This window comes from Phaseolus vulgaris, chromosome 3, assembly GCF_000499845.2.
Source record: "Phaseolus vulgaris cultivar G19833 chromosome 3, P. vulgaris v2.0, whole genome shotgun sequence".
In the NCBI taxonomy this organism is placed as follows: Eukaryota; Viridiplantae; Streptophyta; class Magnoliopsida; order Fabales; family Fabaceae; genus Phaseolus; species Phaseolus vulgaris.
This window is the reverse complement of record NC_023757.2, coordinates 27,490,178-27,562,266: the sequence shown is the minus strand read 5'-3', so window position 1 is coordinate 27,562,266 and position 72,089 is coordinate 27,490,178. Positions and strand designations below refer to the sequence as shown.

Here is a 72,089-nt window from a genome sequence, read left to right as displayed (position 1 = left end):
AAGCCAAGAGTGATTCTCTTTTCAAGGCCGTAGAGGCATACCTTCTGGCCAATCCCTGATTACAACTGATTCAATTGAGTTATCGATATCAGTCAGTAACAAGGTTGCTTATATGATATACAAGAGTTTTATTGGCTTGCATATGAAGTGTTATCAAATCAGAGTGTTCTTAAGTTAAGTTGGCTTCCATTTTCAGGAGTGTTTTCTTTCTTATTTCCCTTTGCTGCATAATCGTGAGAGCTCGTGAGTATCTTTGTATCTTTCTTCATCAATAAATGATAATAAAGAAAATAATCACACTTTAACTTTTCTCACTCCTGTGTTTAGTAGTTTATATAGAATTTAACCCAAACTGTTATTTTTTTTTGGGTCAGTGTAGACAAATATAATTATCACTTGGGGAATAAACTTTTTTATATGAATTTGGAAGGATTATATTATTTCTTTAATTTCATAAAATAGTTACTAGAATAGGTAAAAAAATTAAAAATTATCAAAAATAAATAAATCCTATTAAAATGCTACTATTTCCGTTCAAATTTAATTATACTATTTTAAATATATTAAAATTTATTAAATTGATATAATTTATCTATTTTAATAATTTTTTAAAAATTTATCCATTTTAATAAGTAATAAATAAAATAACATCCGAAAATAATTTTTTCTTATTTGCATAAAATTCTCTTATTTGGATGGTGTTACATCAGCATGAGAAGTCAACTGATGAACAGCGTCAATACATTTCATTTCGTAGTTAATAAACAATCAAATTTAATTAAACTATCTGCAGCATTTTGGATGTAGACTCCAATCACACTATTTAATATTTTTAGGGAAAAGGTATATTTTCAAATAAAATAATCAATTATTAACAATTTTACATAAAATTGGATTACTTTATTTAATTTTTTTCATAAAATTTATGTGTATTTATTATTGTTAATAATAATTTTTTTAGCTGAATCGCCTTAAAATTTATTTAAATAAAATTAATTTAATTATTTTTTATAAATATTATATTTCACATACAATCATATATTCAAGATACTGGACAAATATTAAATCTCTAATAATAAATACTGATAGAATTTTATATACTTAATTAACACGTATTTATGATTGTATTTAACCTTCTTTCAACTTGAATATGACCCCAATACATGTCATATTTTGAAGAGTCTTAATACCACAATGACACCAAATATTAAAATAAGTCTAACTAGTTTGATTTTTTTCAAACTTTTTCATAAAAACTTTCAAATGAGAAAAAAAAAATCACAATTTAAAATTTTAGTTGTGTACAAATTAAAAGAAAAAAATTATAAAAAATATATTTTACAAATTAATTTACATAAGTTAATTTTTTAATTTATAGAAAAATTCATTTCAATATATTTTTAAACTGTCTATGAAAAAACTGGTCCAAATTTATAATATACTATTCTATTATTTAATAAAATACTTAATATATATAATATATTTATATGATATGTATCTGATTACAAACTCAAGAAAATTATTACATAAGCTTTTGTAAAATAGATAAAAAGGAACCACTAGAAACTGTAGAAAATGGGGTTAAAAAAATACGAATAAAGTTTATTTTCTGATAAGTCATTATCTATTAAAATTTATTTAGGATGTATTGTGTAAGTTCTTCAGAATAAAATAAAAATTTCTCAAATAATATCGAAAATATCAAAATAGCAAACAACTCTCAAAAATAAAAAATATTAAAAAAAGGAAAAAAAATAAAGAAGAGAAAAATGATATCTGTAACATTTCGAAATACTCTGCACGTTCTTCGGCATCTTCTTTCAACAATATCTTTAACAATACTCTCATATTTACAACCAAAATTAGAGACTAATCATGTTGAAGTAAATAAATAATGAAAGTTAATATGATTTTATTTATTTAAGAAATAAGATATTTAAAGTAACTTGGACTTAAAAAATGAGTTTGAACTTAAAATGAAGTCATTATCGTGAAAACGAATTCACCTAACACTAAATGTAATTAGTTTGAAATATTGGAGAGGGTCTCCCAACAACGACCTTCATCTGCACTTGCATTTAAAATATTGTCCTCTTAATATCTTAACTTATCCCTTCCTTGAAAAATCTGTCATAAAGGAACCTCTTTACCAAATCTTTTATTCAATTCCGCCGCCCCCTTTTGAACATGGAGTTTTGCTTTAAAACTACCCATTACAGCATTAAAAAGATTTTTTTTTTAGATTTCATTTATTCTGTTCTTATAAACTATACATAAAACTCCTTAATTATTCTACCAAATTACACTGATATAACTCTAGCTATTTTTAAATATTACTGAATCTCAAGGATACTAGTATAATTTATTTTATTTATTTATAAAATACATTCAACATCATAGAAAAATATACTTTTTTGTATCTTAATACAAAATTATTATTTTTAACAAGTGCCTAGTTGGTGGAAGATTCATTGAAATGATTCATTTCAAATGAGCATGTTCTCTAACCGGGTTAGTTGAATTAATGCATGCTTAGAACTGAGTTAAGGTGAATAAAATATTAATGAATTAAATATATTTTTTGTTTTATACTACAATATCAAATTAATTTTTGTTTTTAGTCAAATTTTAGATCTTTTAACTATTTTTAATAAATAAATTTTTTTTGCATAATTCTTTTTTCAATATTAATTTATCTCTTTTTACTTCTCCTTGGAGTCAATCAACAATTACAATATCACAAAATTAGTATCTAATACACTGAATCATGTGTACCCACCTACCTACATAGCAGATACACGGACACGAAAATACGTAAAATTTTTAAAATGTAGGACACGGGAACGCAGATTTATATATTATATAATTATGAATTATATAAATTGACAATAAAGATTTATGTGCAAGTATGTTTCAAATTATTTTTTTTGTTTTTTATTTTTATAATCATAATAACAATTTATACAATAAAGTTTTAATTTTTAGAAAATTAATGTATTTTTCCTTTTTAAAATTGTGTTAGAACTGTACTACAATTATCAGAAATCTGACAATTACTTTTTGTATTGGACACTTCACGGATACGTATCTTATAGGTGTCATACGAGTGTCGATGTCCGATAAGAGTATCGAACACCGACACGCCATTTAAGAGAAGTGTCCGAACTTCATAAGTATCCACACAAAAAAAAAATTGCATATACCTTTCAAAATATTCAAATACACTTATTTTTTTACCTACCATCAGTCATTATAGCTTATAGTCACAACCCACAAGATTTGATGGTGCATAGACACGATCGACTATTCTCTATTCATACTTAGAAATCAAAGGCGTGCCTTGTGGGATTTCCTTTTCTATTTAATAGTATTTCACTCAATGCTGCAGCAAAACCATTTGTTTCTTCTATAAAGCTAAAATTTATTATAAGTATATATTTTAAACATATAAGTTATATTACAATTGATTTATAAAAATCATATAATTAAATATTTTAAATGTATAAAATATATTTTACATTTCTAGTTAATAATTTAAACTGTGGTTTTTTTAATTACTTGTGATATAAAATATTAAATTTTTAATTTTAAAATAAAGATAAAATATGGTACAAAGATAGTATAGAGAAAAGGATAAAATTATTGTTGCTTAAGATTATTAAGAAAAAAATTATTTTTGCCTAGTAATATGGAAACTATACTTCCAAAGAATATAAAAGAGAGGAAATAGAATGTAATGACCTAAAAAGAACATAAAAGTGAGGAAATAGAATTTAATGACCTAAAAAGAATATAAAAGAGAGAAAATAGAATGTAATAACCTACAAAATAGTTTTAGAATAAAAACATATATTTTAAATAAAATATAAATATTTTATTATTAAAGTAAAAAAATATATAAATAGAAAAATTAGTTATTCAAGATTCATTTTAAAATAATTATTATATTTCTAAATTTTCTCTTTTTCTTTCATCAACCTTTTCTCTAATTTTTTGAACCCCTCTATCATCAAAATGATGATCAGAGTCTATCATTAGATTTCTAGAAGCGAATACTACAAAACCGTCTAATCAGATACAGTAAGTTCATTTTTACTCCTTTGAGTTAGTTTTGAAATTATTAGATTATCTTTGGTAAAGGTTTTGCATGGTGTTTTTAGCTTTAGGATTAGCCTTAGCTCAAAATCTTAGTGATATAGTTAGATTTTTTATGAGGAATTTGTGGTGCAGGTTAAGTTACCCTTAAGTTTTTGTAGGATTTGAGCTCTTAGTGAGCACCTACTCAAACTCAGGTAAGGGAAACTAGTTTTACTTTTAATAGAATCCTAGGTTAGAAGATCTGAATGTGGAGGTGATGTGGTCACCAGTTCCAAAATTTGTTAATGTTTTTAAGTAAAATAGTGTATTGGTTGAAATTAAATGTGAATATGTTGATCTTCATCTAAATGAGTTATTGATGGTATTTTGTTTAAGATTGAGAGTGTTGAATGGTAGTATAAATTGACTTGAATTGCATTATGAATTTAATTTAATTGTAAGAGTATATGTAATTTTTTTTAGATCTAAATGATTGGAAATTGGTTTAGAAATAATATCATTATGAGTAAAGAGAACTATCATTTTAATGTTGTAGGTTTGTGAAAATATAAGTTTGAATGTATTTTTTATGTGAAAAATAGGTATGAGATCAGTTTTGAAAAACTTTTTCTACATATCTCACTCGAGCGAGAATGGGGTGAAAAATAGGGTGCTCTTGGGTCCATTTTTGCTTAAGAAAAAAGGAATCTCACAAGTGAGACCCATTTTCGCTAAATGGGATGAATTTTGGGGTGTTCTCAAATTGATTTTCGCTCAAGCGAGAGGATTTTCGTTCAAAAGAAACCCATTTTTAAAAAAACATAAATTTTAAAGATTTACTTCTATTTTATTATTGTTTAATATTTTTAATTAATTTCTATGTGAATTTTAATTATATAGTTAATTGAAAATATTTTAGTCTTTATATGTTTATGTAATTTTTGGTTTGTTTGCTTTATGTTTTGGTATGAGTAACTAGTGTGATTTTGGATCATGTAAGATGTGAAATATGAATTGTAATCAAGACATAATATTTTTAGGAAAGAAAATATCGTATTGAGATTGTTAAGATGTGCATTGACTAGGGATTCGTCTAGAAGGAGGTATACTGATTCTCCTGATATATTGAAATCATATAAATGAAGATTATCAAGTATTGAGAGTCAAAGGAGGTCCATATGATTTTGTCTGGAGTTTGAAATATAACCTGGTCTTTCAAGTCATATGAATTAGCCATATCATACTAGGTGATATATTTTGAAATATTGCATGAATGTGATGTGAATACGTAAATATTTAATTAGATATTGAATGTATATTTTAATTTAGTTTTGTAAATCAGTATTTAGGGTGCTTTGTTGTAACAGGAAGGGATTTGATGTTTGTAACACTTATTTTCATCTAATTGTGTTGCGTGAATGAGTTTGTTCATTTATTGAGAAAAAAATAGCTATGATAACAATTATAAAAAAAATCTACAATATGTCCTTTTATTTGCCAAATTTTTATTATAAAATATTTAATATTTTGTATAAAAATAATATTTCATAATTTTACAATAATAAAATTTTAAAGAAATGGATTCAAACCAAATTATAAAGCAATGGTGTAGTTTGATTCAAGTTTTAAGCTATAAATCTGCAGAGAGCAAACCATGATAGAAACATAGAAAAATGGCCTTTTTGCCTTATGCCCAAAAACTGAAAAGTAATTATATGTATTGACTGGGAGAAACACAACTACAACTACTAATTAATTGACTGAAAACATAAATTGTGAAGACTTAACGTAAGTGCTAAGTTTTTAACGGTGAAGTGCAATAGTGTTAATTTGCTTTTCTTTATCAACAAAAAGAAAGTGAATAAAATAAAATATTTTAAAAATGCTCCAATTGTTATAAAAAAAAGTGATATTTATTCTGTCTCTTTCCCTCACAAAATATAAGTATAACCGAATGCAATGTGAGGTGTCCCAGGTAACCCGCACCTAACACGTCCCTGCTACCATAAGCGGTGACCACACACACTGTTATATTATACCCTGCAACCATAAACGGTGGCCCACACAGAGAAGACAAAACAAAATATAATGTGCCAAACGGTATCAATTTGTAATTCATAATATTAAATTTTTAATTGAAAGAAATGAAAAGTTCTTTTCCGTTAAATTTGTAATTAATATGGAAAAAAAAACTACTTATGAGGGGATAGAGTTATTAGTAGTTACATTTCATTCAGCTTATTATATTATATTATATATATATATATATATATTTATATCACAAAATATTAAAATTATATAGTTTTAAAACTTTAGTAATAAATCAAAAAATAATTAGAAGATCAATATAAAATTAACTATTACGTCTGTAAGGCTGGACACAACACAAATCCAATTTTAATTGTAAAACCAAAGAATAAAATTACGCATGAGACCATTAAATTTATTACTTATCTTTATTTTTCTCTCTTTAATTTTTTTTTGCAACGTGTTAAACAAATTGTAGTTTATGATAGATAATTATTTTTCTTTCTTGCTTTTTTATTATTTAAGTATTTTCCCTAAAACTCTAATTAATGTATTCCAACATTTTATGTTGCGTTGTATTTCAGTTCCATCCATCTGCATTATTAGCCTATATATATAACGGAAGGGGATAAAACAATTACAGCGAATGTCATGATCTTGCAATATTCATACTTTCACGCTCATTCCCACAGGCCAAAGAAAGGTACGATACAGAAACAATGAGATAAAGAAAGAAAATATGTGTTTGTATGGGTGTAGCTGAAGCAAATTTTCATTCGTAGACTATCCAAAGTCTTGGTTTCACGTGGAAGCAAACGATTTCTTATGGCCTTAAGTCTATTATCATGCAAGTATATCTATATAAAATAAAACGCATCTTCCTGCAAGGGTATGCAAGTATATCTATATGAAATATATTTTAATTATTCTAGAAATAATCAGAAAATTTAATCTAATGAAACACATAATAAAACTGTTGTCATTGTAACATCCCTAATTTTTACCCATATGTAATAAAATAAAAGTAAAACAAACAATATCTAATTAACATAAGAATATATATACAACTATCTCATAATTGTATCTTAAAAAAACATCTCTTTTCATATGAATTTTAATATACACCCAAAATTTTAAAAACAAAACAAAACATTCAAATTAAAGTTATCTCATCATCCATCTGCTCACTGAGGAGCTCTATTACCTGCAACCTCATCTGCTCCGGCTCCGGTGTAAAACACGATCATCACAGATAAAGAAACAAACACAAACAAAGAACAAGGTAAGCTAGCTATAAAAAAAATTCTATATAATTTCAAATTAATAAACATAATTCATCAAGTCTCATACAATTTCTCAAACCATCAAGTGTCTATTAAAATTAATAATTCATCTTTCACATGTCAAACTTCTACTCACTCACAACACATATACACTTGACTATACTTTTGGAAGACTCGTGCGTTGACTTAGACTTAAAGATTTTCACATGTCATACTATATTGCTATGAAATCCACACAGCTATGTGCATAAATAATTAAAATTAATAATTCATCTTTCACATGTCAGACTTCTATTGACTCACAACACATATACACTTGACTCTACTTTTGGAAGACTCGTGCGTTGACTTAGACTTAGAGATTTGCACCTGTCATACTATATTGCTATGAAATCCACACAGCTATGTGCATAAATAATCTCAATATCATCTCTTTCCTAGTATGACAGGGTTAACTCATATAAGAGGTCAAATTATTTATCTTTCAAACAACTTACCCATTCATATGAACCTCATTCGACTCTCACCATCTGAATAACTTCATTTATATGATTTCATTATCTCAGGAGAGTCAAGATATCTCCTTCTAGATGAATCCCTAATCAATGCACATCCTAAACAATTTTAACACGGTATTTTCACTAGTATAAAATATAAATTCTACAACGCCCTATAAAGACGATTCGTAAAGAACAATCATTATAAAAGAGGCGGTGGCATTTTTGTAGTTTTTCGCAAAATTTCGGTGTTTTTAATGACAGTTCCCGCCTGAACCGTCGTTATATATGTGTTTCCAGTGTTTTTAACGACGGTTCCTTGTTGAACCGTCGTTATATGTCTCCTGGAACACTTTTTTCTACACGGGCTCTCTTCTCTCTCAACTCACTTCATCTTTTTCCTCTCACTCCCTTCACCTTCCTCACTCTCACTTCACCTTCATCCCTTCACATTCCTCACTTTCACTTCACCTTCATTGCACATCCGACCGCACCACCCGCCTTTTGAACCCACCGCCCATGCACCGCACTAGGTGATGCTTTGTCAATCGCCCTCAAACTCGCCACCCCCTTACGCTCGCATCGCACGACCAACCCTAAGGTTGTGCCACCTGTCTCCCTTCCTCCTACAACCGCGCTACCACCGAAGGAGAACGCTACTGCCAGTTTTGTTCCGTCTTACCACCGCTCATCCGCGCAACTTTTTCCTGCAAAGTTAGGGTTTTAATACTCTTTATTGTTTTTAATAAATTTATGAAGACAACGTGTTGGTTGGTTCTGAGTCCGGAGGTGTTCGACCTTCGACAATTTTGATTTAGAAGAATTTTAATTAGATAATATTTGTGTTGATGAATGTAATGTAATAGATACAAAATGGGTCTTGAGATACAAGATGGACGAACAAGGTAAGACAATATTGTAAAATTCATTAAAAATAGGTAAAATTTGATTTTTGATCCAAATTTTTTTGTGGGATCTTGATTTAGTGTATAATTGATGGAGGAGTCCTCTAATTGAAGAGAAGAGTGATAGATTTAGAGTTGCCAAAAATTAGCGTGACAAAACTTCAAACGATCATAACTTTTGATAGAGAAGTCAAATGAAGACACGTAAAAAATGAAAGTTGTTAGAAACGAGGTAGCAAATCTAGATGCCAATAACCAAAGGGCATTGGCCCCACCAAAATTCCAAAAATCCATCATTTACTATCATTTTATTTTATTTTATTAGTATTATTTGGGTATTTTTTTAGGTATTTTGAGATTTTAGTTCTCATACTTACACTTATCAGAAAATTCTGAAATTTTACATAATGTTTTCTAGTATAAATTAGATATTTATCAAAAATCATTATGATTACATTACATTCACAAATTCATCTATTACTCATATATTACATTACATAATCTTATGTGTGTTCTAACATGAAATCTTATTATTTCAGTGCTTATTCTGAATATAACAGGTTGAGTGGGAGGAGAAATGAAAATGCAAATGCAAAGAAATTCACTTTGATGTACCTTAAGGTAACCATGTATAACACTTTATAATTACATAAAACTTTTCCATATATTTATAGAACTTTTTGTACACTTTTATATATTTAAATTATAATATTACATGTATTATTGTTCTGGAAATTCGATATTTTATGAAGGATTAGATTAGAGTAAATATATAATAATAAAAACTTTTTTCAAAAAATAAACACTTATAACAACAGTTCTCCATTAGAACCATCTTTAAAAAGCATTTATAACGACAATTCTAATGGGGAACCGTCGTAATAAGTGTATTTTTTTAAAAAAAAAATATTGTTATTTGGTAGAACAACGACTTGTTGTTAAAGTGGTTTTATAACGATGATTCTAGAACCGTCCTTATAAATAGTTGATTTATAACAACACTCGCAGTAACGACAATTCAGAAACCGTCTTTATATAACCTTTTTAACCGTCGTTAATGAGTTGTTTTGTACTAGTGTTTCTTTTCTGAAAATACTATGTCTTGATTAAAATTCATATTCTAAATCACACAATATCCAAAATCAAATAATCAAATCAAACCAAAGTTTAGGGTTTTCAAAACACACAACAATTCATTCATTAATCATATAAATATCTAATTAAAGAAATTTTCAATTAAATATACATAAAAGAAAATTTTGCATAAGTTATAAGTAAATATACAAAAATAAATAAATCAACCTTTTAAAAGCAAATATAAAAATTTCAGTTACAGAGAGTCTAGCTTGAACGAGAATTTGCTCGCTTGAGCGAGAATAGTGTTGAAGATGGATGAAGCTTCTTCTGTACCCAGTCTTAGTGTGTGTTTGATGTAGAAAATAGCTAGTTTGCTTTGAAGATTGTAATGTGTTTTTAGATGGTCTTGTAATTAGGTTTGTGTGAGTCTAAGGTTGTCTTTTGCTACATGACCTATCCTAGATGCCTAATCAAGGTGGAAAGATCAAGTACATGAAGTGATTAAATGTTTTTCAAAAAGATTTTTAGAGTTTTCTCGAGAATCAGGATATTGCACACAAATAAATTTGTTTGTTTGAAAAACAATAGGTTTATTTTTGTTCTGCTGAAAGGATTTTCGAAATTCTGTTAGGGCACCAAAAGTACAACTCAGTCAGTTATTTCGGTTAAGCTGAGCTGACAGTTTTTTTAAAAATTAATTTGTTAGTTTTAAATTCAATATGTTGTTTTTATAACAACTTTTTAATTGTTTTTTGAAAAGTTGTTAGAAATTGATTTCTATATAATGAAAAGCTTTTATCACATGAAAGTTGTTGAGCAATCATGATTTTAACAAAGATTAAACGTTTTCTGTGAGAAGAAGGATTGAAATGAGCTTTTGAAAGGTTTTTCCAAAGGGATCTTCAAGTGTGCTTGTTCTAGGAGAACCTTGATCTTGGTGAAGGTGTTGGTACTGTTTTGTTGCAATTGGGACAACTGGTTTTTGTTCTTGCATCTTCTTTCAGGTGTTATCCTTCCTTTAATTCTTGTTTGTAAAGGTGGTTGTGTTAGTCACTCCTTGATAGAGTTTCTTGGAGTGCAAGGTGTGTTGAAATAGAGTTTTTCAGCTTTGGTTGTATGGTTCTTGTAGGGTTCAAGAACTGTTGTGTGTTGTAATTGATTGCAACTGGTTTTTAGAGAATTCCACCTTGGAGTAAGGTGAAACTGGATGTAGCTCATTATTTGTGAACCAGTATAAAGTATGCTTGCATTGTTCTTCTCATCCCTGCACTCATTTCTGATTTCTAGTTAATCTGTCAAGAACGAAATCTGTTCATTTGAAATTAAACTTGTTATTTCATTGGAAAAGTTCATTAAACATAAACAAAGCATTTTGAATATGTGTTTTTAATTGGCTTAAGGACGAACAATTTTCTTCATTAAATCTTTGATAAAGATTCATTCTCTTTGAAGTTTTGTGTTGAATGAACTTGATTTATCTTTTGGTATAAACTGTGTTCTTCAAGCTGTTAAAAATTAACCAATCTGGTTCTGTTAACTTTCACTGTTTGATCTCAATCCTAATTTGAATAAGTTCTTATTGTGTTAAAGTGTTTTGAAGAATCAATGTTCTTTTTCCTCTGATATACTGTAAACCAGTTTGTGTTTGCGAAAAATTTATAACTTCAATTCATTCCTCCCCTCTTTAACTTAGACACTAATAGACCCAACAAATAGGTATCGCTCAAACGAAAATTCTCTCTATTGAGCGAGATTCAACCCGAGAGCACCTAGATTTTCATCTCATATCTCACTTAAGCTAGAATGGACTCGAGAGCACCCTGTCTTTCCATTTTATTTGCTTGAGCGAGAATTATCTCGCCTAAGTGAGATATGCAAAAAAATTCTGCATAAACTTGTTTAAATTCTAAACCAACATTTCATTCAATTCATAAATTTATAAATCTACACATTACATTGACAGTTTCTACTCAAAATTATACAAGCACTCTCATTGAGTCATTGAGCTATTATGTCAGTCTATACATATATATGATTTCTAAATCAAAATCATTTAAAAACAACCAATTCTCATCAAACATTTCATTTAACTTGATTCAACAAACTATTCAAGTACATTCATTAACTCATTCAATTCCAAACTTATATACATTCTACAACATCTACTATATCTACAATTTCACATTTCAATTTCAATCAAATTCCAATCTACTCAAAACAAGAAATCCTACAAACAAAATTTGAAACTAGTGACCACGTCACCCCACATTCAGATCTTCTAGTCTAGGGTTCTATTGAAAATTTAAACTAGGATCCCTTACCTTTATTTGAGCAGATGCTCATTAAGAGCTCCAAATTCTACCAAACACTTAAGAGTAGCTTAACTTGCACCATAAAGTCCTGATCAAAATCTAACTATATCACTAGGACTCTGAGTTAAAAAAGACTAATCCTAAAGCTAAGAGAATCACATGCGTAACCTTAGATCGAGACAGACCTACAAGTTCAAAATTTGACTCAAAGAGAAGAGTAAAATTGAACTTACTCTATCAGAGATTTTGATCGGGCAATCTTGTAGTCTTCGCTTCCAAGAGTCTAATGGCGGACTCCGATCGTCAAACGGATGAGTAAGGAGGTTAGAATCTTAGAGAGAAGAGAGATGAAAGGAAAAAAGGAAAGTTCTAGAGAGATGGTGGTTCTTTTAAAATGAAACCTGAATAACTGAATTTTCTATTTATATGTTGTTTTCATTTTATTAATAAAATATCTAGATATCATTTAAAATATATCACTTCTACTCTAGTGTTAATTTCTATATCCTTACAGAGAGCAACTTCACACTAACCTGGAGCGCCTATAAATTAAGTTCATACCATAATTATAAGCTCATAGGCACCCAAATAGAATAATATATTGTTCTTACATATGGGGCTGGGAAGAAGTCATTATTTTTAACAATGGTAGATTCGGTCCTGAACTTTGATCTTCAATCGTAATCTAAGGTTGGATATATACAAAAGACACTTTGACGCTTAAGTCAAGGATTTAGTGTTGAGAATATTAATTGTTATGATAAATGTGTATCTTTGTCTTGGATGGAATGCATATTTATAGTATCATAGTGAGTTTTCGATTCTGAGTTTGAATTAGGACAAGTCGTTGGATTAATCTCAGTCTTAGAGTATCATCTCATTCTATTATTATGCTAATCTTGTTGTATTGGAAAGTGCTTGTTAAATCTGAAAATCATTATGAGCACGCCGGTCAAATGGTCTTAAAGAGACCGACCCATGTTCAGTCCTTAAACAATGTGTAAGGAGGTTCCCTCTATTATGATAAATTAAATATTCAGAGTTACAAAAAGAACCGCAAAAACGTAAAAGAAAAAGGAGATAAAGGATTGTGCGAGAAGAATTTGAGCAATAACGAGCGAAGAACAAAAACCCAAAAACGAGAGCCTCACGATGTGAAACAGAGAAAGAAGAAAGAGAAAAATATTATTGTGAATCAGAGAAATTAACACTGTGATCGGAAAAGGTGTTTTACAGAGGTATAAAAAGTAAAACCCACTGGGCCAAAACATTAGGTCCATAAAAGTATAAAGACGGTGCAAAAAGTAAAGAGGGCTTGGGCCCAAACAAGATAAAATAGTTTATCACCCTCGGCACTTACTTAACAATAAGATATTTGAATTTTAATTCTTTGCCAAGCTATTAAAAATTTTGGCTAACACTCTTACACTTATAAGTACACTTTAGTCAGAAATCAATTTGGACAACTAAAGAGATGGATGGACCAATATAATATTTTTAGAAAATGAATATATTTGTGAGAAAAAAAGAGAGTGACATATGCAATGTATCAATTTATTAATGTTGTTCAAAATAAATTGATTATTTTTCACTTGTATTTTAAACTAACATGGTTGACTATTTTCTCTCATTAATAGTCATGCTCTCTCTTTCTTATTCCTTTGTGGAAAAAACATTCTTGGTAAATCAAGAGTTGACGTCATCAAGTCTATGGCCCAATAAGAAGACCGTGGCCCAATAGTGGGTACTCAATTACAAGAGTGGAAAATTTGATTAAAAAGGATAGACAATTGCTTCCTGCATCCAAACAATTATGACTGGCACCCGACGAATTTTTAAAATTCCCATTCTTTTCTTCACTTTGAAAAATAGTATATGGTGAGGTGCAGAGGAAGTTCATTGTTGTGGTGAAGCTTTGCTTTGAGCTGCAGAAGAGGAGGCTTTAACGGAGTTGTGCACGGACGTTCAATGTAAGATGCGGTTGTCAAGTTAATGAGGTAAGTAGACATTTGAACTCGTTTTTGGTGTTTCATTCAAACTGAGTTGGTCCCGGATATCGGCATCCAGAAGTCTGGTTTTTGCATTACGGATGTCAAAATTTGGAAGTATGGTTTGTTGCTTCCGGACGCCCATGTCTGTAGCTGAAAATTGGCTTACGGAAGCCATTAATCAATTACGGATAAAAATATCCGGAAGTCATTAATCAATTACTGATCAAAATATATGGAAGACAATAATGAACTATGGATAAAAATATCCAGAAGGCAATGATCAACTACGGATAAAAATATCCGGAATACACAACTCAATTACGAATATAAACATCCAGAAGTCATGTGAGTGTACCTTAACTTCTTCAACGATGGTTCCTTCTCTGACTTCCGAAGCTGACCGTGGCGACTGCTGCTTTGCCTGCGATGATGAAGGTAACTGACAGTGATGCAAACGAACAGAGACGAAGGTGGATGACGGTGATGGTTGCGCCTGTGGCTGTTGGTTCACGCACAAACGAAGAAGAAGAATAATAGGATTGGGTGCAGATCACACTTAAGGTATTTTCAAATTCATTAAAGATAGTTTAGTCTTTTCCTATATGCGATTGGGTGTCAATCCAAAATGATCGGATGCAGGAAGGATAATGGTGTAAACGAAAATATATCAACTTTGATTATCCAATTATAAAACAATGAAAAATATAATGTAACATTTAATTAAGCCCTAATTCAACTATAATTGAATCACAAATAGTAAACTAGTATTTTTATGGGTTTAAAAAAATTAGTTGTGAATACTATAAATTAGTGTAATCTATTTTTAGAAGAAAAAAACTTCTAAACTTAAATTATGTACTGGTTTGTGTAATAGGTAGATTTTTTTCAAATAAAAATATTAAATTTTATTCATAATGTGACAATAAATAGTCTCAGTTACGTTAAATAGAAAATTTTATGCTAGTCACCAGAACAACAATTAAGTGACCGATTCTATCGTATGCTTAAATATTTTAACATGCATCGTTCATTTACGGTTTAGGTTCATATAAGACTATAATATACTTTTAGAATTCTCCAATGTAATAATAATTATGAATTAAAGAATATTTAAAAACTTGCAATTTTTTTAGCCTAACGTGGCTCTAATTCGTGATGATGAGAAAAAAAATCTAAATTGTAAAATCTAATCTATAATTATCTAAATCTATATTACTTAATTTTAGATAAATCTATATTACTTAATTTTAGATTCATCTAGAATCTAAATTTATATTTTTTATTTTTAAGTCTAATTCATTTAATTGGTTTTGAATTGAAAAAAAAAATTACAAAATACTAAGTAGGTCAAACCTAATACAAGATTGAGTTAGGTTGGGTCCAAGTCATGAATGGTTGCATCTCGTCAATCAAAAATACGTAAGATTGGAGAACACAAAAGTCAAGTTAAAATAGGTCATATCCAAGTTTGGTTGAGTCAACCCAAACCATTTCTAAGGTTAGGCCCAAGTCAAGTTGGGTTATGATATAACCAAGTCTTTATTTTGTCAAGTTAAGCTCAATTCAAGTTAGGCTGAATTAGAACCGTGTCAAATTGGTCGAGATAGAGGTCAAATTGGGTCGAGTCCAAGTGGGGTTGAGTTGGGTCAGGCTCATTTCATGCTGAATTGAGTTGAGTCAACTTAGGCTTAGGTTGAGTCGAATTAGCATGGGCCCATGTTTAGTTGAGTCGGCTTGAGTTTAGGTCAAGTTGACTCATCCCGAGCCCACATTTAGCCAAGTTGGCACAAATCCATTTTCCTCAAAGTTGGCATGGCCCTAGGTCGAGTTAAGTTGAATAGGGGCAAGGTCAAGTTAGGCCAAAGTAGGATTGAGATAGACTGGACCAAGTGAGGCCAAGTGAATTTGAACTTGTGTTGGGCCGAGAAATTGAGTCAAAATCGAGTTGGAGCCACATCAAACTAAGTTGGGTTTATCCATGTTACGTCTAACTAAGTCAGCCTAGGCCAAGGACGAATCGAGTCAGTCTAAACCCAGGTCAAGCCAAGTCATCCCAGATTTAAGTCGAGTTGAGTTGGTATGGACTCAGATTTAGTTGAGTCAGTCTTGGTCCACATTTAGTCGAGTTAGCACGGGCTCACATTCAACCAAGTTGGCTACAAGTCAGTCTGAGTTCGATCGAGACCAAGTCACATTAAGCCTAGGTAAAGCCAAGTTGGCCTGGGCCCAAGTCGGGCTGAGTTGGGTTGTGCCAAGGTCAAACCAATTTGCGCTAAGCCAAGGTCAAGCCAAGTTGGGCTGGCCATTTTAATTGTGTCAGGGTGGGACCATATTTAACAAAGTCGAACATACCCACTTTTAGATAAGTTGAGTTAGGCTTAGATCGAGTCGAGTCCAACTAGGTTTAGCTAGGGTTGGACCCAAGTGAAACTGAGTCAGACCTGACCAGGTCAAGGCAAGTTCATTTGAGCATGTGTTGGGTTGAGACATTGGGCCCACATCTGGTCAGGCCATGTCAAACTGAGTTGAGTTGATTTCACGTTAAGTTAAGTCGAGTCGAGTCGACCCAGGCCCAAGTTGACCCGAATTAGGACAACCCCATGTTCAACAAAGTTGGTTAGGATAATGTCAGATCGAATCCAATTGAGACTTGTTCGAGCCTAGCCCGTGTGGGGTCCAAATGGACTGGGTCAAGTTGGTTCGAGTGGAGTTAAGGGCCCGTGTTGGACTGATACATCGAGCCCACATCGAGATGGAATCATGCTAAGCTGATTTGGGTCGATCTCATGTCAAGCCGATCAAGTCGGCTCAGGCCCATGTCAAGCCAACTCAACCTGAGTCTGATCAGGACCAGGTCAGGCTAGGCCTAGATCAAGCTGAGTCCGACTAAGTCTAAGTGGAGTCGGGCACAAGTGGCATCGAGACGAATCAAGACTAGGTCGAGCTAAGTCAAGTTGAACACATGTTGGACTAAGCCATCAGGTCCACATCAAGTTAGAACTATATCAAACTAAGTTGAGTTAATCTCACGTCAGATTAATTAGGTCAATCCCACATCTAATTGATTAAGTCAATCTCACATCAGATTTAATCTTATTAAAAAGTGAATTTCTAAATTTAATTAAATTTAAATTGAATTGAAAAAATTAAATAAAATTTATCTAATTAAAATATATCTAAATTTTACTTCTTTGGATTGGATTTTAAAAAATTATTACTCTCCTTTATTGTGCTTTTACAATTCTAATTCCATCTCATTAATTTAGAATTAGGTTAATTGAACATGATATTTTTCTTTTTTTTAATATCTTTTTATTGTATTCACTTTCATTGTTCTTATAATTGGTTTATCAATGTTTATAGTAGGTATAATTATTTTTTTTGTCCCTACATTTAAGGTCAATATTCAATTTACTACAGTGGTTTTTTAAAAAATCAATTTGGTCCCAAGGTTTTTAAAAAATTGTGTAATTTAGTCCTTTCTGTTAAATTTTTACAAACGGCGTTAACTGATGATGATTTGGCACACACAATATCATTAATATGCAAACATGGATTGTACACATAGGCACCAACTTTTAGGGTTTTTTCTTCTTTCCTCCATCCATTCCAACATCGCTGCTGGTAGTCTCACAACGACGCACACCGTGCAATTCCTGATGTGGTTCCTAACGCAGAGGCTGGTGTTCGAAACACAAGAACAGAAGCAGAAGGTCGCATACAAGATTCGCGTGCTTGCTAGAACCAGCATTTTCAATAGAGATTGTTTGATTGAAGTAGGAACAGTGCCTCCTCTACCAGAATTTTTAGTGATTATAAGTCCACTTAAGAGAACACAAACTTAAAAACAACTATATATATTTTAAAAATTAAAGGAGTGTGATTATCAAATTTATTTCTAAAATAAATTTTCTTTTACTCCTAACACATACATTACTATTTTCATTCTAACTATGTACTCTTACATATCAATGTGTGTAAGATAAAATCATTGTATTTTATTGGAAAAGAAGTAGGTAGCCATCCTATTTTCCATTTTGGCTTTTCCTAATCAGATTAGCATTTCAGATGTAAGAGCAACCGTTCAAAGAATGCCCACCATTACTACTATTTTACAATGTAATGCAAAGATATTGAATGAACTATTGTTATTGAGAGAGGTATACCTCTGATATGTGTCGGAACTATACAAATATATTTGATTGATTTAATTTTAATCAATCTATAAAACGTTATATATTTAAATTTAAAAAAAAACAAAAGTATTGGTAGTCTAAATAAAAAGAATCTACAATAATTATTTATAAACTCTTTATTGATAAATAAAAAAGCATTAACACAACAATTTTCATTAAAAGAAAACTGCCTTTGGATATGAAGAGCGCGTGTGCCAGATCATTTATCTTCTTCTTTAATTCCTTGATGGCAATTAAGGTAAATGATGACTAAATATTTCTTCAAATTTTGGATAATAATACTAGTTTTTTTTTTACAATGATAAATACCTGTTGTTCTGAGCATAGAAGGCAAATAATAGCAGAGTATTCTGACTTTTCTGAGTCTTTTGTATGAATCCAATTTGTTCAAGTCTACAATGTTGGCAAATCATCCATTTATATCTATGTATTCATCATCTTAGGTCTTCAAATAAGAAATTTCTCATTGACCATTTTCTTTTTAGGAAACCCATCCATATCAATGGTTTTTTTTTTTTTGAATGACATCCATTGACCAATGTTAACTACCAAATACATGATAAGAATTAAATTACAGTTTTAGTTAAATTCATGATATAAATTTATTATTTTACTATGATTAAGATTTGTGTTTAATTATTAAAATAACGAATATAGTGTTTAATATTTATTATGAAAGTGTGGAAGTAAAATTCAAAGTGATGAGTGTGTAACAATCCGGACTCTCTTTTCAAGAATCAACGAAAACTTTAATCTAAACTTGGTCAAAGTAAAATAAAAATTAAAAAATCGTTAAAATTAGGTCAAAATCAAACAAAAAAACTCATGTATGTTCAGATTTATCTATGTTTAAAAATGGTCCGATGAATGTTTTGAATGCGTCTGAAATTTTCAATATTAATAGTCCTTCTTCAAAACAGATGACTTCATTCTTGCACTTTTGTGGCGGTAACTTTGGCTTCAACTTTTAGTGTAAGATTATCTTACCCCTTGTTCTCTTTAATTTTTATCTCTTCAAATTTTACTATAAAAATTTTAAAATGTTCAATATATCAATAAGAAGTATCACTGATCTTCATCTTCTTATAATTATAACAATTAAATAGAAAACTATGAAAATTATATCAAAAGATGTTTAAAGAAATAAGATGAATATTCCAGTTAAAAAATGAGTACAATGAATATTTATCACTTAACAATAAAATAATTTATTACAAAATAAAATAATTTGGTAACACATTTAAAAAAACACAAAGATATAAAAAAAAATGTTTTCCATGTAATTTTTTAAGTATAAATCATTAGAACTTTTATAGAAAATATAAAAGTTGTTAAACGAGTGATGTGTTTTTTATCTATTAAAGAAGAAAAATGTAAATTTGTTTACCCTTGGAGTTGGCAATGCATCCAATCGAGTATCTTTGAAGTACTTTTGTTCCTCGATGCTTTAGACTTGAGTGTTGTATATATTTTTAGTTCATATGGGACTCAACCAATATATAATAACTAATCCATTGAATCAGAAGGATTGCACAATAATAATAAAAATTTCATTCCCAAATTTATAACAAAGGTAACCAATAATATATAAATAAAAAATATATGTTAAACACCCTTTTGAAAAAAACATTTAATTAACAACTTTATTTTCCTTGAAAGTAGGGGTGACAAAGCGGGCCAGCCCGCCCTGCATTGGCCCGTTCCGCGCTTGGTCCGCAAAAATGCGGATTGGGTTGGCTCGCCCCGCAAAGTTATTGCGGGCTAGAATTCTCAACCTGCTCCACATAAGAGTTGGCATGCAGGTTTACAGGCCAGCCCGCGTTCTTTTTTCTTTTTTTAAATTAAATATTTTTATTTTTATTTTACATTTTGTTCTTAAAAAATTGTCAAATTAAACCTATATATTTGTTACTATCAAACCTAAATTCTTTTTCTTCCTTTTCAAACATAATCAAACATCAAAAACATTAAACATTAAGATAAATATCAAATATCACTATTCTTCCACTTCCAAAACATTAAAAATACTTAATTCCAAAACATTAAACATAAACATAAACATTAATTCAAAAACATTAAACATAAACATTATTGACACAATTGTGTTGTGTTTATTTCTTTGAAATTTTGTGAAAACATAATTGTGTTGTCTTACTACGGCTAAGTGCCAAATTTTTTTTTCTTGCGGGTTAGCGGGTCAGCCGTCCCGCCCCACGCTTTTTACCAACAGGTTGCGGGTCGACCCGCACGGCCCGCCCCGCTTTGCCATCCCTACTTGAAAGTTTAAAAAATATAATTACTTGTTGTTAAGAAGTCTCAAGATATCGATGCTCATATATAAATATATTATAAGACTATGCTAAACCGCCTCAGACCCTAGAAAATGTCTATCTTAAAATAATTTTAAAATAAAAAAGAGAAACATATGCATAATATTTAAAACCTAATAATGTAAACAATAAAACATAAAGTATATGTATATATATCCAAAGAAAATTGTGGTATCATTTGGACTTCATTTGTTTCAGTGATGATTTATTAACACTATTGACAGGATAAGTTCTCAATATACGTAAGATTCGATCACTCATAATTATTATTTAACAGGTGAATCTGGATGATGTAATTAAGTTATCTTTAAAAAAATCTTAAATAATAAGATATAATTAATAATTAATACAGCGAATAGAGTTAATTTAGAAGTTGATAGGATCATTATAGGAAAAAAAGGACTGAAAGGAATAAAAGGAGAGAAAAAAAACAGACCGACTGCTCTAATTAAAAAGCATATAGACCTTCTAGTTTGAACAAAATAATGTTATTTTAAAATAAGTGAAAAAAATGGTATAATATTCAGATTTCGGACCTTGTAAAGTATATTTTGTTAATAAGTGATATAATGTTTACATATCTCAATAAATGATTATGTGAAGAAGATTTTTGTTACTAGTCTAAAATCTGGATTGGCCTCATCTGCATCTACACTGGTTTATTCTGTTTAAGGTAAGAGAAAGGATAGATTAATACTTTAAGTGACTTTCACATCCACTTGATAATTAAATATATTATTATATTATTTTTTTAAATTATATTATTTTTTATTAAGAAAATATAATATTTTATTATTAAAAACTGTTGTAAAGAATGGAAGTATGAGAAAAAATTAATATCAAATAAACTTTTTCAAATGATTGAGGATGTGGATATGAATAAATAAAAATAAAATAATAATATATTTGATTATGAAGTGAAGATGAATGGTACCGGATTTGAGCCTATCATGCTCAGTGTAAACGGTAACTCTAGTTTTGGTGGAAAAGCGCTTTAACAGCTGCTGTTCTCAGCATAATCAGGTAGGTAAGAAATTGTCCTCATCCCCAATTCTATGAATCAATCCAAGTCTGTAAAATGTTGGCAAATGGCATGATCCTTCAACTAGCCACCCATGTGTGGGGCCATAAGTTTGAATATTATGAAACAGAAAAAAACACATGCAGCAGCCACTACCATTTTAAGTCTTCAAATAAGAAAATTCTCATTCTTAACTACCAAATTAGTGTTCATTCTCTTATTTTAAGTCTCAGTTCAAAACTTATCCAATTCAATCCAAGGCTTCGTTTCCACGAAACTCACTTCATATAGGTGTTGCTGGACCTATAAAATACAACTCCTTCCCTCTCGATCTAACATATCATTCAGAACTTTGATTCCCTTAGACTTCTGCAACCTCCAAAATTCACCATGGGAATCACAACCTACACACAGGAATACTCCTCCTCTGTTGCCCCATCACGCATGTTCAAGGCCTTGATCGTAGACTCAAAGAATTTGCTTCCCAAGCTCTTACCTCAGTTTGTAAAAGATGTGAACGTAATCCAAGGTGATGGGGAAGCTGGAAGCATTGAACAAGTAAACTTCAATGAAGGTTGGCAATCAAATTAACATAGACACGCTAATTTGAAAGAGGATTACTTCTCCATGTTTTTCTTAATTAACCTGTTATGCATTTCTTTTATGCAGCTAGCCCCTTCAAATATCTGAAACACAGGATTGATGTGCTTGATAAGGAGAACTTGGTTTGCAAGTACACTATGATTGAAGGGGATCCTTTAGGGGACAGACTTGAGTCTATAAGTTATGAGGTAAAGTTTGAGGCCACTAGTGATGGAGCTTGCCTCTGCAAAATGACAAGCAATTACAATACCATTGGGGAGTTTGATGTTAAAGAGGAAGAAGTAAAGGAAGGAAGGGAAAGCACTATTGCAATTTACAAAGTTGTGGAGTCATACCTGTTGGAGAATCCACAAGTATATGCTTAATTGTTTATTTGTTAGTTTATTTATTGTTTCGTGTTTCATAAGATATACAAATTGATTCAAATTTTTAATAACAGTGTGCAACTATAGGGTTGTTTAGAATAGTTGCACAGACTTGAATTCCTTAATAAGCCCCTGCTGTATTAATAGCCAAAAAGGGCCAGTGGTTTGGCAAAAATACTTGTACTTTGGTAGTAACAGAGGTGAAGAATGTTTTGTTTTACCTTTACATGAATTCCAATGTACTTAAATAAGCAACAATTCACTTCTGTGTAGTAAACACGTGACTATATGAACCATATAATGCTCTAATGGTATTAACATCTTGGACGTACCAGGTAAGGATCCAAGAATTTCCGTTTGCTAAGTTCGCAGTGACCACACGTAAGTCACCCAAATCAAATAAAAATATGTTATTCTCGAATATTATAACATTTTATATAAGTAAGTGAATCCAAATTTATAAGTCTTTTAAACTTAAAATTTGTTTTAATATCTTTAAGAATGGAGGGTGAATGTCACTTGACCCGCCCTGTAAGCTAATGTTTCATTTTTATTCATTATATGCTGTTCACTTGGTAAAGTAGCTGTCATGTTCACTGCGGAAAGAGTATAAATGGTAATCAGTCCTAACTGTTAAAGCAACCACCATTTTATAAAAGGGGATTTATAGAAAGGACTACAAAGTTTTTAATTAAAGACGTCCAGAGCTTTATACTTAGTTTATATTATAAATTATGCAAAATATTTTAAGGCTACACAACTTTAGTGTGGACAATATTCTTACGGCGAACTGCACTTGACATTCTCTGGTGAGGCTTTATTGATTCATCATTGTGCGAGTTTTCTTCCTTGATAAAACCTTAATATAGGAACTCACCAATGTCCTGAGATGTTATACGAATGGATTTACAAAAGCCAATGAGCACCAAAACATTGTATTTCTGATGGTCTACCCTTAAGTTCTAGGTTTGTGCCTACAAAGGGTGATGCATTGCTTAAGTCACAAACCATATATGATTGCCTTCTTTGGTAAATAAAACTTATGTGACGTTTAACATATTATCTGTGATGAAAGCATAATTCCCCAACCTTCACCCGACCTACAGTTTAAGCTTTTAGACCGTGTCGGTATCAGATATTCCTAAGCCTCACACATCTTCCGCGTCACTCAATTAAGGATAACAATGATATTGGCATCACAGTTTACAAATGTCCACAAAGAACCTCTGAATTCTTTCCTGAATCATCACCCCTCTTCCATGGACCAATCAAACAATGATACCATTTTTCTGTCTCTTCCACAAAGCATCACAATGATTCCTTGCATTTCCCACTTCTCTTGCCTTTAGCATATTCCTTGCCCGTGCATGGCATGTATAGACAGATTCTGTGCACAGGTTCTCCTTCCATAATCCACTTCCTTAAAACATAAACACATCCCATTGTTTCTCATAGTTTACAGCTCCATGGCTCGGGAGGAGTCACAGGTAATATCCAAGAATGTGTGTTGGTTAACGTGTCAATTCAATCTTTTGTTATATATATTTTTATCTTCGATAAATTTAAACAAATGGCAAGCACTCTCTTCAAGAGCGGCTAATCCGTCAAATGCAGGCACCTCGCGTCACACAGATACAGGTCCGAGTAGACTGCAAGGGTTGCGTGCAGAAGATCAAAAAGGCACTAAATGGCATTCATGGTAGGTATATATACACGCGATTTCCCTGGCATATGAGGTACTTACACCATTAATTTATTTTATCTTCTCCCTTTGCAGGTATACATGATCTTCGTGTTGACTTAAATCGACAAAAGCTCACGATTGTTGGGTGGGCAGATCCAGAACAAGTTGTCAAGGCAATTAAGAAGACGAAGAAGAATGCCACAATTTGTTCTAGTATTGAATTAACACCTCCATCTAAACCATCAGAACCAAAACCAAAAGGAAATGCACCAGCCCCTAATGCAGCACAACCACTGTCACAAGCTCCACCACCTCAAGCAAGCCACCCATTAGAACTACCACCATGGCAGCCACCACCAGAAGCAACACCGTCATCATCCGTACCTACCCCAGCACAGCACAGCGCAGGCCGGCAGTGGCAGAACAACACAAGAACAGAAGAACTAGAACAGGTTCATGTGACACACCATCATCTGTCTAACTGCGCAAACAGATTCGGTTCTGGCCACAACCATGCCGAGCACTGGCATAGATACGATAATGGCCCTGTATTTCTGCAAGAGCCATCACCATCCATGTATGTGACACACAGCTACAATACGCACGTGCCTTCGTCATATGTCACTGAATACGAATACGTTCGATCACCATCAATGCACACACATTACAATTGCATAGAACACTACAGTGGAGATTACCAAAACGGCAATGTAAACGTCGCTTCAATGTTCAGCGATGATAATCCGAATGCATGTTGCATTGTCTAGTTAGAATGTTAAGAGATGATTATGAAAACTAAAGAGAAAGTCTCCTGTGCTTTCATATGTCTTGATAAGTGTGTTCTGGAAGAGAAATCACAAAACAATATAAAAAGAAGACGGAAAAGTAAGAATAACTTTAGTTTGCGTGTGATCCGAGAACAGAGAATGTTCCTAACTTCTGGGTTCTAGAAAATTATAATCTGCATTCGTTTCGTGAGAACGAAAAATACAGATTCGGGTAGATAACTATATATTCAAAGATGTTCTAGATCCAGATGATACAAACTCCTAGTCGTTATATGCAGAGCATGTCTTCAAACATTCTTTAAACATGTAGTTATTAGCATATTAAAATAAAAGAAAGAAAATAAGATTTTCCTTTCTCTCTCTTCATCTTTTCTGTTCTAGTGTTTTTCTCTCCGTGGTTTCTTATTTCCGATTTTCTTATTTCCGATTGTAGCCAGAATCAAATGTACTTGACTGATTAGACATTATTTTATTGACTGGACTTAATTATTATGTTTTTTTCCATAATATTTATTAAGATATTTTTATATTTATAATAAAATTATAACAATCACATTGAAAATCTAATTAGTTAATTAGCTGTGCGTAGACATAGGTTGCATATTGACAACCGAATCTAAATCTTGTATTGTTTATTTTCTACCGTTGATTCTTCGCGTTTGTTTTTTCCATGAGTTAGATTAATCTGTTTGTCATTTAGTCTTTTTGCTTTCAAGGGTAGCTTCTATAAATGCTCCCTTTGTATTTAGTTTAAAATTGAACCTTCCATTCCTTGATGCATTTTTTTAATGGCTCCCGTCAATCCACCTCTTCCGTACCCACCGCTTCTTTTCTTGCCTCTGTTGCAGAAAAACTTGATGACTCCAACTATCTTCATTGCCATCAACAAGTTGGCCTTTTATTAAATCGCATCACCTTCAGCATTTTATTGTTAACCCTATTATTCCTCATCGATAGCTCTCTGACCAGGATCGTGATGTTGGTAGTATGAATCCGGCGTATAAATCTTGAGAAGTTCAAGATCAAATGCTTTCGACCTGGCTTCAATCAACGTTGTCAAAGTCCATTCTCTTCTATCAAGTTTGGATCGTATTTTCATCTTCAGACAAAAGCGCGCGGTCATAATCTTTGTACTGATCTTCGTTCTGTATCTCTTGACATTAAGACGATTCGAAAGTTTTTGACTCATATTAAAACAATTGTTGATGAACTTGCGGGCGCAGGTAATCATGTTCCGCTTGAAGAGCATGTTGATGTCATCCTTGAAGGTTTACCACCTGAATATGCTTCAGTCCTCTCTGTCACGGAAAGCAAATTTCATACTCCTCCAGTTGCTGCTGAAGTAGAGGCACTTTTTCTTGTTCGTGATTCTCAAGCTCTCCAATTTAATCAAAAAACATTTTCTCCTACTCTTCACTATTGGTATTTTATTATATTTGTCAACAATTACATCTATCGTATCGTAATTGCACTAATTAACCCTTACATGATTTTATGAGAAAGTTACCTAAAAATATTAAATCAATAATTAAAACAGAATTAAAATAGAAGAATAAAATATCACGTGCATTTATGTGCATTTATATACAGTTAAAAAACACAATTTTCAACACTCCTCCTTGATTTTTTGAACTGCAAATTCAAATATTCTGTTTTAAGAACTCAAACTTGTTGGCGAGAAGTGGCTTGATAAACAAATCTGCAATTTCTTTTTCATCTTCGTTTTGCTTAATCTCCATTCAACACCTTTGATTTAACATAAAGTGCAGACTTTTGTCAAAGCCTAAGTTGTACCATGTTCTGGGAACATCTTTTAAGCCATAAATAGCTTTAGACAACTTATAAATTTTGTCTTCTTTTCCTTCCACAATGAAACCTTTAGGTTGCTCAACAGAAATTTCCTCATCAAAAAATCCATTTAGGAATGTTGACTTGACATCCATGTGATGTACCTTTCTATCTCGAGGTATGTCAACAAGCTCCCGAGTTTTGTTCTTCTCAATCATATACACCTCTTTCTCCATTGCCTTTTTCAACTTTGGGTCATTGATAAGTTCTTTATGATCAGCAGGTTCTTAGTGATCAGCAGGTTCTTAGTGATCAGTTGGTTCACATACTGCAACGTTACATCTATGATATATATCAGAGAATAATCGATTGCCTTTAATTGGTAGGTCATCTTCCATTTCAGATTTTTGCATCTTGAGAAGCCCTTGACCAGTCAACTCCTCCTGAAATAGATCTAATGAGAAAATTTTGCCTCTCATTTGTACCTTGAACAAATCTTGTCCGGTAGCATCTTGATCAAACAGTGGTTATCTTCAAAAAAACACCTTGAAGCCTTTTTGTAGCAACTGACCAACACTCAATAAATTTTGGTCTATGTTAGGTACATATAACACATCAGTAATAGTTTTAGTACCTGAATGTGTTGCTACAACAATGGTTCTTATTCCTTTTATTGAAATGTGACCCTCATGGCCTATCTTAATCTTTGAAATTTTTGAAGGCTTCAACTCCTTGAAAAGTTTTTTGTCATAAGTCATGTGATTTGTGCATCCACTATCAATTAGCCACGATGCACTTAAAATATTGTTGGAGAAACCAGTTGCAACAAAAAGTACATCCTCCTCCTCATTTGCAAATTGAGCATCTACGTTTTGTTGCTCACTTTGGTTTACATCTTGTTGCTCACTTTGGTTTACATCTTGTTGCTCACTTTGGTTTCTAGAAATGACTAGTTGATTGCACTTGTTGCACTTAGCATCAGGTCTTCTCCAGCACTTAAACGGTGGATGACCTAACTTGTTGCAATGCTTACAAGGGTGGGTAATTTCTCCTTTTGTTGTTATTGTGTGCAGCAACTTTTCCATTTTTTTGCTGGTTCTGCTTGATCTTGTTATCTTTGTTTCTCCAGCCACCTTCATGTTTGGTTGTTAAGGCTTCTTCTATTGCTCCATCTTGTCTCATGACTCTTCTTTGTTCTTGTGCTTGTAAAGCATTTAAGAGCTTTGCAAGAGAAATTTTTGATAGGACCTTTGTGTTATCTAGACTTGTTATGGTGGCTTCAAACCTCTCTGGAACCGTTACAAGCAGTTTTTCCACAATTCTTGAATCTTGTAACACAGATCCAAGCAACCTCACTTTGTTGGAAATGCTTAGAACTCTGTCAGAGTACTCTTTTACGAATGTTGACTCCTTCATTCTCTGCAGTTCAAACTCCCTGGTTAGATTCAGCACTTGTATTCCACGAATCCTCTCATCACCTTCATATTCTGCCTTGAGGTAATCTCAGATTTCTTTTGCTGACTTCAAGGACATTATCCTTGTGAATACCATAGGAGAAACAACTGCAAATAGACATGCTTTTTCCTTTGATCTTTTCATCTTCTTTTCCTTCTGTGATTTTATTTGTGCCATTGTAGGGTTTTCTGGAAGGGCTGAATTTCATAGTTTTCTTCTACAGATTCCCATAAATCAATGCTTCTAGGTAGGTAGGTCTCCATACAAACAGCCCACATTTGATAATTGTCTCCATCAAAGACAGGCGGTGCCATTGCTAAAAAATTGGAACCTCCTTCCATTGATGCACTCTACTAACCTCACAGATCCCTCAAGAAGATAGCTCTGATACCAATTGTTGATTTTTTTAGAATAAATCAGAGGAAGATATTTTATTATCTTTGCCAACAATTACATTTATAGTACTTGCACTAACTGACCCTTAAATGATTTTATGAGCAGTCACCTAAAAATATTAAATCAGCAATTAAAACAGAAGAATAAAATATCACGTGCACTTATGTGCATTTATATGCAGTTAAAAAACACAATTTCCAACATTCACTATACACGGACCTCTCTTAATCCTGACTGGTTCTATTAATGGCTTTGTTCGGACTAGTAATAGTTGTGGCGGAAGAGGTCTTGTAAACATCATTTCTAGCATCGTGGTACTGATCCAGGTCGTAATGGACGCTTTGCAAATTTTCAATGCCAAATTTGTTTGAAGTATGGTCACACTGCAAAAATTTGTTTCTATAAGACTGATGCCATTTATCAACTACCTGAGTCTCTTCTTCTCTATGATCCTTGCACACTGCAACCTATCTAGTTCACTTCTTCTCAGTCAAACATTAAAACTCCTAACATTTGAGTGAATCATCATTTACATCAAGATACTCCCAGCATTATGCTTGCCAACACGTCTTCTCAAGGTGGAGTCAATTCCACATGGATTCCTGATTCTAGTGTTTCCTTTAATGTTACGGGTGAGCCACAGAATATACATCAACTTGGTAATTTTGAGGGACTAGATAATTTTTTTATTAGAAATGGACAGAGTTTGTAGGTTCATGAATCTGGTTCTTCCTCCTTTTTGTCTCCCTTTAACTCAGATATTTGTTTTAGATTAAATAATATTTTTCATGTTCTCTCTAGTACCAAAAAGTTCATAAGTGTTAGAACCTTTGCTCGAGACAATTATGTATTCTTTCAATCTCATCCTCATTATTGTCTCAAATCTCAGGAAACTAAAAGTGTTTTACTCAAGGGCGTTGTTGGTCATGATGGTCTTTACTCCTTCCCAAATCTTCAACTTCAAAGATCTTCTGTTTTGCTATCTTGTAAAACATATTCTCCTTCATATATAGATGATATTTCTAGAGGTGCTTTGAATTCCAGTTTGTCATAGTCCTTGGCATGCTATGCTTGGTCATCCTAGCTCTCATGTTCTTAAACTCATACTTATTCGATGTAATACCCCTTTAATAAATAAAAATATTCCTAACTTTTGTTCTTCTTGTTGTGTTGAAAAATTCCATAAACTTCCTTTTTCTACTTCTGAAACTGTTTTTATACAACTCTTTTGGAAGTTATTTTTATTGATCTTTAAGGACCCTCACATGTTACCACACATTCTGGGTACAGTCATTCTCGGTACAGTTATGAGGTCTCCTTGGTTGATTTGTATTCTAAGTTCACATGGATTTATTTTTTAAAATCTAAATCTGAAACTCTTTCAGCTTTTAAACAATTTAAAGTGATGGTTGAACTTCTACTTAACAATAAAATGAAGTAAATCAAGTCTTCAGTATGATTGGAGTGGCGAGTTCAAACCCATCTAATATTTTATTTAGTCATGGTATCATGTATAGACTAATTTGACTCCTCATACACCACCATAACCACCTGGTGGTGTTGAAAGAAAACACAAACATGTTGTTAACACGTCTTACTATTCTTCACCATGGTTCTTTGCCTTTGGTCTTTTGGGATTATGCTTTCACCACTATAACGTATTGTTGGTGTTGAGGGGATAAAACAGGGCAAGATATTTGTGAACAGAGAATATAAATTTTATTTCACTGCTACTTTTCAAATAAGAATACAATCTCTCTAAATAGTCTTACAATAGACTTCTCAAATTCTACCTTCTCTCTCATAAAACATATACTATAATTTACATTTAAATCATAGTATAAATGACATTCAAAACTAGAATTAAAGATAATAATTATTGGTTTTTCAAATGCTAAAATAAAATTGATGACGGCTTTGAGTTTAATGTTAATGTAACGTATCTCATTAATAGATTACATATTGCTTTCATCACATTGCATTTGGTCTTTTTGAATTCATCAACCCAATTTCCTCCAAAATATCCAATGCATATTTTCTTTGAAAGATAACAATACCAGTATTGGATTGTGCTACCTCAATCTCCAAGAAATATCTGAGTTTGCCAAGATTTTTGGTCTGAAAGTGTTGACAAAGGTGTTGTTTTACTTGTGAGATGACATGGTAATCACTACCTGTAAGAACAATGTCATCAACATATACTACAAGATAAATGCACCCAACACTTGAGTGAAGATAAAAAACTAAATGATCTACTTCACTGCGAGTCATCCCAAACTATTGAACAACATTGCTAAATTTTCCAAACCAAGCCCTAGGAGACTGCTTGAGGTAATATAAGGATTTGCGAACACGACATACCAATCTGAAGACTCTCCTTGAGCAACAAAACCGAAAGCTTGCTCCATATAAATTTCTTCCTGCAAATCCTCATTAAGAAAGGTGTTTTTGACATCCAGTTGATAAAGAGATCATTGTTAAAGAGCAGTCATGACTATGAACAAGCGAACAGAAGCCATCTTTGTCACTGGAGAAAAAATATCACTATAGTCTAAACCAAAAATTTGGGTATAACCCTTAGCCACAAGACAAGCTTTAAGACGATCAATAGTACCATCAGGACCAACTTTGTTAGCAAAAATTCACCTACAACCAACAACAAATTTCCTAGATGGTAAAGGAACAAGTTCCCAAGTTCCTTTATTCTGAAGCGCATTCATTTCATCAAGCATGGCCTGATGCCAACCAGGATGAGCTATGGCATCACCTACAGATTTTGGAATGGATACAGAAGAAATAGATGAAAGGCTGGTATAAAAGGGTTGAGATAGTTTATGGTAATTCAAAGTAGTATAATGTGGAGATGAATTACGGGTAGAACGTATACCTTTACGGATAGCAATAGGAAGATCAAGTTTAACTGTCGGAGGTTCAACTATCGGAGTCGGAGGGGATGAGATGTTGGCACTAGAAGAGAGTCATCTAATTGAGACGTTTGACGACGACTATACACCTGAAAAGTTGGTGGCGGTGGTGAATCTTTAGGTGCACTAGGCACAACAAGAGGAATATTAACTTGATTAATGAAGACATAGAAAGAGGATGACAAGACTTAAAGTAAAGGGAAGAATCACTGAAGGTAACATCTGTTGAAATAAAAGAACGATTTAGAGAATGTGAGAAATATTTATATCCTTTTTGTGATCTAGTGAACCCTAAAAAGACACATTTGTGTGACCTAAGAAATAATTTATCAAGACCAAGACTAAAATTATGAACAAAGCATATGGACCCAAAAACTTTGGGAGGTAAAAAGTGGAGAGGGTCATGTGGAAATAAAATAGAATGAGGAATTTTGTCATCTAAAACTGAAGATGGCATGTGATTAATGAGATAACATGCACTAAGAACATCATCACTCCAAAAACGATGAGGAACATCACCATGGATTAAATTAGTATGAGTTGTTTCAACAAGATGGTTTATTCTTGTGCTCAGCTACCCCATTTTGTTGAGGTGTATAAGCACATGAAATTTGATGAAGAATACCATGAGAAACCATAAAAATTTTAAAAGAATGAGAAAGATACTCACATCCATTATCACTGCGCAAAATTCAAATGGAAATTCCAGATTGATTTTTAATTTCATTGTAAAATATTGGAAATATAAAAAAACAATTCATAACTATTTTTCATTAAAAACACTCAAGTACATATTGAATTATCATCAATAAAAGTAACAAAATACTGAAATTCTAAATTAGACTTAATACGACTTGGTCCCCAAATGTCAGAATGAACTAAGGCAAAAGGAGATGAAGCACGTTGTGAGACACTAGTAGGAAAATAACTACGAATGTGTTTTCCTAACTGACACGACTCACATGATAAACTAGATATATTAGACAAACTTGGAACAAGTTGTTGCATCTTGGCAAGACTACGATGCAATCGCGCCAACATGTAGTTGACAAAGTCCATGACACTCACATTCGGTGCCAATCATCCGTCCCGAGCTTCGGTCCTGTAAAGAAACAAAATCTTTTATAGAAGAAATAACACAATCAAGGGAACGAGTGAGACGACTAATGGATAATAAGTTAAATGGAGACTCAGGGACATAAAGAACATTATCAATAGATAAAGAAGGAAAAAGACTAATAGTATCAACACCATGTGATGGTACCCTATATCCATTGGCCCTGGTAACCGAAGGTAAATAACCCGTAGTAAATAGATAAGAGAAAAAAGATTTATTACTAGCAATGTGATATGTGGCACCTAAATCTAGAACCTAGAGGCCAAGGGAAGTAGAGTGAGTGAGGCCAACAAAAGGTGTACCTAATTGTGCAACAGAAGCAGTGGAACCAGGATTCTGATGATGCTCATACCATTTAAGAAATTCATTGAAAATAGCAGGTTGGCTTGGGGTATCAAATGAAGTACGGTCCACAGTAGAAGGTTGTATAGGAGCAGTTTGGGCAACCACAACAGATTTAGAAGGACGATCAAGTAAGGCATAACATCTGTCAATTTTGTGGCCAAGTTTGCCACAATGGTCACACTTATGACGCCCTTTGCGCAACTTGTGAGGGCGAGTACGATCATTATGCTGAGAGACTAAAGCATAAGAGTCATCAACATGAGGTGTTATATCAGTGGTGTGTTTACCTGGCACACGCAAAAGGGTAGAACAAGTGAAAGTAAAATTGGGCAGGATAAGAGATTCCAAAATTTGATCACGAACATGAGAATAATCATCAGGAAGGCCATGTAACCCCAATAACATGAAGAACTTGGATCTTTGTTCTAATTCTTGAGAAGGAGTAGGGGCAGGAGATAATAACTCATTAAAATCATAAAGAAGAGCATAAAGTTTATTCAGATATTCCGCCATTGTACCATCAAGACGTTTAGGAGCAACAACTGTGAGAAGATTTTGACACACACCATAAAGACGTTGAGTATCATTGGTGTATAATAATTTTCCTTGTTCCCAAACTTTTGAACATGTCTCATAAGTACGAAAATTTTGTTTTAAAGATGAGTGAATGGTAGATTTGATAATAATGCATAATTGAGCATCAATTTTCAACCAACGGAAAACCTCATTTTCAACAAATTGGGACGGGTAAGATGATCAACATAACCTTCACTCTTAAGCCATAATTTAATATCTGAGGCCCAAGTGTCATAATTGGTTCCATCGAATTTGTCAATGGAGAGATAAACATTTACATAATTAGTATAAATAGACGGATTTGGCATAATGACAGCGGAAGAAGCCACCGTGGCAGCGGCAACGGAAGCGGAAGAAGCCATAGAGGATAAGGACAAATTTAGTCACCCGTCAATTGGCGACAGCAACTCCGGTAGCGAGCATCGCCAGAAGCGGTTCGATGAGATTTCGACGACGTCTCCGACGACGACTCCGGCAAGGCGGTGGGGAAGTGGCTGGAAAATTTCAGTGAAAGTGGTTCACCAATAAAAATTGAACCCTAATCCTATGCTCTAGATACCATATTAAAGAAAAAGAAAGAATAGGGTAAATTCATTGTGTATATTGAACACTTAGGATTATGTTTATATAAAAAAAGAAACATATGAACTAAGATCATTACATAAATATGAAATAAATAACAATATCTATAATATCTCATAATATCAAATTATATCTAATAATATTTGACAACTTTAATCTCAACTCTAGTTTGACCGTCTCTTGTTCCTCCTGCTACTCCTTCTCAATAGCCTCCATTATCTTCTAATACTAATCAACCTCCTCAAGACCATCATTTTTATCTGATCTCCCACTCATCCTCCTCCTCCACTTATTAATATTCACCCATGCAAACCAAGTCCAAATTTAGCATACATAAACCGTTTCTTTGTCCTTCAATGTTTCTTGCTCGCTGTGAACCAAAAGGAGTTAAATAGGCTCTTGCTGATCCCAACTGGTTATCCGCAATGAAGTCTGAAAATGGGACTTGGTTCCTTGCCTTTTTATTGTTAGGTTGTTGATTGTGAATGAGTTTTTCTCATAAAAGATAATGCTTATGGGTCTCTCAATAAGTACAAAAGCACCTCTTGTGACTAAGGGATTTCATCAAACTCCTGAAGTTGACTTTCAATATACTTTTTCTCCTGTTGTTAAATATAAAATTATTCGCCTTATTATTACTATTGCTCTTAGACGTTAATAATGTTTTTCTTAATGGTTTCTTGGAAAAGACAATTTACATAATACCACCTCCAAGTTTTGAACATTCTGGCAAGTCTTTTGTTTGTAAGCTCAACAAGCTATTTATGGATTTCAGCAAGCCTCCAGACACTAGTTTGATCAACTCAAATTTAACCTTCTTCAATTTGGGTTTATAGCCAGTAAATGCGATCCTTCTGTTTCTCTATAGACATCAGTCTCACACTGTGTATATTCTAGTATATGTAGATGATGTAGTCATTATTGTCAGTTCATCATCTCTTATTCAGCGAGTTACAACTCACATTAATTCTACTGTTTTTCTTAAACAACTTAGGCACTTGGACTATTTCTTTGAAATCAAGCAAATACTCAGTCAGAGTAAGTACATTTGTGATCTTCTTCACCAGACCAAATTGACTGAAGCTTACTCTATTACCTCTCTTATGGCTTCTTTTTGCAAGCAGTATAGAATAAGCAGGAATTTATTTTCTGGTCCTACTGTACATAGATATGTAGTTGGTGCTCTACAGTATGCTACTCTTACTAGACCTAAAATAAGCTCTTTGCATTCAACATTTCTCAACATGGGAAATCCTCTTTCTCAATTCATGGCAAATCATCTTGACACTCATTGGGTGGCAATCAAGAAAACTTCATAACCTCAAAGTCACGGTCTCTAATGGTCTCCTAATGGAATCTGCTACGGTTGGAAAACCCCTTTCTCTCATTACTCTGTGCCTAGGCCTCAGATACTGATTATCATAAATCCACCTCTAACTGTCATTTTTCTAAGTTCTAATTTAATCTCTTGGTGGTTTCACAAACAACAAGTTATAAATCGATCTAACACAAGAGACTGAATATTAAAGTATTATTCAAACCAAAACTGAATTAACCTAGATACAAGCACTGTTGCAGGAGCTTCGTGTTCCCTCTTCCACTCCTGTCCGTGTATGTGATAGCGAAAGTGTAGTGAGCATTACTCATAATCCTGTTTTTCACAATCGCACAAAACACAGAGAAGCTTTTTTGTCCAAAAATCTTCAGATGTATCATATTCCAGCCTTGGATCAATACGCAAATTTGATAACTAAACCTCTTTCTCCAACTAATTTTTTTCTGTTCAAAGACAAACTCAATGTGACAGATATTTCTCATACCTCCCCATCTTGAGTTTGAGGGGACTATTACCATATATTTGAATAACGTTTGAAGAATTTTTTTTTTTCCCTGAATCTTAACTGTATCGTGCAATTAACATGAAGAATTGCTCAATCACGAAACGATTCCGTATTGTGTGAATCAGTGTAAATTTTAAAAATGAGTAAATAAAAAAAAATAGACAGAATTTGTTTAATAACATGTATGCACGACATTATTTTTTTTAGAAGTTATTTTGATGAAATTGTGATATATATATATATATATATATATATATATATAATTTATTGGATCTTTCATCTATACATATTTCATATATTTAAGTATATATTAGATATTTTAATATTTATGAATCTTATTATTGAATAGAAATTATTGAATAGAAATGATCAATGCCGATCTTTGATAATTTTGTCATCATCAAATTGTTTTCAAATACGATCATGGTAGACATGGAAAATATTACAAAGAAGAAATGAATCCAAATTGTTTTCAAATACGATCATTCTACCGTGGAAAATATTACAAAGAAGAAATAAATCCAATTCAGATTCCAATTAAGAATTCGATAGGTCCTTTAGGAATATTTACTATTCATATTCATAATACTACCATGCTCGGTATATTTTCTATTAAAATGTTTTTCTCTCTCTGGTTTGTTATTTCCAACTGCCGTCTTTGATGAAAATCTGTTTTTGGGTGTTTTTTTGTTCTTTAAGCTAAGGGTAGCTTCTATAAATGTTCACTTTGTATTTTTTAAATAGAGATAATAAAATATATCCCATATGTTTTTCCAATAGTAAATATGTGCTCAAGCTATATTAGTGTACTTTTACTAATCGGTAAAAAAAAACAGAAATTACATAAATTAGGGGTCGCGTCATTTTTAACAACTCTGGATAACACCAAAATTTCTTTCTAAGGAGTTATCTATCTATATAGCAACAAAATTATGAAGAGGCTGCATGAAACATAGTTTACATTCCTCTATATCTTTGTCAACCGCAATTCCTCTGTATCTTTGTTAGCCGCAAAAGGGACAATCTGTAAAAAGTTAATAATAAAACTCCAATTACTAATTGTCCAAAAAAAGTCCAATTAATATGCATATATGGAATAATGATAGCTATAATTATTAACATCACGAGACAATACCATAATTTCTAAGGTAAAAACAAAAATAAGATAAGGACACGACACACCAAATATTTTAACAATATACATAGTTTTCCAAAGTTCAAAGAAACAATTTTTTATAGTGGCCACTTCTCCGAAAATAGTAATTTTTATGATAGGCTAAGCAAAGAATAATTTAGGTTGATAAAAATTGACATAAATCAAGTAGTTTCTGAATGGCGACATCAACTATGCCCAAGTCTAGAATATGACTAAGATCCTCCTTGAGTTTTAAGAATTAATGGCGTGGAAAAGGTTAATTGGCAAATAAGTGGCGAAAGAAAACCATACATCATTGTCAACCATAATTTAAAGCAATCTTGAACCACGATTCCAAGATTCCAAGCATATACATAAATATGATGCCTAAGAATCTCAGGATCTCCAGACTCAAGTTCAAAACTCAAAATGTTTATCCGACCACATTTTTCACTTTTGCCAAAAATGATTCAGATTTTCTACATTAAAGACAGCAACACAGTTGCTTCCAGTTTTTCATGATGCCTCCATGATTTTGGGTTCCTCCCTTCCAATCCAAACACACTATCAATTTGGTATGAACAAAATGCATAAGTTGTAAAAGCTTTTTATGTAATTACCTCTCAAAAAATGAAAAATTAGACTAGCTTTCATCATCAGTACTTATTTCAGAAGTATCATCTCCCTCATGATAATATTCATCTTTAGTTTCATCTTCATCTTCTTCACTTTCTTCTGTTTGGAGTTCATGCACCGAATGGCTTATACTCTGAGAGGTTTTGTCAATCTGAAAGAAAATTTTAGTAAGGCCCGTGAAAACCAATAACATTCAACAGACGACCAAACTAATTTTAGAAAATGGGACTATACCTGTGATGTCACCAGTTGGAGACGACCTGATAATTGTAACAAAGGCTGAAGAGCTGCCCCTCTAAAATTGGTAATCTGAAAAGGGGCAGAAAACAATTCAAATTATCAAACATTTATCAAAGTAAAGCTATATTGCTCAAACAATCAGAAATCCCCAGAAAATCAGAAAACAAATTAGAGTAGCCTTATTTTTATTAAAAAAACATATTTCTATGCATAATAACTTATCCTTTGGCCATTTCATTATATTTCAAGTCTTCCTACTGTAAAACAACATCAAATAGGTAGAACACGTCATACTTCTTAATGAAGCATTTGTTATACAAGAAGGAATAACAGAAGAAGCTACACGATTAAATTTGGAGAAGCATATTTGAAATTTTGTATTCAAAATAGAGCATGATGAGTTCAAAGTCCAGATTGCATATAATAAAAGCAAAAAAATGAGAAAGCAAAATTCAATATATTATACCTTGTCTAAGGAATCAAGTTTAAGTGTATCAGATTCCTCCGCAATGACATTGTGAGCATGATTCACTAATATGCTGTATATCCATGGAAGAATATACTTTCCACTAGATGACCTGTTGAATAAAGATTTACAAATGTTGAGAGAATTGAGTGCATATGCTTTGCCATTTAGTAGAGTAAATAAAATACATAATGAAAGATATCAAAATTGTTTGTTTCTACTGTCTCTACAACAAATTTTTTGAAACGGGAAAAAATGTGAAAACAAGGCGGTATTTTTGTACTAATTAATAAAACAAAATGTTTTCTGAAACCAAACAGGATCTAAGCTAAATAGCATCTTCCTTAACACAATTACAGGCTAACATTGACTTGCATTCTTTGAAAATAGTTGAGCTGGAGAAGTATGTATTATCTTAAGATAACATTTAAGTTACCACACACAACTATTTGGTTAATTTTGATTCCAATCTTGTAGGACTATGATAGGCCCAAAGTAAAGGTTTATCAAGACAAATAGGGGAATGGACTATGGAGAGGAGCGACCCAAAAAGGTTCAGGGTGAGTAACAGAATTGCTAGGGGGCAAGAAAAGAATGGAGGAGTATGGTGTGGGAATCATGAGTATTTGGGATATGGTGGGGAGAGGAAAATATTGGAGAGGTTTGGGCTGAGTAGAGAAGGTTTTCTCTCTTGGTGGGAGTGTCAATGTGGTTTCCCTTAATTTTCCTACCCATCTGGTATGTTGTCTACTCTACTCCTGTTCATTACTATTTTGTAGTATATCTGTTGTTACATTTTCGCTGTGTTGGAGTAATTGTAATTGAGCAATTTAAATGCAAAGTTCAGTTTCATTTCTTCTACATTATTATGGTTCCTATCAGACAACAAAAAAAATAATCAAAAAAGATAGAAGACATTAAAATATAATCCATACAAATGCTAGGAGGCAAGGAGAGAATGGAGGAGTAAGGTGTAGGAATCATGAGTATTTGGGGCAGGGTAACTGAATGCTGAGGAGAGGATAATATTGCAAAGGTTTGGGCTGAGTAGAGAAGGTTCTCTCTTGGTGGGAGTGCCAACATCAATGTTGTGAAACTCATAAATCGGAAAGGGAATGAAAACTCACAACTCGAGGACCGTAACTCGACTCAAAAGAGTTACTACTCGAGTTACTACTATACATAACATAATTAAAAATAGATTCATAATTCATAAAATGGTCCAAATGAAATAAGAGAGAGGGAGAGGCGCGAGCGGTGGCTACGAAGGTGCAAGTGGCGGATTTGAAATTAGGGTTTTTTAGGGCTTTTGTAGGGTTTCTGATGATAAGGGTTTTTGTGCAACACTTTTGGGCCTCATGGGCCTCGTTTTCAGGTATTTTTTTTTTTCTTTTAATGGACCAAGTCACAGATCAGAGAGACTCAGAGATCCTCCGGTCCGGCCACTGACTCGTCGGATCGCTCTGATCCGGCCAGGTTCCGATCCCCCATGCAATCCTGCACGTTTTGCTCTCAAAAAATAGCAAGATTGGACGATCCTACAATCTAGATCGCAATTTTAACATTGGTCAACATATTTTGCTTAATTTTCCTATCCATCTGGTATGTTCCCTACTCTACTTCTGTTCATTGCTGTTTGGCAGTATTTTTGTTGTTACATTGGTGATTCCTGTGTTGGAGTGGTTGTAATTTAGCAATTTAAATACAAGGTTCAGTTTCACTTCTTCTACATTATTCTGGTTCCTATCAGACTACAAAAAAATTAGTCAAAAAGATAGAAACATTAAAATATAATCCATAGAATCATATTTCCTACAACTATCAATCATGCATTTGAATGCTACCCGTTAGAACATCAAAGTAACCAAAGGAGGATGTTATGAAAGAAGCATTCGGTCATGGATCATTAGAGAATTGAGCTATTGCTCCTTGTAAAGGAAAATATCCGTTGAGGGGGGAATCCTCTAAAGAGAAAGCTCTCCTATTTTCCATACTTTTTCATTCCTATTCTAGGTTCACAAAACATTTGCTTTCCATTTATATGTGGGGAAGAAAGTATACATCCAATGCAACCATAATTTAACACTACTCCAAGAATAACATTCGTTCTTTTAATAGTGATAAAGCAATGAACAAACACGAGAAAATTGAGAGCATTCCACCATAGGCAAGAGATATTTCAGAACAAAGCCCAAGAAAAGAGACCAAACCTTGATTCCCATGCAGCCAGTAACGCTTCCAGTAGCATGAATGCTTTGCTACGCTCCATAGACAAAACAGCTGCTCTTATCTGATAAATGAATCTTAAAAGTTTAGGCTCATAAACAATTATGTACAACCTTTAAAAAACATGGACAATTACACAATGACAATTAATATAAACCAAAAGCAATTCTAAATGACATTCACATTGACTCAAACTAACCTTTTTCACTGGAACAGTAGCTTCCACATCAATACCCTTCAACAACTTAGAGCAAAGTTCAACGTTTGATGCATATTCACTTTCATTGGAAAGAATCCCTAGTGATTTTAGCAGGTCCTCCATGCAAAGTTCCTTAGTCTCACTATGGGCCACATCATCTGCATATATAGGTAAACTAACAAATTAAGCAAAGCAGAAAAAAAGTGACAATGCATCTTCTCTTCTAGTACATACTTAGTGGCAGCCAAGGTTATCAAACCCTAAACCCTTACGACTTTAAGAGTCTACTGTAGGGTCACGAGTTGACTCGTGAGTAAACTCGTTTTTGAGTAAACTGGCAGTAGACTCGGTCAAACTCGGTGAACTCGATGCAAACTCGCAAGTTCAAGACCAAGTCACCAAGTCCAGAAAAAAAGCCCAAGATGGTTCAGATAGTTGTGTTCCCGATCTTATCTTCATCACTGTCGTCGTCTTCCTCGCCGAACACCACGCCACGCCGCACTCCTCCTCCCAGGTTTTGCGTTTCTCTTTTCTTAAGGTTTAGTAAATTAGGTTAGGCCAAATTGGGTTTAGGGTTAGGGATTTTTAAATTGAGTTGGGGCTTTTTAGCTGATTAGATTTAGGGTTATTTTTAGGTGAGTTTGGGAATTTTTTGGCAGATTGGGGATTTTTGGGCTGATCATGAATTTTTTTTTTATTAAATTTTTTGTATGAAGTAGACTCTTACGAGTCTACGAGTCGGGTTTCCAGGCCTCCCACGAATCTGAGTAGACTCTTGAACCTAGTAACCTTGGTGGCAGCAATGAACAGAAGATACGCATATTATATTAAAAATGTCTCATTTGGTGGTTGAAATGTCAATAAGCCAATGCCATTTGCAATGGAAGAATGTTCTACCACACTCATCGATATTCTTAATAAAGGTTGAAACTGTGTGGTTGAACTAGCGTTCAACATAGGAAGCTTTATGCAGACAAGCTAGCCTCTCATGGTTTTACTATGACTAGACTATTTTTTGGTGGGATTAAATTCCCAGTTTCAGTAGAAGTTAATCAACCACGTGAGAACCTTTGCATTACTTCAACCAATTGACTTCCTTATCTTGCTCTCTGTAGAGTCCATGCAGGGTGGACTTGTTATTAGGCAAATGAAATTTCCGATTGGTATCAATTTGCCAACATATATATATTAAGCTACAATTCCATTTTGAGGAAAATAGTGAAAATTGTAACAATTCAGTGTATTGCTTTGCAAGATAATATGGTGATAAACCAAAAGAGACAAGTCCAGTCTCGAAAACAACTGATGCATTAATCAATCATGCATTTATTCAAGAAAAAATTATATTAATACCTTCCATCTCAACAGAATCATCGTTACTACTTCTATGCAAATCATCAATTGTATCCTTGTCCAAAGATTTTTGAAATGCTTTCTCTTTCTCATTCTCATGAGAAAAAACCTTAGGAATCGGAAGCAAGGCATCCTCAGCATTAGCTCGGTCTAGTGCAGTAACTGTAAAAATATAGGAGCAGAAGTTAGTAACCTACAATAGGATCAGGAATGGAGTTAATAACAAATCCAAGATCGGCTTATTTTGGGAGATAAGTTCAAAATTAGATATAGCCAGATAGCAAAATTGTGTGCATCAAAGAAACACTGAAGCAAATTGCAATATACGCAGATTTTAGGGTTCCGATCTAATAGCTCAAACTTTTGAAACAGTTTTTTATTGACAAAAATAGTCAAAATAAGAGAATGCTCGTGAGAAGGAGTTGAAGGAGTTAATTAAACTCACAAAATGTCTTACCTGTTTGTGCCTTTGTTCCCTTCTTAGATTTGACAAGAGCTTGACTGGTTGGTAAAAGAACACCATCACGAGAGACATTCAACTTTACATCTGTACCAGAATGCACAAGAATTTTTCTAAATGATGGCTTTACAAGTAACCCATAAACAAGAAAAACTTGCCCAGAGGCTGGCTTCTGGATGCCTTGTAATTTAGCAGCATATATTGCTGGCAGAGTTCCTCTGAAATTTTTGGAGGGCATGTCTTCCAAAGATAATGATATTTTTGTGGCTTTTGCATTACGCAGTTCTTCAATACTATTACCAAACCATAAATAACAAATGCCAATTTCTGAAATGGCCAAAACACATATGCCAGTCTTGTCTTGCTCCCCGCTAGCAATGCAGCTGCTATCAAGAAAGACAGCAGGATGCTCCATTGCAAAAACACAACTAGCTGACTGCTTTTTAGCACCATCTATCCTCCAAACAGCAACATATCTTTCACCAACAGCGGATGAGAGGATATACTTGCCATCTTCGGTGAAAACCATGCATCGAACAGAACCCTGTTAAGAAAACTAAAACAATGTTATACAAACAATAAAATCATCACAAAGACAGTTTTAAAAACAGGCTTGCTTGTTTATAGGACATATTACTAGGGCACTGATAGAGTATACACATGACTATAGGGAAATATATATATATATGAGACTCACAGGATGACCAGAGAACTTTTGAATCTTTTTGTGATTAGAGCAGTTAAAAATCTTCAATTGTGCAGCTGCAGTAGCTAATGTCTTCCCATCTGATTTAAGTAAAGAAGCAGTTACCAAAATCAGTAATAAAAATAGTAGTAATGATACATACAGATTGAATATCCATCTAAATCATGATTAACTGAAGTCCTTCTGGCTCATGAATTATTGCTAATGATATATAGCAACATCAAACAAATGACCTAAAAAGATCAACAGTTTTTCATTCTAATTTTAATAATTATTGAAGAACTAACTTTGAGAGTAGATAGCCAACCTAACTAAATTTGGATCATCGAACCTAAAAATTATAAATTTGAGTTTCTATTTGCAATTTTACGGTCAACTAAAACATACTGGAGGTTTAAAGAATCCCATGAGAAACTCAATCAAATTATACCACACACCACGTACAGTGTCTAATTCTGATTAACTCAGCCAGACAGCAAGAAATTAGCTTCAGTTGGTCCCACCAAAAAAACCAACATTTCTATAAAAGCTGGGAAGGATAAATACCTGGAGAAACAGACATGCAGGATACCGCCTTGGTAGAAGCTTTAAATTTCTCCAACAGGTTTCCTGTCATGAAATCTATCACACATACCATCCCATCTGCACCAGCTGTATAAATGCTTGACACGTTTGCCGAAGATGCAATGGCTCTCACACCTCTGCAGTTGAGTTGAACAAATTAGAAAGAGAAATTAGGAACTAAAACTCATAAAATCCAGGAAGTAACATTGCTGGGAGTCACCATTTCCAATTATCACGGAGTTACAAATTTAAAAATCTACAATTAGGGCAAACCAACCAATAAAATACTGTAATACTAATAATAATAAATTGAACATGACACAGATGCAGCTCTTTCTCGTGTTGCTCTCCAATCAAAATTAGAGTGTCACCTTCATAATTCGCACAGTTAATGTCAATCTTAAAAGTCGATTTCCAAGGCGTGACTTCAATTTTAATCGGATATTTAAAACACCTAAGCTATTATATCTAAGTTTATAAAAGCTGAGAAAAAAAAAATGTTATATCTAACCCGGGATGACAGTCAGTAATTCTCCAGCTCAAATGACCAGCATCAACATCAAGTGCTAAAACATCACCACTACCAGTTCCAAGCACTAACAGCGAGGATACATGCTTCCGTTTCCTCTGCAATAATCACAATATGAGGTATCCATACATACACATACACACACGTGTATCATTATAAAAAAAAAATTACACATATATAATTCTAAAAGAAATAATACCTACCTACATACATACATAAATACATACATATACGCATAATTGCAAAAAGAAAGTAAGGAACCTTTCTTTCGAAGGAGAACCACTTGATGCAGGTATAATCTAGTGCAAGATGGCCGTTAATGGATTTGTGCTGTGAAGTAGTTGTTGAATGAGATGATGCAATATCTGCGAACTCGGTTTGGACCTGGCCACTCAGCGCGTCCCATATCTATGCAGAGAAATTGTTGAGATGTGTGAATAAGTTAACTAAGAGTTGAAAAAGTAAAAGGATTAGAAGAGAGACAGAGAGAGAAAACCTTGACGCGACCGTCTCCGGCAGTGATAGCGAAGAAGTCCTGAGAAGGATTGAAAGCGGTCAAAATCCCTCTCACGTCCGTTGAAGCCATTACCCAAACAGTCGAAGCTCGGAAGTTGCAAGGAGAAAGAGAGGGTTCGCGTTCGCAATAAGAGAGGGAAACAAAACAAGCTAGCTTTGGGTCGGGTCGGTTTTCTTTTAACTGTTTTTTATGAACTTTTTTAACAACAAAAAATGGGCCATTAACACTGGGCTCCTTTTTAGTTTCGTGGATCGTTCAAACTGTGGGCTTTACAAAGTTCGACCCACCCCAAATTATGGCAATTGCTTCTGCATCCAACACTTTAGAACTTACAACCAACACAATTTCTTAAAACCTGAAAATACCCTTTATTCCGAAATTGAAAATAATGTATTCAAAAAAATAGATCTGAGAGATTATTTTGTTCTGCATATAAAAATATTAAAAAAAATCAAAATTCTATTTCGGATAAAAAAATCCATAATTAAAAATAATACATTTTAAAAAAAGTTATCTAAAAGAGATTATTGTGTTCTGGAAAAAGGGCTTCAGAACATAGTTTTATATGTAACATTTTTTTAAGGGTATTTTTATTTTATTTCCCAAGGTGCAGTGATCTGTGCAGCAAGCAATTGCCCCCAAATTATTATGTTCGCAAATTCGTGGGGGAAGCAAAGGTGATATGTGACATTCTATCAACAAAAATTGGTTTTTTTTCTTAAGGTAGTGTAATTTATTTTCAAATTTTTCAAAGGGAACAAAATAAAATTCCGAAAATGGGTAAATGTGAAATACTATTTCTGAATGTTAAAAATGTCAATCATACCTACGCTTTTAAAAACAACAAAGTTGTATATGTGATGATATATACGTTTTTTAATTTTATAATATATAAAATTTAAAAAAAATCAAAATCTATAACATATACGATTTCTACTTAAAATCGTATATGAATATACGTTCTTAATTTTTAAATATATAATAATTTTAATATACATTTTTTAATATTTAAAAATTTTAAAAATAGAATATTACATAAGTTTAATTTACTATTTATAACTTTTTTATATAGAATTAAAGAAAATTAGTTTTTTATAAAATATTTTCTTAACTGAATAAGTTTTTATAAAATATTTTTTATTATATATAATTAAAGAATTATTAAATTTAGAAATTAATCTTTTATTAGATATAATTACAAAATTAAACATAACTTTTTTATTTTTAATACATTAAAATTATTTTAATTTTTTAATAAACCTTAAATAAATCATAAAACTTTAACCGAAAACATGTTTAAAAAGAACACTGAAATCTAATATTAAGTGAAAACATAAATATGACGACCTAATTTAAAAATTATGTAATTTAACAACATTAAGATGAATGAATTATCTATGATATATAGTCTCACATGAGGACTTTCTTCATTGTCTCAGTGAACACTGGTAACACCCAAAAAAATACATCTAACTATTATAATAGAAGTTCTACCGTTTTCATACAAACTTTGAGTTTTTTAAAATATTCCTATTAAAAGAGTATGGCTCGTAGAAACACAAATATTTACAATATAAGGATTAAAACATCCTAAAGCCTTCTAATACCTCCTACATTTATATGATCATCTGTTCGTGTACGTAGTAGCTCAAACACAACAAGAAAAACAAGGGTAAGCTAGTGAAAATAAAATTTTATAATATACACAATTAAATCAAAAGAGAAAAATCAAATTACATAGATCAATTTCTCAATTATTCAATTTTTTTCAAATCTCAATAATAAATTAATCACATAAATCTCACATGGATCTACAGATCCAAAATAGTCAACAAACTACGTTTTCCGGAAGATTTGTATTAAGTAAGTCCTACCAAAGATTAACACCTGATCCAAAGATTACCAGCGAATCCAACAATAAGGATCGAGGTAAGTTCAATACAACTCAAGTCGTGCATCTAATATTTCACGATGTGCATAAACTCCCACATCATCTTATCACCACCTGATATCTTAGTATATGTGACTTAGATCATCAATGAAGCTCGAAGATCTGATATAGGCATTAATACTTAATACACAACAAATATCAGTTCATACATTATTTCAAGTGTATGAATTCAATTTCATACCATTTTCATCATACGATATCATTCAAAACGAAATCTACAATATTCAAAATCCCATTTAACATAAAAAAACAACACTTAAATACTAAACCATCAAAAATTAATATTTCTACAAGTTTAGAAAATCTGATCGAGTAGAAATGTAGCTGAACTCCTCAATGACAACGTGGCATGATCAGAATTTGGAATAGACGAGGTATGGGAGAGAAATTGAAGAGAGAAGGAAGAAGGAAAGAGAAAAAAAATATGGTGAAGAAGGGGGCGGTGGTTTCCAAGAGTATGACATCGTCTCAACGAAAATAGACTATCATTGTCATTGTTTTTTTTATTTGTACAAAAAAAATCATGTACCTAAAAATATAAATTCAATTTCAGAATGATAAATTAAATTACGAAGCTTATAGATATATATATTTACATATGAATATAAGTGTTAATGTCCATGCACATGTTCTATGCAACAAAGATTCAAAATATAGTCATTCAAGTTGGTTCTCACTTTACGAAATGTGTGGACACAATACAAAAGGTGTGGAAAATTCTCCAATCATAACTATAGGCTCTCATTGTTGCTTATAAGATTTTTCTATTTGTTGTACATTTATTCTGGCATCATTGTCGCAATTGTATAACAATGACACATAAAGAGGGTAATCTAAAATCTACAGCTCAAATGACCAGCATCAACAACAACATTACCGTATGTATCATTGAATTAAAATTCTAATATGGTTGGATAACAATACAGCCAAGACATATATAATGTTATATCTAAATTGTGTGTAACATATACCAACAATGAAAGTGAATAAGAAAATAAAATGTTATACTTAGTTCATGGAGTTCAAAGTAATATTTTTTTTCTTGCAATCTTAATTTTGTTTTAATTTCATGTAATTTATTTTTGTTTTTAATCTTGGTAAATATGTTATTCTTATTTATAGTTTATGATCACATCATGACCATTAACATTTGTTGTAACAAAGATTACCATGAACTAAAACTAACTTTTTCAAAATTATAAAGAAAAATTACATAAACCAAAAATGAAAAAAAAAAGTTAATTCGAGAAAAACAGAAAAACATATTTAATATTTTTTTCAATTGATAATGATGAGTGACCTGAAAATTATTATTAATTACTTTAATTACCGATATTGATTTACTAACTGAACCAAATGGTGATTTAAATTTATAAAAGTAATTAATATACTAATACTCATTATCATGCAGTTATAATTTCATGATTGACTTTTTTTAAAATAACTATATTAAAAATAATTTATAATTTGTCGATATCTTAAAAAAAATATGTTAACAATTTCTTAAAATTAAACTCTAAAATTACATGGATAAATAATATGAATTTAGTTTCAACTATAAATACTATTAATCACCTAAAAAAGGAAATTTCTTTAATTGAGACTCAGGGAAATTCATCACATGCTTTACAGTGAAATCACATTATCTCAAAGGACATGCACCAGTAAGAGTATATGAACTTGAGTCTTCTTGTGGGTACTACCAAAATTTCATTACACATGAATGAAGAAATGAAGCTGTACAACAAATATTGTGCTGCTTGCAGCAAGGAAGAATGGAAATCTTAGGATGGAAAAATGAATGATCCGAATATCTGTCTTATTTGAAAGAATGCGGCTTTATCTGATATAGGAATGGCTAATCACTTTTAAAAGGCCTTCAAGCAGGGAATTGAAGAATATGAACCTTTTTGTTGACAGAGGATTATTGTCACATCACATCACATGTCCGCAGCTTTTCCTCTGATACTCAGAAGGGAGAGACAATCCGAAAGGGTCTCAAGATCAGGACATGGTTTGGGAAGAACTGAATCTGAAAATCCAGAGATATTTGAACATTCCCAAGGAATGGAAGAAACAGAATTTATAGACAAATTTATATTGGAAAGGCATATGTTTGTGAAGGGAGATTCTTGTAGTCCGGCAAAGCTTCCAGCAATAGTGATGTTTGTGCCAATCATATCTTGCAAAATAATGTGGTCCAAAAGTGGAAGAGCATTGGGATCAAATTTGTCATCAGGATGAGATCCACAATAACCTGTGGCGGCCATTGCAGTGTATATATTCACCATTTCTATCCCTGATATCACGATTTCCTTCATATAACCACCTCTACCCCTCATGGTTCTGAATTCAATGCCACTCCTCGAGTTGTAAAGATGAACATTCTCCACAAGAATATTTGAAATGCCACCAGACATGTCACTGCCAAATGCAATAGTAGAGCCAGAAGAAGCTTGCAAATGCACCCTTCTGATGTGTACATTCTCAGTTGGCCTGCCATAGGCAATGCCATATTCGTCCCAGCCACTTTTGAGGGCAATTGCATCATAGCCCGTTTCAATGACACAATCCTCTATACAAATATGATCAGAAGAATCTGAAGACATTAAAGTTCATGAGAATTAGTTAAGTGAGTATTGATAACATTTATAATAAGATATTCAAATTCGTGCTAACAAAGTTGACTAAATGTAAAATCCATAATATGTAAAACACACCTGGTACCATGCCAATCGTATAAGGGGATTCTGGAGGAGCGGAGATTGAAACATTGTAAATATGTACATTGCTGTTGGCAATACATAACCAAATCAATATCACATGTTCTTTGAAAATAGATATTACTTATAGTGATGGTTAGAAGAAGCATGGAACATACCTGCAGTAAACTGGGTGGATGCTATAGGCAGGGGCATTCAAGAATGTAAGATTTGAAACAACCACATGATCAGATGCTACTAATTCGATAATATGTGGACGGCTGTAGTTCAGGGAATGAGAGTTAAACAACTCCCACCATGCCAATCCCATGCCATCAATGATTCCACTATTACCTAGTAAAACCCAAAAAGATATGAAAATTCAAGTCATAAACATACGCATCAGAAAGATGAAAAATTTAGGAAAATCTGCTGGTAAGAGGAAAAAGAAAAAATGTTGGGAGTGGAAAAAACCTGTTATCACCACATCATCTAACATGTATCCATTTATTAAACTCTGATATCTCCCCCCTGGAACTTCAACTCCTCGACCATAAGAAGGTAATGGATCAACAACATCCCAGTGAAACGGATCCTACCATCCAAAACAAGAATAACATTGAAAAAAAAAAAAACAAGTAGAAAAAACACTTATCAGTAAGAGTAGAAAAAACAGACTGCAATGTGTTACATGTGCTATCCTCAGTAAAAAGGACAATGATCAAAAGTCAGTAAAAGAAAAAAGGTGAAATACCTGAGATCCAAGAATGACAGCACCTTTTTCCAAGAAGAGTGTCAGATGACTAGTAAGATTGAAACTTTTAGTCAACCATGTTCCTGGTGGCACATATAACTGAGCACCACCCTTGTCCGCAAATGACTTGAGATAGAAGATGGCATTCTGGAATGCAATAGTGTTCAACGTTTTACCATCCCCAACCGCGCCAAACTCCAAGATGGAGACAGTGTGCGGTCTTGGCTTTGGTGCTGGATTATGCTCACACTGTCTGCTACCACCATCACCATTGACTCTGACTTCATTGCTTAGCGACAGCAGCAAGAGCAATGCTACCTGAACAAGGAATTGGGGAGGGAAAATGAGAAAACATTGATGAGGGAAAATGAAAACATTGATTCACAAGATGTCCCACAAATACAATAATAATTCACAGGTTCCTAGGATTACTATATCCAAAATTGATTCAAGACAGAGATAAAGAATCTTGTTATATGAATAAATAATTCACTTCCCTTTACCAGTAAACATTTCCGTAGTTAATAAAGAGTAAAGTGGAGAAATTGATAGCAAAGGCAGTAATCAAAACAAAAGACTCTTCTCCTCAGTAATGATGAATGTAAATGTAAAAGTGTGTCTTGATGAATTGAAAAGGATTGAGAAAGACTTGGAAGAAAACAATAAGTGTTTTAAATTGCATTATTTGAGGGTCGAAATGAAAAGTGTGCAAGTTTTACAGATCATAGAGATTTTCATTGGAGTCTGCCATCACAGCAACTATCGGGCCTCTGAAAGGAGCAAGACCAAACCCAGATGGAATCAAACACGTTGCCCAATGGGGTACAGATATACACTCACTAATTCAAGCCTCTAATGTGTAGAAAGATTTAAAATTGAAAACAGATTTGGTGCACAGTTATAAACCCAACAGCAATATAAGACAACAAAACAAAATCAAGCAGAGAAACATACGTACTAGCATGTTCTTGGGTCAAAACTTGTGACAGAGGCACAAGGGACACAATCACCCAGAAAGAACCAAATTAAAAAGAATTGCAGGGGCAGAGAAAGAATATTGAAGGGGAGGAGCAAGAAGCAAGGTTAAGAGAAGGACAGAGACAGCTTTATGCAAGTTACTGAATATTATAAGCATTAATCATGTAAATGACAGACAGGAAAGGAGAGAATTAATAATCCTTTCTTACATGACATGGACGCACACTTTTATATATATGTTTTTCATACTCCCAACAGTAAATTTATTAGATCATATCATTCCACATAGGTAATTAATATTATAACTAATTAATATTTATTCAGTGTAGACATAAAGAGAAATCAGAACTGAAAAGAGACAAGTAATTGATACTGGTGATGATGATGATGAAATGTTAAAAGGTAAAAGATAAAAATATATATTAATGGACTGTTTTTACTTATTAAATGCTTAGAATTATAAGACTAATAATTATAAAACTAGATAAAATTATCTTTTTCTTTATATAGAATTATTTTTTATTTTCTACCAATAAATACAAATATATACTATTAAAGGAAATTTTATTTTAAATATAATAAAATACTAAATATGAATATTTTTTTTACTAAAAACATCAACTCTCGATTCATTGTTTTATAATAACTGACCTACTTATTTGAGAAATATTCATAATAAACTTTCTTTATTGAAATATTTGATATAACATAAAAGTCAAGTTAAATATATATATATATATGTGTGTTAAGTACATTACATTTTTCAAAATGAATTTTATCTGACTTTAATATTTTTTTAAATATCTTTTAATGGTAAATTGTCATGTATAATAAAATTATGAATTTATACAATAATTTATTTTAAAAAAATCATATGCATTTTTAATGATTTAATATGAAATATTTTGTTATAGTTATTTTTATATGAAAATATAAATCAAATCAAATGTTATTTATTTTCAAAATTAAATATTTATAAATAAAAAAATTAATATTATTAATGTACAATGTATTCGAAACTAACATTTCATTTATTTGTTTGAGTAACAACAGGTTTAGATTCTTTAAATATAGAAAAATCCGATAAAAAAAGAATATTCAACAAAACATAATCAATAAATTTAAGTTTACCGGAAGATTAGTCAATAAGCAACCTTCCGCAATAACAATAATGTTGTATATATTAACTAAATTTATTAAAAATATAATAAATTCCTTTTAATGTTATAACAAAATAGTTGTATGCAAAAAATAATACTTAATTGTATATAATTTAAATAATGATAGTAATAGTATAAAAATGATGGTTACACCGTTGTATCATTGACTATGTTTGATAAATTAGTTCATTCTATAATAATTATTGAGTTAAATGTTTTTTTTTTTCTTATGTATTCAAGTGAAATTAGTTTTTTTTTAATTTAAACTATAAATATTTATAGTGAGAAAATTATTATAATAAATTTTTGTATACTTATCAAATATTATTTTAATATAAATTAAGATGTTAAAATATTATATTAATACATCAGTAATATATTATATAATTTATGTTAAAAAAATCATTTATCTGATAATATTATTTTAATAATTTTCTTATTATAAATATATTAAATATATAAAATTTATACTGAGAAAAAAAGTAATTTAGTGTTCTAACCCATAACTATTTTTGAAATGTGTGTAAGTGTTTATAAGCAAGTACATGTGAATTTGATTTTGGCAACCAATGAGACACTTAGGTTAATGAGACTCTTAGGTTGTAGAAGATGTTTGGTTGTCTGAGGTGGCACACGTGGCAAGAGTGGAGAGTGGAGAGATAGAACACGTAAGGAGGCAGTGTGTGAAACGGTGGGTGAGGGAACAAGAAATGGAATAATAATGAGGAAATGCATGTGGAATTGACAGAAGAGAAAGGAGAGTGGACCCCACACCAATCACCAATCATGCTCAACATGCTAGCCTGGCGTGCCGTCAATTTATAGATAACTCTTCTTATCAATATAATAATAATAATAATATAACTTTCTTTCTTTTTAATACAACTGCTACTACTTATTCATTTATATTTTCATTTATTCAAACTTTCCAACTTTTATCCATACAAATTAAATCCATATACTTACATTTCATTTTTCATTCAATGTATTTTAAATGAAAATTCTTTCAAACTTTTAAACTATACAAATCACTTTTCATCTCTAATTCCTTCTTTTTGTCTGTCATATAATTTAATACTTATTCATCTCTTTTCCTAATATATGAAAATATGAAAATAATTGCATGTCTTTTATGCTAATCATAGTACATGTTTTTTAGTGTTCCTTATAGGTCGCATCAATTTAATTATATGTTTTTGGCTTTCCTATATTTGTATCTTAATTTATCCATAAATTTCATCTTAGCACTCTTTTAATCAAGTAAATAATTCATTTATTAAATTAATGTTTAATGATAGCGTGACATCCTGATCTACAATCGCGTGGTTTTTTTATGTTAAATATTAAATTAACAGATAAATTAAAACCACATATTAGAACAAAGTCTTACAAAATTAGATGGTCTAAATCCATAAAATTGAAAAAAAAAATCAAACCAGAGTTTTACTTAACATTTTTACTATTTAATGTAATATATAAGTTGTCTATTTTTTAAAGATATAATCAAGCATTAAATGAATTTTATATTAATATTTTATTTATGTCCAAAAAATCTCAGAACCAAATATTGCATTTGTTTCACCTGCTATAAATGTGAAAGATTTCAAATGAAACACATTACCTTTTATTTCAGGGAAGCAATATAAATAAAGGAATTTTTTAATCAGAAGCCTTTTATTTTCAGTAAAATATATCGTATAATATTTCTTCTGGTAACGTACTGTGTTAAACTAATTATTAATTTGTTTTTAATCTTTAATAAATTTATTTTATGCATGTATATTGTTTTTCTTCTTTTATAATATGTTAAAAGAGAAAAAGAAATGCGAATAAAGTTGAAAAACAAAGTTATAAAATACGAAGAAAACAATAATTTTTTTATTGTTGACTTTTTACGAAATTTTGAAAAAAAGTTTAAAAAAATGGAACATGAATACCATATATATATATATATATATATATATATATATATATATATATATATATATATATATAATCATATTATCGATTCTGTTTTTAATGTAATTATTATATTTACATACAAAAAACATATTTATATTATAATATAATAAATAATTTAAATAAAAATATTACAATAATAAATAAAATTTATTTATTTAACTTTTTATTTTATAAAGTAATTTATTTTGATATATATATACATATATATTCTTTTAGAATATAAAACTTTTATTTATTAATTTATTTATTTATTTTATTTTATTTTAACTCTATCTTTGACATTCATTTGTCTCAGTTACCTACTCCTTGTATTAAGGGAGACATGATTGTTATCCGGATTAATGAGGCAAATTACTTGGCTGGTTTTGAGGATTGCAAGACACATCTTCATGCTGGAGTTATTCTATTTAAGAGGAATAAACCTCTCACACACCTGAATTTAACTAAAAAGTTGCAGCCAATGTGGAAAGCTTTTGGATTGTGAAAAGTCATTCCTCTTGGGAAAGGTTTCTATGAGTTTAAGTTCGCTTCTTTAGAAGACATGCAATGGGCCCTCAGGATGGGTTCCTTAAAGTTATCTCCTGGTTTATTGAGATTGTTTGCCTAGACAAAAGACTTTGTTCCAGCTACCATGGAGAGTACCAAAACTCAGGCCTGGGTTAGAATCTACAAATTGCCTTTGGAGTATTGGAAACCAAGGGCGATATTTTCCATCATCAGAGCTCTTGACACTCATTTTTCTTTGCATGAGCATACTATGAGAAATAATAGGGGTATGTTTGTTAGAGTGCTGGTGGATATTGATCTATTGTCCCCTCTCCCCGATCACCTTTTGGTTGAACATCTGAACTTTGTTTTTGTAGCTGATGTGGAATATGAGTGACTCCCTCCATTTTGCTCTCACTGTAAGATGATTGGGCATGACCTTGCTTAGTGTCGGGTGATTCATGACCAGGGTTATGTTACTGGGCCTCAACATAAACCTTTTCAGAAGACAATTTATGATGAACGAGAACAGGGGAGGACCATGATTCCTAAACAACGTAAAGAGTATCGGAAAAAAGATCCGCAGCCGAAGCTCGTGGAAGGCCTCACTGATAAATTGAACATTGATGTTCCTGGCAGGGCTAATGCATGGTCACTCTTGAATCACCTTGCTTATGATAAAAACAAGTGGAGTGGAGAATGATTTTGCAGATATGCCTCATCTTGAGGATGCCTCGGATCATGATGGTAATCCTTTGGTTAAATTGATTAAGTTTGTTGTGATAACTTTTTCTATTTGAATGATATGACGTATGAGGAATTATGCTAGATTTCAGGATAAGATTGATGTTTCTATGACTATTTCGATGATTAAAGACTTAACTTGTCTAGTGGGAAATTCGTCTAAAGCTTTAATGAAGAATGATATGTTAGATTTTAACGTGATTAAGTTTTTTTGTATTAATACTCGTAGTGGTAATGTTCTTCGTCCTCTTCCTGTTAGATGTGAGTTTCCTTCACCAGATTGGGTTAAAATTAACATTGATGGGGCTACTAGGGGGTATCATGGTCTTGCTACTTGTGGAGGTATTTGTCGTGGGAGTATGGGGGATTTTATTGGTGCTTTCTCCGTGTTTCTTGAAGTTCAGATTGCGTGGTTGCTGAGTTTTATGGAGTTACACATGCTACGGAGTAAGCTCAAAAGATGGGGTACTAATGTCTGGTTTTGAATGTGATTCTGTCTTGGTTTGTGTTGCGTTTACTGTTAGGACGAATGTTCCGTAAATATTTCGTAATCGATGGAATACTTGTATTAATTACTGTGGGAAAATCGGGTTTAAGGTTACTCATATTTTTCGTGAAGGAAATGAATGTGCTGATAAGTTGGCTAATTAATGATTTATTAACCATTTCATTGGTATAATAAGTTTCCATCTAGTCAGTTTTTAGAATTCTTTATTTTTTTATTTTTTTTAATAATATTTTTTCATGTAATGACAAATGATTGTTGTTACTTGAGGTGTCAGCTTAACTGAGATGTCAAGTTGTATAATGATACCTAACATAAAAGTTTTTATATAAAAATAACTCTACCTTATTTTTTTAAATATTATTTTATATTGAAATATTTTTAAAATTTTATTTAAAAAAATATTTTTAATATAGAAAATTATTTTATTACATCAACCACATTTGTTACACAATTTTATTCATTTTTCACTCTCATTTCTTCCTTTTTATTTTTCTCCCACATTTCTTTCATTTTTTAAGGATAATAACGGGATGACGAGTTTAAGTATCTTTATCCCAAAATAAAAACGTATCTTCACCTGATGCATGAGATTTTTTTGTTTCAGTTCTAATTCTATCATAGTATATTTGTACTTATGGTTGTATTCATTTCTTATTATTTTATTTTAAATATTAATTAGATAATCTTTAAGAAAAATAAAAATCACATAAAAAGTATAATAATATCAATGATTTAAAAGTCAGAATGACACCTGTTTTCTTTTCTTCAATGCCAAATATCAATAATAATCCTATAAACATCAAAATAAAGTAATGAAGATTTTATATGATTTGAATACTTAAAATTGAGAGTAAGAATTTGTATATCAAAGAAAAATAAATAATAAATAAAAATATTAAGAAGAAGTAGGATAATAGTTAGAAAATATTTTTCAAATAAAATAAAAATACTAAAAAAGACAAATTTTCTAAATTATCTAATAAATTATTAGATGTTTTAATAATTTAAAAGATTGAAAAGAATAACAAGTATAGATAGGAAACAACTCTATACACTCTTATCCCTTTACATAACTATTTTACAAAAATAAATACTATCTATATTGAAGAATTTAACAATTTAATTTAACGGTATTTCTATTGAAGAGTATCTATTAATTAGATCATAACATAGTTGTAAAATTAGTAGCATTTAGAACCACGTAAATAATAATAATAATATAACAGTTGTAAATTAAAAAATAATTAAAATTAAATATTTTAAATAACTGTAAATTTATTTATTTTTCATATTTTAAAATTTTTATTATTTCAAATTCACAATTTTAATTTTTATTGTATTTTATTACTTCATACATATATATATATATATATATATATATATATATTTAAACACATCACCTTAAAAGATGGGGTACATCTTTAGTATAGGAGGCTGGTTGATTTTTCATGTGTTACTGTGGTTTTGTTTGTTTAACGTTTTGATTATTTTCTCCATGTATATGTACATAATTCAAATCCCTATATATTACTGACCAGGTCATCGGGTGTGACGGCGTGGATAGTAAGTGACTACGTGGGGCGTGTTTAGCGGGACACGTAGACAAGAGAAAGACGAATGGTCCAGAAGTGAGCATAGTCGCCGTTTGTGGAAGTGACGTTTTGCAGTGTACATAGTCGGTTGTCGCCACAAGAAGCACATCGTTGTGTTAGATAATGGAAGATCAGGTGGTCTAACATCACCACAAGAAGCACATCGCCGGGGCTTCCCAGTAAACTTAGTTGAAGCTATTGGAGGTTCAGGCGAGTAAGTTCAAGCGTGTAAGTTCAGTAAAGATCATTGTTACATCAACATGAAGCGTGAAGGTTGAGTGAGTTGGAGGAAACAACTTGCTCATCGACGATGGGATTCTCAGAGTGGACATTCATCGATGGTGAAGTTTCCCCAGCTAGAACATGCATGGCGTGGCAATGAGGAGGGTGACACTTGCGACAAGCGATATCACAGAGACGGTGTACTTTGTTGCATCCGATACTCGCCTTGTCGGATGGTGTTCCAGAGCGTGTTACGTGCTAGATTACTCCTTGAATAGGAGACTTGGCCACGCGACTGGATGTTACATAGAAATGACGCTCAAGTTACCCTAGCTCAGATGATGACACGTGTAGGGTTGGGTACTACTAGTTACCCCAACCCAGATGATGACACGTGTAGGGTTGGATGTTACATAGAAATGACGCTCAAGTTACCCTAGCTCAGATGATGACACGTGTAGGGTTGGGTGCTACCAGTCACCCAGCCCAGATGATGACACATGCAGGGTTGGATGCGAGCCACGCGTTCAAAGCGTAACTGCCTGGAGAGAAAAAAAACCTAGGTATAAAGGTAAACTTAACAGAATTTGTAGAGGTACGTTCATTACGGCTCATTGTTTTTTGGTTGAGTGCACTTTAGTACAGTTCTACAAAACTTAGTTTTCTCTCAGTTTTTGGGTGTTCCTGTTACTGACTTGAGCGTCGGAGCGCCACCGGCCGCAGAGGCGCCATCTTGTGTTTTCAGGTTCTCAGAGAGGCAATCTGTAGCGTGGACTTTAAGGGTACGTGGTGTCAAAGCTGGTGAGGAAAGACCGTGACGAGACATCGTTCTTGCGCTTAGTCAACCGGCAGGATCATATATATATATATATATATATATTTATATATATATTATTTATTTATTTATTTATTGAATTTAGAAAACCTTGAACATATGAGAAGAGTGTATTTCTTCCCAGTATGATTTATTTCGTACGAAAAGAAAATAAGAAACAATTTCAATTTAATTATATTAGCAATTACATATAAATTTTCTAAAATTTTAGCTCTATCGATTTCACATGAAAACCTAAAAATATATGAAACCTCAAATCAAAATTCACCTTCATTTTTAATTTTAATGGAATATGTGCTCCTTATTATGATGTTATTACTACATTTGACTTAACTTACTAACTTTTTTAATAAATACTCTATTATTAATATTTCTTTTATAATTTTTTGTATTCGGTGATGTACTCTGAAAATAAAAGAAAAATACAAATAACTTTTGTTTAGATAAGTTGAGATGCAAAAAAAAAATGTAAAGGATAGATTATGGGTTTGACCCCAAATCTAATACAAGAAAGATAAATTGATATTCTTCAAATGATTTCATTATCTTTCTTAAAAATACAATTAATCAAATAATATAAACACAAAAAATTATTTATTGTAATAATTAATTATGTTTATTTGATAATAGTGGATTATGATAACAGAAACATAAAGGTTTTAATATAATCGTTGAGAAGGAGCAAGAGAAAATGTAAGAATTAGGAAATTGAAAATGCAAGGATGGTACATTTGGTTCTTGCCAATGATTGTCCATGTGGGGCAGTGTGGCTTACCTAGCATAAGAGACTACCTAACCCACACCTCCTATTTTCTAATTATTAGCAACCCGCCAAATTAAAGTCTTCGTTAAATCAAGTTTGGTGTTGAATACTCTCCTTCTTTTCTTCCAACTAACCTAAAGAGGATAAATCTATCCATAATTATTAACAATTAATAAGATTATCTTTTATGACTTTTTTTAGTCTACATAATTTACTATTAACTTCCTTTATTCATATAACTTATTTTATTATTTTATTTTGCAACTATTTTTTAAACTCAACTATATATATATATAAAAAAAAACTACCTATAATAAATTAAAAAAAACTATTTTTTATTTTTTATTTTTTATAAATTTAATTTAATTTTTTATTTTTTGTTATCATAAAATAAAATAAACACACCGCATATATTTCCACTAATAATGGAGAATGAGAGTTGAAATGGAAACATTATTTTTTTTTAAAGGAAAAGAAAAAAAATGGTTTGTTTTTACCTTTTTTTTCACTCTTTCTTTCTCTCCCTCGTAACCACAAGGAGAGAAAAGATCTTCCATTTTCTTTATTTCATCATTCAAGCAATACTAAAAATCAAATCACTTTATAAGAAGGCAATTTTATGCTTAAAGAAATAACAGAGTAATTTTTCTTAATATAAATACATTTTAATATTAGTAGTTTTTTAATGTATTATATAAGTTTGAATCTAAATATTAACTGCCAACAAAATTTTTAATATGGTTGTATATTGTGTGTTGTATGATGGGGGATTGGCTCTCACTTTTTTGCATAATATATGTATTTTGTATATTTGGTGCCTTCAAATTTTTGCAACCTTGTAAAATAAATTTGGTATCCAAAATATTTTTTAAGATCAGCACGGCATAAGTTGAATTTCCATCTAAAAATGAGAAAATTGATTAATATATAAAGAAAGAAAATATGCATAAACACTAAGTTTTAAGAATTTGGGTTAAAAATAATATTATAATCTCTTATATGATTTAATTATATTTAAGTTGATGATTTATTTTTATATCCGACTAAAAAAATCTACAAAACACTCTATTTTTTTGGTAAAGATGGTGCCACTATCTCTTATTCTAAGAATTTGGTCGTATTTAGTTTTCTTCTTGCTTAGTAGTTTTTCTCCAACTTTTTTAATTATATCATTATAATTTATTATATTTTATTAAGATTTAGTGTCTCAAATAATTTATATTTTTTATTTTAAATGCTAGATTTTTAATTAATTTTATTAAAATAATATTCATACTAACAAAATAATACATTAGAAAAACAGCACATTATATTTAATTAGAATGCTTGTAATAACTTCAAATCTAACGTGTGCCTCTCTCTCTCTCTCTCTCTATATATATATATATAAGATGTGTTTCTGTTTATAATTATTTAATAAGAATTTAACAACTTAAAACAAAATAAAATCATAATTATATAATATTATATTATTTTTAGAAATACAAACTTTATTTATATAGCTTTGTCTGTATATTAAATAATTGCATATCACACGGAAGTTAGTAACAATACATCTTTCTTATTTTTGAAAATGTGTTTTATAGATAAAACTGTAATTAAACTACTCCAAACTCCAAATCTAACCGTGATTGAGACTTATGATAATCTGAAAAAGAATTTATATGGTTTTAAGGACAAATAACATTCAAGAATTTGGCAAACAATTATATCTCAGTTACACAGCTAAAAACGGTATCTTCCATTCTCAGCATTGTTTTGCAATTGAGTGCTTTTTTCCCGGTTTTGACAGTTGCTATGTGTCACTATTCAACTAGCTGGCTGGCTGGGTTTGAAATTGGAAATCTTGGGAGCTAGCTGTTTTGTATTCATTTTCCTTTGGAGAGAATAGAAGAAACTAGAACAAAGCTTTTCTCAAAATTTACAAAAGTAAAAAATGCATACTAGATGAGAAAGATACTGCACAACTTTTTCTTAAAATATTTGGATTAGACAGCGAGAGATACTCCTTTCAATGTACCTACTTTAAAAATTAGAATATTGATAAATATATTTTATAATATCATTTTATAAGGTTGAGTTAAGTTTAAAGTTCACATATGATATCAGAACCATTTTAGAAGTTATCCTAGTTAAAATTTGTGGAGTTTATCAGACCACACGCTATCAGATCACCCAACTATCAGATTATTTATAAATATATAATTTTACGCACGAGTTGACATGTCTTATCGTGCGGGGTGTGTTTGAAAAATCCCTTATGGGTTGTTTTGCAAGATTAAGTTAAACTTAAATTCACTTCTTAGTATGGTATCACAGTCATTTTAGAGTTTATCATAGTCAGAGTTTGTTGGGATTCTTAGACAAACACTTATTAGATAACTCATAAATATATAGTCTCACGCACGAGTTGACACGTTTCGGCATGAGAGGTGTGTTGGAGAAGTCGAAATCTCTTATGAGTTGTTTTGTAATGTTGATTGATTTAAACTTAAATTTCACTTCTTAATATGAAATGATATCACAATCATTTTAGAATATATCATAGCAAAAGTTTGTTGGACTTGTCAGATAACTTTAGAGTTTATCATAACAAGAATTTATTGAGTTTATGATTGTTAGAAAATTTTACAATATTTAGATGAGTGTAAAATTTTGATTAAATTAAATTAAATTTAAAATCAAATTCTTAACATGAAGAAGAATGAATGTGGACCACAATTTAAATTTAATCTTAATTGAGAAGATTATTTATTAATGAATAAGGATATAGAGATGCGTGGTGAGAAGAGTAAAATGTTGAAGGAGGAGGTAATTTTTGAAGAAGTGTGAAGACAAGGTGGGGAATAGAAAAAGGTGAAGGGGAGAAGGTGTGATGGTGGATTATGGGGCCAATGTGCAAGAAGTGTAGACGCAGAAGAGACCCTTACAAGAGGTCCTTTTCTGTTACTGTTACGTGCATGTGCCGATCCAAAAAACAAGCAGAACAGACCGAATTATTTGTCCCAAATGACTTTCATGCTTTGGTAAGAGTTAAACCTTATTCAGCCAGAGCTGGCAACTACTCCTAAAATTAGCCCAACAACACTCCTACATCATATATACTACGTACTCATCATATATGGTAGGTAGTAGTATGTTTTTCGGTTTTTTTCTTTCTTTAAACTACCCTACTTTTTTTTAATATTAGGTAAATTGGTAGCTTTTACAATAATTTCCACATTGTATCAATACTATTTTCGAGCACCGTAAAAAAAAGTCGTTCATCCAAACACCATTTCAACTTAATGTACCTGAAATTATACCCTGAAATGCAATTTATTTTTTCATTTTACTGAAATCGTATAATGTAATACGACTATACTTTATTAAAAAAATTATACATGTTTTTCTAAATTTGAATTTTAAATTAACGGAAATCATATATGCAAATACAACTTTTTGTTTTGTTTTTTTTAAAAAAAAACTATCATTAAGTACGATTTACGTTTATTTTAATTTTAGTTTCGTAAATGTTGTTGTTTAACTTAAATCTTATGTTTAAATACAATTTGTTCTATTTTTTTAAAAAGAAATCGTACCATGAACTACGATTTGTGGTTTTTACAAATTTTTGTTTCTATATATAATGAAAAATGAGTTTTTGTAAATTTTTTAACAAAATTTGAATAATACATTTTGGTTTTAATTTTTATAAATTGATTTTTTTTTGTAATTTTGTTTATTTAAAATTGTACAGGTCAATCTCGATCTCGATGACTGACCGATCACGTAAAAACACATTTCAATAATAACAATGACAATTACGAGAGTCTTTTATGAGTCATATTCATATCCCAGAAATATCTTCGAGAAATCAGTTAAATGTTTATTAACTGAAAAATGTTAAATATATTTTTTATATATACCAATACCAACATACCTTGTATACCAATATGTCTCCCTATGAATCAGGGATTATGACACACATTAGTGGATAAAGTATGCTTTAATCAATTTACAAATATACATTATTTACACAAAATACTTACTTCCATATTTAATTTTATTTAAAAATATTTACAAACATTAATTTCAAAAAATAACAAAACCAAAATAAAAAATAAAGATAAACATATCGTAATTTTTCGTTAAAAAGTAAGTTTAAGTAAATAAAAATACAGTAAGTTAATTCAGAAAATCTAAACCAAAATTTAATATTTATTTTCTGTTAAAAAATTTACAAAACTCATTTTCAAATATTAAAAAAAAATGCAAATCGTACCGCATGTATGATTTTCTTATATATATTGAAACGAAAACATTTTATCAAACTAAAATTAAAAAATATATAAATTGTACTTTATGATACAATTTCTAAAAAAGTAAAAAATAAAATAAAATTGTATTTGCATATATGATTTCAGTTAATTTAAAAAGTTTAAAACCAAAATTAAAAATAATATAAATAATTTCTTTAATAAAATAGAAATTGTATTATGGTATATTATTTCAGTGAAATGAAAAAGAAAATTATATTTTAGTATACAATTTCAGTTACGTCTTTCTAAAATTGTGCTTGAATGCGCAATTTTTTAAAAAACACGATTTCATCAATGGGATAATTTTTTAATTAATCTGTTTATTTACCTGATACTGACTTTCGTAAAAAACCTATATGTTTTCCTATATCTTTGCTGTTGCCGACCAAATAATTATGGAATCGATGACCCGTAGATAAATCAAGAAAGAACGAAGACAGATCTACCAGTAAAAAAGGACGAATTATAAAGATTTAAAGATTTTCTTCTAAAAAATACTCAATTTGTCTTCTTATTCTACTGGAAAAATCATTGAAGCAATTATAATTTTGAAGATACTTATTGTACTGTAAATATATTAGGTCAAATAAAGATATATAAAAGATCCTCAGATAGAATTTATTAAATAGATTATAAACCATAATATAATAATTGTGTTTAATGTTTAATTTAAAAATAAAATAAAAATTCTGTAATTAACACAAAAATTGGATAAATGGTCATTCGGTCCATGAATAAATTAGTGACAATTTAGTCGCAATAAGAAAATTATAAAAAAAAAACAATTTTTAGATAAAAAATAATTAGTTGCTATAATAACTAAATTAGAAAATATTCTAGAAATTAAAAAAATAATTTATAAATTAATTTCTATTATTTTTAAATGGTTTCAATTGGTATTTAATTAGCAACCAAAGATTTTGTTATCAAATTTATAAACTAAATAATGGGTAGTTAAAATCTTGGTAGCTAGATATCAATTTAGAAATCATTTAACAATAATAGAAACTAATTTAAGATTTTTTTTTAAAATTTATAAAATAGTTTTTAATTTAATTATTATAACAACTAATTATATTTTGTCAAATTAATTTCTATTTTATGTTTTTCTTGTAACTCTTTTAACAAAATTGAGCTCGTTAAAAATACAATTTAGTATGAACTTATTTCTAAGCATGACAATTTAAAACAAAATGATCTTAATTGCAAAATTTAACAATGAAATATAATTGTTGCAGATTTTACACATTTAATAATTTAAATAAGAGTTTTTAAAAAACTAAGTTTACACCGTATCAAAATCCAATAAAATTAATAAGTAATACATAATATAGAATTTCACTAAAAACAAAACTGTTGTATTCCTGTTTGTCCGCGTGTGGAATACTTACAAATTATACATACTCACAGGACTCTAAAACACAGAGACAAAATCCTCACATGTTCACGGAAATGACTACTCCGGAATTAATATAACCTTAATAACTATAACTAAATATAAAATTTATTTTATAAAATTGAACTACACTTAAAATTTATTTTAGTAGTGAAATTCAACGAAAAAGAAGAAGGTAAGAGAAAGAAGTGCAGGATCCATGCAAAGATTTGACTTAAACAGTTGATGTATGTACATAAAAGTGATCCTTGTAGTAGTCAATGTATTTACGTGTATGAAATTGAGCTTTACAAAGTGTGAAGTTATCTTCAGGTACCTCACCATCAACTTCATTATCGTTATTCCCATTAAGGCTTTTTTGGCTTCCTTATAATAAAAACAAAGCATTGCTATCACTCAACTCAACCTATGGCAGGGGCTGATACACACAGATGAATCCAAGTGAATGCCAGTACAAAGTTTATTAAGAGGCAAATATTCTGCATCGGATATCGCCAAAATCTACCAAGATACACTTGAGAGACAAACAAAAACATTCTTTGCTACATGCCTCGCTCCACAATTTTGTTTATTGAGCCTGCTTCTCACAAAGCTCTAATTCCTCTCCACAACGCACTTCACGTTGCTCCATCATGCAGGTGCATGCACCAACTCATATTATTAGTTGGATTGCATTTGATAACGATGAGATCCACAGTGCCCACACAATACCTACACTACATTATAAAGAGACCACGGTGTGACAACTGAGAAACATTTCCAAATCATTAAATGAGAAAACAACAAACATGAGCAAAGCAAGCATGGCTTAATTATAAATTAAAGAAGGATCTCTTCCTGCTAGGGAGATGGGACCTAGAGAACTATTGAAGTCTTCTTCTCCTTTCTTCGGTCGGGCAGGTGACTGGGTGATGAACTGGGATTCTTCTCGTCCTCCTGCTTATCCTTCGGCACTCGGCACACGGTCGTCGGGTGAACACCGGATGGTGGGGGTACCCGCGAAGGCACTCCGACGCTCAAGTCAGTAAAGCGGGTGGTCAACTCTCAGGTAGGTGAACAGTAATAAATGACATACCTTACTCCTTGGAATGCGTGCTATTTATATTATTCTAATGGGCCTACCTTGTTGGGCCCGTTTATCGAGGTGGATACCGCTTAGGGTTGCATTACCTAATTCTTGATGATGGATTAGCTTCACTGATCTCGGTTTGAGCGTTAATTGTGATAGGGTTCGGCCATCGGCCAAGTTCCCTTGATGCGGGTCGGCCATCGGCCAAATCCTTGTGGTTCTCGGTCGTCTTAGTTAAGTCTTCTAAGGTCTCAGCCTCTCGGCCTCTCGGCACGAGTCTTCTAAGGTCTCAGCCTCTCGGCCCCTCGGCTAAGTCTTCTAAGGTCTCAGCCTCTCGGCCTGTCGGCCAAGTCTTCTAAGGTCTCGACCAGGTTCCCCTGGTTTCGATCAGGTTGACTGGGCATCGGTCAGCCGGGTGGGTCCCGACCTCGCCCCGTACCGGTACACTTGCCCCCTAGGCTCAAGGGCAGATGTGTCAGATATGTCCGAAGAGTCTTTGGTAATGGGAGTCGGTTGGCCTCCCTTGGACGTGCGGTCGTTTCGTTTTTCGAGGTGTGACTTTACTAGGCGGCGTGACATGACCTCAGACGGCGCAACATGACGTGCATTGATGAGGGGTTTTTTGGGCAGGGGAGTTTATGGACCGTTAGATCTACAAGATCCAACGGTTGAGATTGGTTTGACGTTTCGCATTCCGAGGCCCATGGGCCCTATATATAGGGGTCCACTAGTGTCACACTCTTGTATTTTCTATTGGAGCGAGCAAACTGGTAGCCGAGTGATCTCTCGCCCTCATCTCTGATAGCCGAGTGACCTTTCGCCCACACTTCTTTCCCCATAAAAAGGTTAGTCATGTCGAGCCGGTCTCGGCCTACATCCTCTTCATCCGGTCGAACATCCTCTCCTTCTGCCCATCCCATGTGTCTTGCTGGTCGTCCGATTTCCCCCGTCGGGCAATCTTCCTCTTCGTCCTCTTCTTCTTCTTCTTCTTTTTCTTCTACCACCGGCTCCCAGCCGGTTGGGTTGGCCAAGGGGTCGCCCCAGGTAGAAGTTGTGAGGGGTGATGATCCGACGGTTGCGTGTGACCGATCGGATTCTCCTCCCTCGGCCATACCTCTTATGGACTTTAGCTGGGTGGATCCCAACGTAGTTGAGAAGTCATCCAACTACAGCACTGTGGAGCGTGTGGCCGAGTTCTTTGTCAAGAACCCAGCATTAAAGCCGGGCGGCCACTCAAATTATTTCGACGTTGTGCCTTGTGGGCCAACCGAGAGAGTGTGCATGGGGCGACCGGGCGACGGTCCCCATTTCTTCTATATGTACACTTGTTTCTTTTCCAACCTCCACGTGTCCTTGCTCTTTGACACGCTCACGATGGGCGTCCTTTGGGCGCTCAACGTGGCGCCCACCCAGGTTCATCCGAACACTTGGGCGTCCCTTCAGGCCTTCCGCCTGTTGTGCGACGTGATGCGCCTTCACCCTTCTCCCTCTTGCTTTCTCTGTTATTATGCCTGTCATCCTGCCAAGAAGGCCTCGTGGCATTCGTTGGTTGGGCGGACGGGTAGTGTGTTGTTCGACCTCTTTGCCAGTTCATATAAGAAGTTTAAGGAGCGCTTTGTAAAAGTGATCATTTGGCCGAAGGCGACGGCCATTTTTTTCGACGAGTCCGGTGGATCGAGGTTCCCTCTCTACTGGACTCGCATGCCTTGCGGGTTCAAAGAATGGCCGAGCCCGACAGAGGGTGCCAATGAGCTGGAGATTCTCTCGCTCTTTGACGCCCTCCCGAGGAGGCTTCCATGTCGGACGCTGATCGGGGCTTACGCTAAGCCTGGGCGTTGGACGGCCGTTCGGGGTATGGGTTTTTTTGTTATCGTGTTTAGTCGGTCGGTGGGTCGTCCTTCATTACTTTATTTTTTAACTTGTGTTTTATTTTATCTCGCAGAGACCATGGTGAACGAGCGTTCAAATGCCGTTAGTGTCCTCGACAAGCATCGGCAAAAAGCGGTCGAGCGTAAGGGCCGTCGCAGCTTGGAGGTGATGCCTCCGACCGACGATGTGACAGCCAAATCCAAAGATAGGGCCGGCCCTTCCCAAAAGTCCAAGAAACGGCCGAGGGAGGGTAGCAACATTGCTACAACCACCCGATCGCCCGGCTCGATGCCGACGCCTCCTCCTCCTCGTCGAGAAGTGGTCGAGGTGGTGCCACCTTCATCCCGCTCCCGCCTGGGTTCTTGCGACACCGTGGCGAGATCCACGCCCACTCCTTTCGATCTTTTGGAGCGTGGTCATCAATTTACGCGAAGGGTGCGTGTGGCGCTTCCTGACGAGTCTCGGGAGGCGCTTCGGGACGTCCCCCCCACGGACCTCCTGAGGAGCGGCCTCGAGCTCATGTGCCGCTCGGTTGTTCTCATGCAGCACGGTCTCTAGGGGTGAGACCGACATGAGGAGGTCGTGTCGCAGCTGGAGCATCAGCTCTTGGAGGCTACCCAGTCTTTGAAGCAATATGTGGCCGCCAATGCTGACCTCTCGGCCAAGATTGCTAAGGAAGCGGCCGAGCGAGAATTGGTGCAATCTGAGGTCGTTGAAGTGAAGCGCCAGCTGGAGGCGGAGTGGAGGAGGGCGGCCACTGAGATCGCCCAATTGAAAAAAATGGCCGAGGAGAGGGGTGAGAAACTTGCCGCCTTGATTGCTGAGATGACCGCCCTTCAAGCGGCTAAAGACAAGGCCGAGGCCGAGCTGGATGAGAATTATGAGGAGGCTGAGAAGCTGCTGAAGCAATGTTTTGAACGAACCGTGCGTCAAGCGCATGTGCTATATGGCGGGTCGCCGGCCACTGGTGAGTTTGACCTTGACTGTGAGGTCTACCAGGGTCGATTAATGCCAAGTGCTGAAGTGGCCGCCTTAACTGCTCAGGAAATTGAACCGGCCGGGACTGAGGAGGGGGAGGTCGAGGTTCGGGGTAAGGAGGTCGAGGCTGAGGAGGGTGAGTGCATTAATATCCAGGATTAGGTTCATCTTTGGCCGGTTTGTGGCCGTTTCCTTTTTTAGCATCCTCCGAGGCCGGGGCGTGGCCCTCTTATTTTGTGTTTTGATGTATCGCCCGGTGCTTCTTGTTTATCAATATATCGTCCAACTTTTCCTTTATTAGTTTTGGCATAAAAATTGACAAGTTAACCAATCGGTCTCTTATTGACTCGGGCGGTCGGCAAGTAAAATATGGGCGATCGGCCATTAATTACGAACGTTAAACGCGAGCAAGTAAAATATGGGCGATCGGCCATCAGTTGTGAATGTTAAATTCGAGCAAGTAAAATATGGACGATCGGCCATTTAATTGCGAACGTTAAATTCAAGCAAATAAAATATGGGCGATCGGTCACTAATTGCGAATGTTGGATTCGAGCAGGTAAAATATGGGCGATCGGCTACTAATTGCGAATGTTGAATTCGAGCAAGTAAAGGCCATTTGTTTGTGATTTTCATTTAGATCGAGGTGAAGACGGGCGGTCGGCCATTAATTGCGATGTTAATCGAGCAAATTTGGTGAGCGTTTGGCCGGCACTTGCGATGTTAATCGAGCAAGTGGGCGTTCGGCCAATACTTGCGATGTTAATTGAGCAAGTTTGGTTGGCGATTGGCCGGCACTTGCGATGTTAATCGAGAAAGTGGGCGATCGGTTGGCCGACACTTGCGATGTTAATCGAGCAAGTGTAGGTGGCGGTCGGTCATTGCTTGTTCGGTAGAATATTTCCAACACTTTGATGAAAACGCCTCGTTAAAACCTCCCTGGTTGGGTGAGGAAAGAGTGCGTGATTTTATTGATTTTAGCTGTAATAGAACTTGAGGTGCGTGGCATTCCACGTCCTCAGTACAATTTTTCCTGAAAGCCATTCTAGATGATAGGCTCCTCCTTGTGCGACTTCTCGGACTCGGAAAGGCCCCTCCCAGTTGGATGAGAACTTCCCTTAATTTTTTTCTTGCGTCGCTGCGCATTCTCCAGACGAGATCGCCCTTCTGGAAACCTCTCGGCCGGACTTTGGTGTTGTACCTTCTGGACGCCCGGGCTTTGCAGGCAGCCTCCCGAATCTTGCTTTTGTCACGAAGCTCACTTACCAGGTCGAGGTTGACCGCTAGGCTTTCCTCGTTTAGGGTGAGATCGAACATTTGCCGTCGTATGGTGGGCTCGGCCACCTCATCTGGGATCATGGTCTCGGTTCCGTACGTCAGGCTGTAGGGTGTTTCCTGTGTGGTAGTTTGGGGGGTGCACCTGTACGCCCAAAGTACCTCGATCAGTTCCTCGGTCCATCGGCCATTTGCTTTGCCCAGCCGCTTCTTCAGCTCGTTGAGTATGACCTTGTTGGCGGCCTCGACCTGCCCATTGGTTTATGGGTGTTCCACCGAGGTCGTGATGGACTTGATGCCCAGGTCGTCATAGAAGGACTGTAGGCCTCGGTCGATGAACTGTCGGCCATTATCAGTTACTATTGTGTGTGGGACTCCGAATCGGCAGACAATGCTCCTCCATACAAAATTTTGTACATTCTTCGCCGAGATGGAGGCGAGGGATTCGGCCTCGATCCATTTTGTGAAGTAGTCGGCTCCCACCAGGAGGAACTTGGTCTGCCCCTTCCCTGGAGAGAATGGACCGATAATGTCCATCCCCCACATGGCGAACGGCCATGGGGAGATGATGTTGTGCAGTTCTTCCGGCCTGGTGTGGTGGAGGGGGCTGAACTCTTGGCACTTGGCGCATTTCTTCACGTATTCGGCACAGTCGCCCTGTATGGTCGGCCAATAGTAGCCGGCTCTCAATACCTTGGCGGCCATCGTCCTCGCCCCGGCGTGATTTTCGCAGATTCCCTCATGGATCTTGGCCAGAATGTACTCGACCCTTTTATTGGTGATGCATTTTAGCAAGGGGGTCGAGTAGCCTCTCCGATACAAATCTTCGTTGATCATGGTGTACCGGGTGCATTGTTGCTTCATCGCCTTCTCTTGGTCAGCCTTGCATGTGCCGTCCGTTAGGTATTGGATGACGGGTGTCATCCAGTTGTCGGCCTCGGCCTCTTCCTCTTCTATAGCCAGACACTCGGCCTCGGCCTCCGTCACATTAGGGTGTCTCAGCCATATTTGTATGATTGACCTCTGATAGCTCTTCTATTTTGTGACCGAGAGCTTGGATAGGATGTCGGCCCTTTTGTTGTCCTCCCTCGGTATGTGTTGCAAGGGTGCTTTGCTGAAGCGGGCGATACTGTTTTTGGCCACGTGGTAGTACCGCTGCAGCAAAGGCTCTTTAACCTCGAAATCTCCATTGACTTGGCCGACCATCACCTGGGAGTCGCTTTTGCATGTAATCTCGCGCGCTCCTGATAAGTGTCTAATTTCAGTAATATTTCATATTAAAATATAGACACTTATGAGGATTTATTGCTAATTTACATAAAAAATAATCCC

The 72,089-nt window shown here is 33.1% G+C and overlaps 5 protein-coding genes across 7 annotated transcripts in view; 3 read left to right on the top strand and 2 right to left on the bottom strand.

Moving 5' to 3' along the window:
- LOC137839027 (pathogenesis-related protein 1) overlaps positions 1 to 314 on the top strand; it is a 1,177-nt gene extending 863 nt beyond the window's left edge. The window contains exon 2 of the mRNA XM_068648155.1: positions 1 to 314. This exon is cut by the window's left edge and continues 228 nt beyond it. Within this exon, the coding sequence (XP_068504256.1) occupies positions 1 to 59 (59 nt within the window). The 3' untranslated portion in view covers positions 60 to 314.
- A 21,595-nt stretch (positions 315 to 21,909) lies between these two features.
- Positions 21,910 to 22,911, top strand: LOC137839026 (pathogenesis-related protein STH-2-like). Its single transcript, XM_068648154.1, has 2 exons — positions 21,910 to 22,291; positions 22,387 to 22,911. Exons 1-2 carry the CDS (start codon positions 22,108 to 22,110, stop codon positions 22,683 to 22,685), a joined length of 483 nt encoding a protein of 160 aa, XP_068504255.1. The 5' UTR covers positions 21,910 to 22,107; the 3' UTR covers positions 22,686 to 22,911.
- Positions 22,912 to 24,086: 1,175 nt separating this feature from the next.
- On the top strand, positions 24,087 to 25,520 carry LOC137839025 (heavy metal-associated isoprenylated plant protein 6-like). Of its 2 annotated transcripts, XM_068648152.1 has the most exons (3): positions 24,087 to 24,172; positions 24,300 to 24,384; positions 24,463 to 25,520. In XM_068648152.1, exons 1-3 carry the CDS (start codon positions 24,152 to 24,154, stop codon positions 25,134 to 25,136), a joined length of 780 nt encoding a protein of 259 aa, XP_068504253.1. In that variant the 5' UTR covers positions 24,087 to 24,151; the 3' UTR covers positions 25,137 to 25,520. The 2 variants fall into 2 exon arrangements, with proteins under 2 accessions (XP_068504253.1, XP_068504254.1); XM_068648153.1 differs by having other exon boundaries at positions 24,160 to 24,384; positions 24,463 to 25,269.
- Positions 25,521 to 36,949: 11,429 nt separating this feature from the next.
- LOC137806979 (uncharacterized) lies at positions 36,950 to 45,413 on the bottom strand. 2 transcript variants are annotated; one of them, XM_068607384.1, is made up of 13 exons: positions 45,192 to 45,413; positions 44,957 to 45,103; positions 44,678 to 44,793; positions 44,149 to 44,303; positions 43,594 to 43,682; positions 42,894 to 43,440; positions 42,437 to 42,598; positions 41,084 to 41,241; positions 40,869 to 40,948; positions 38,659 to 38,770; positions 38,187 to 38,261; positions 37,937 to 38,103; positions 36,950 to 37,205 (listed from the first exon to the last, which is right to left on the bottom strand). In XM_068607384.1, exons 1-12 carry the CDS (start codon positions 45,279 to 45,281, stop codon positions 37,960 to 37,962), a joined length of 1,875 nt encoding a protein of 624 aa, XP_068463485.1. In that variant the 5' UTR covers positions 45,282 to 45,413; the 3' UTR covers positions 36,950 to 37,205; positions 37,937 to 37,959. The 2 variants fall into 2 exon arrangements, with proteins under 2 accessions (XP_068463485.1, XP_068463486.1); XM_068607385.1 differs by lacking the exon at positions 36,950 to 37,205 and having other exon boundaries at positions 37,610 to 38,103; positions 45,192 to 45,386.
- Positions 45,414 to 48,730: 3,317 nt separating this feature from the next.
- LOC137806978 (probable polygalacturonase) lies at positions 48,731 to 51,804 on the bottom strand. The gene is made up of 6 exons (XM_068607383.1): positions 51,578 to 51,804; positions 50,620 to 50,937; positions 50,340 to 50,460; positions 50,045 to 50,219; positions 49,884 to 49,954; positions 48,731 to 49,762 (listed from the first exon to the last, which is right to left on the bottom strand). Exons 1-6 carry the CDS (start codon positions 51,581 to 51,583, stop codon positions 49,104 to 49,106), a joined length of 1,350 nt encoding a protein of 449 aa, XP_068463484.1. The 5' UTR covers positions 51,584 to 51,804; the 3' UTR covers positions 48,731 to 49,103.
- Between the last annotated feature and the right edge of the window lie 20,285 nt (positions 51,805 to 72,089).

Excerpts from the sequence above, each read along its gene's own strand:
- LOC137839026 (XM_068648154.1), top strand. The coding sequence starts at position 22,108 with ATGGGAATCACAACCTACACACAGGAATACTCCTCCTCTGTTGCCCCA. Across the intron at positions 22,292-22,386 it reads ACAAGTAAACTTCAATGAAG|CTAGCCCCTTCAAATATCTG; the intron begins GTTGGCAATCAA and ends TCTTTTATGCAG.
- LOC137839025 (XM_068648152.1), top strand. The coding sequence starts at position 24,152 with ATGGCTCGGGAGGAGTCACAG. Across the intron at positions 24,173-24,299 it reads TGGCTCGGGAGGAGTCACAG|GCACCTCGCGTCACACAGAT; the intron begins GTAATATCCAAG and ends CGTCAAATGCAG. Across the intron at positions 24,385-24,462 it reads GGCACTAAATGGCATTCATG|GTATACATGATCTTCGTGTT; the intron begins GTAGGTATATAT and ends CTCCCTTTGCAG.
- LOC137806979 (XM_068607384.1), bottom strand. The coding sequence starts at position 45,281 with ATGGCTTCAACGGACGTGAGAGGGATTTTGACCGCTTTCAATCCTTCT. Across the intron at positions 45,104-45,191 it reads CCGGAGACGGTCGCGTCAAG|ATATGGGACGCGCTGAGTGG; the intron begins GTTTTCTCTCTC and ends TTCTCTGCATAG. Across the intron at positions 38,262-38,658 it reads AACTTGATTCCTTAGACAAG|ATTACCAATTTTAGAGGGGC; the intron begins GTATAATATATT and ends GCCCCTTTTCAG.
- LOC137806978 (XM_068607383.1), bottom strand. Across the intron at positions 50,461-50,619 it reads CTGTCATTCTTGGATCTCAG|GATCCGTTTCACTGGGATGT; the intron begins GTATTTCACCTT and ends TTTGGATGGTAG. Across the intron at positions 49,955-50,044 it reads ATCCACCCAGTTTACTGCAG|CAATGTACATATTTACAATG; the intron begins GTATGTTCCATG and ends TATTGCCAACAG.